Source organism: Phaseolus vulgaris, chromosome 11 (assembly GCF_051622355.1).
Source record: "Phaseolus vulgaris cultivar YP4 chromosome 11, ASM5162235v1, whole genome shotgun sequence".
In the NCBI taxonomy this organism is placed as follows: domain Eukaryota; kingdom Viridiplantae; phylum Streptophyta; class Magnoliopsida; order Fabales; family Fabaceae; genus Phaseolus; species Phaseolus vulgaris.
In genome coordinates this window covers 6,195,652-6,256,599 of record NC_143508.1, presented here as the reverse complement: position 1 = coordinate 6,256,599, position 60,948 = coordinate 6,195,652, and the positions used below count along the sequence as shown (strand labels likewise).

At 31.2% G+C, this 60,948-nt stretch overlaps 5 protein-coding genes and 1 non-coding gene across 28 annotated transcripts; 2 read left to right on the top strand and 4 right to left on the bottom strand.

Annotated features, from left to right (window-relative positions):
- The first annotated feature begins 648 nt into the window (after positions 1-648).
- Positions 649-10,834, top strand: LOC137834164 (putative NOT transcription complex subunit VIP2). 15 transcript variants are annotated; one of them, XM_068642440.2, is made up of 16 exons: positions 746-885; positions 1,610-1,710; positions 2,469-2,591; positions 3,401-3,509; positions 3,584-3,762; positions 3,906-3,954; positions 4,069-4,278; positions 8,040-8,249; positions 8,334-8,435; positions 8,882-8,970; positions 9,099-9,278; positions 9,434-9,850; positions 9,922-9,974; positions 10,062-10,103; positions 10,324-10,468; positions 10,600-10,834. In XM_068642440.2, exons 3-16 carry the CDS (start codon positions 2,574-2,576, stop codon positions 10,657-10,659), a joined length of 1,863 nt encoding a protein of 620 aa, XP_068498541.1. In that variant the 5' UTR covers positions 746-885; positions 1,610-1,710; positions 2,469-2,573; the 3' UTR covers positions 10,660-10,834. The 15 variants fall into 15 exon arrangements, with proteins under 15 accessions (XP_068498351.1, XP_068498582.1, XP_068498386.1 ...); XM_068642528.2 differs by having other exon boundaries at positions 757-885; positions 3,401-3,470; XM_090297155.1 differs by lacking the exon at positions 1,610-1,710 and adding an exon at positions 1,031-1,044 and having other exon boundaries at positions 791-885.
- On the bottom strand, positions 3,429-3,509 carry LOC137811822 (small nucleolar RNA snoR35). Its single transcript, XR_011081163.1, has one exon. It is a non-coding gene; the product is annotated as a small nucleolar RNA snoR35 (small nucleolar RNA).
- A 1,887-nt stretch (positions 10,835-12,721) lies between the features above and the next one.
- On the bottom strand, positions 12,722-22,106 carry LOC137815721 (E3 UFM1-protein ligase-like protein). 2 transcript variants are annotated; one of them, XM_090297097.1, is made up of 20 exons: positions 21,751-22,106; positions 21,267-21,578; positions 20,910-21,176; positions 20,189-20,236; positions 19,835-19,900; positions 19,594-19,692; positions 19,351-19,444; positions 19,218-19,274; positions 18,217-18,655; positions 17,977-18,131; positions 17,779-17,844; positions 17,633-17,701; positions 17,463-17,555; positions 17,235-17,300; positions 16,773-16,819; positions 16,604-16,667; positions 14,769-14,846; positions 14,635-14,697; positions 13,600-13,692; positions 12,722-13,067 (listed from the first exon to the last, which is right to left on the bottom strand). In XM_090297097.1, the coding sequence occupies exons 5-20, from the start codon at positions 19,882-19,884 to the stop codon at positions 12,963-12,965; spliced, it is 1,638 nt and encodes a 545-aa protein (XP_090153223.1). In that variant the 5' UTR covers positions 19,885-19,900; positions 20,189-20,236; positions 20,910-21,176; positions 21,267-21,578; positions 21,751-22,106; the 3' UTR covers positions 12,722-12,962. The 2 variants fall into 2 exon arrangements, with proteins under 2 accessions (XP_090153223.1, XP_068474959.1); XM_068618858.2 differs by having other exon boundaries at positions 19,594-19,697; positions 21,751-22,104.
- A 2,386-nt stretch (positions 22,107-24,492) lies between these two features.
- Positions 24,493-28,438, bottom strand: LOC137818394 (ankyrin repeat-containing protein At5g02620). Of its 2 annotated transcripts, none has more exons than XM_068621805.2 (4): positions 27,906-28,438; positions 27,092-27,692; positions 26,186-26,595; positions 24,493-25,405 (listed from the first exon to the last, which is right to left on the bottom strand). In XM_068621805.2, the coding sequence occupies exons 2-4, from the start codon at positions 27,438-27,440 to the stop codon at positions 24,524-24,526; spliced, it is 1,641 nt and encodes a 546-aa protein (XP_068477906.2). In that variant the 5' UTR covers positions 27,441-27,692; positions 27,906-28,438; the 3' UTR covers positions 24,493-24,523. The 2 variants fall into 2 exon arrangements, with proteins under 2 accessions (XP_068477906.2, XP_090153461.1); XM_090297335.1 differs by having other exon boundaries at positions 27,092-27,687; positions 27,906-28,205.
- A 13,162-nt stretch (positions 28,439-41,600) lies between these two features.
- On the bottom strand, positions 41,601-47,412 carry NUDT9 (nudix hydrolase homolog 9). Of its 6 annotated transcripts, none has more exons than XR_016517384.1 (9): positions 47,227-47,412; positions 47,080-47,154; positions 46,946-47,002; positions 46,341-46,423; positions 45,764-45,822; positions 43,458-43,606; positions 43,014-43,151; positions 42,572-42,842; positions 41,601-42,138 (listed from the first exon to the last, which is right to left on the bottom strand). XR_016517384.1 is itself a non-coding variant. In XM_068623771.2 (9 exons), exons 1-9 carry the CDS (start codon positions 47,410-47,412, stop codon positions 42,043-42,045), a joined length of 1,002 nt encoding a protein of 333 aa, XP_068479872.1. In that variant the 3' UTR covers positions 41,601-42,042. The 6 variants fall into 6 exon arrangements, 5 of the variants coding, with proteins under 5 accessions (XP_068479872.1, XP_090153481.1, XP_090153483.1 ...); XM_068623771.2 differs by having other exon boundaries at positions 42,572-42,730; XM_090297355.1 differs by having other exon boundaries at positions 42,572-42,730; positions 47,080-47,412.
- Positions 47,413-47,522: 110 nt separating this feature from the next.
- LOC137819910 (Pentatricopeptide repeat (PPR) superfamily protein) lies at positions 47,523-50,564 on the top strand. 2 transcript variants are annotated; one of them, XM_068623769.2, is made up of 4 exons: positions 47,523-49,342; positions 49,954-50,103; positions 50,199-50,312; positions 50,403-50,564. In XM_068623769.2, the coding sequence occupies exon 1, from the start codon at positions 47,523-47,525 to the stop codon at positions 49,023-49,025; it is 1,503 nt and encodes a 500-aa protein (XP_068479870.1). In that variant the 3' UTR covers positions 49,026-49,342; positions 49,954-50,103; positions 50,199-50,312; positions 50,403-50,564. The 2 variants fall into 2 exon arrangements, with proteins under 2 accessions (XP_068479870.1, XP_068479871.1); XM_068623770.2 differs by having other exon boundaries at positions 50,195-50,312.
- Positions 50,565-60,948: the final 10,384 nt, after the last annotated feature.

Sequence of the window (60,948 nt, the reverse complement as noted above, 5' to 3'; positions counted from 1 at the left end):
AATTAATAACTTCAGAGCATAATAGTATCCAAAAGCTTAATGATAATCCATACTAATTGTAAAATTTACTCTAAATTTGTATCTAGTTTTTCTTAAGAACATTATTGAAAACTAGTGAAAAGAAAATATTCTAAACTTTAAACTTTTAGGGTGATAGAAATTTTAATGTCCATACAAAATAATTTTGGATGAGTCGAAATTAAAAAATAAAAAATACATGTGAAAAAAAATGATATATTGATTAATCAATTTTTTTTCTTCTTCTTTGGTTTGATTTTTTTTTTCTTCAAACTTTTTATATTCTTCCATTGGTAGTTGATGTTAAGGTTAAAATTTACTTATGATAGATACAAAAGAATAATAGTTTTACCAAAAAATGGAATTATTTGAAATGGAGTGAAAAAAAGTGATTGAAAATGAAAATTATTTTATTTGATAAGTAAAATTTGATGGGAGAACAAAGTGAGAATATTTTATCAGCAATAGAGTTATTTTGTATATAAAAATTATTAATTTATATAAAATATTTCATTGTATTAATAAAATAAATTATATTAAATTGGGTAAAATAAAAAAAAATGTGTAAGAACAAAATAGTAATAAAGAGGAATCTTGTTTAGAAATATGTATAAATAATACGAAGCTCACAGTGCAAAAAAATGTTGCTGTAGATTAGAAATTAGGCCCATGGTGATTTCAATTGGGGAACCCTATATTTGTAACAACATGCAGATGTTATAATTTTATAAACCTTCTCTTGTAGTTTCAAACCCAACCCTTTCTCTCTCTCTTCTTTTCTATCTTTCACTTTCTTTTTCTCTGGTTCCGATTTAGGGCACCCGAGCTTGGTCTTTGACTCAGAACTAGCTCTGATCTGCTTCTCAGGTACTCTCTCTTCCTCTCCGACTTGATCCCGGCTCCTCCTAACTTCGATCTACTATGCTTTCCACTTCATCATTCTCTTCCTTTAGATCCTCCTAACACTTTTTCCTCACTCCTCACACTGCACGCTTTTATTCAACTTCTTCAGCTTCCAATTTCGGCGTAGGTTATTATTCCTAATTTCATTCTCTCAACTCAAACCTCTCTCTCTGTTGCCAATGGTTCGTAGTGTGCCGTGTTTCTCTGTGTAATGTTACATGCTGTTTGCTCTACGATGTGAAAGGACTGAGGAATACGCAATTGCGAAATTTGTTTAACGCGGTTAACTTTCTTTCTGTAACTTGTTGTTGCTCATGATTATCACTCTGTCCGCAATGGTTTCTGCTTCGAATTTATTCTTTTCCCGCCTTGGTATCTTTGTCAAGTAATGAGATACATAGTTGGAGATTAATTTAGATTTAGGGTTTGCATATCGTTACTACAGATAAGCTTAGCGTAGTGCGTCCTTTTGAAATTAGTGAACGGGGGAGTTGAAATATGCGTTGGTTGTTTCTTCCCTGTTTTTAAACTGAGTCTGGAGTCGAAGTTTTTCTGTTAACTGCAAATTGTGGTTGATGTGAGTGCGGGTGCTGGGACTATTGAAACATGAGTTGTGATGAATCTATCTGCGGTTTTGTATTTTTAAAACAAAATCTGACACATTTGGAATGTTGTGGTTGCACTGCAGTTGTTTGTGGCTTTTTTTTTTGCATCAATAGGAATCACATCACAATTGTGGATTGGTGTGGCTGTGGACAATGCTGCAACTCTAATACCGGTCTATTCTAGGTGAAACTGCAGTTTATACCTTGATGCCAGATAGTAAATACAATGTAGAATCAAGATCTAATAAAGGTTTTATTTTGCCTGCAATTTCACAAGATATCAAGAATTGAGACGAAATTACAGCTGCAATTTAAGATATTGTTTAGAATAAGTATTATATCCACTAACAATATTAATTGTTTAGAATAAGTATTATATCCTCTAACAATAATAATATCACAAACCGTCATTAGTGATAAATTTGTTAGTGTTTTTAATAATAACCATAAAAGCCATACTTAAGATGATGTTTGATTGGACAATGAATATTCAACTTTTACCCTAATATCGCATGCCTGTTAAACTCATAATGTTAGTACGTTTTGCAAGTTTTACCTCTTTGTTTTTCTTGAAGTTTGTGGACGTTTTCATGTTAATTGTTTGGAGAAATAACCTGCATTTATAGAGTAGCATGTTTAGTTACTAGGGATTTGCCCTGTGGTTTTTCATTTGAAATAACCCAAACTCTAGTTGAACTCAATTTGTGTCTTGGTCAGTTGAGTTCAGGTGAGGTTTGTGGGCTGTTTCAACTGAAAAACAAACATGGATGACTTTCATGTTAGTTTGGAGAAGGAAACGGGATTCTAATGGGAGAACTTGTCAAATGTGACTTCCTTTTTAATTTTCACTAGTTTGGTTTAGTTTTTTTTTTATTGTTGGTTACTTAGAAGTTACTGTATTGTATTGTGTCTAATATTGTCTTTTACGTCATGTTATTTTAGGTTGTTAAGGAAACACTTCTCATATTGTTCTGAGGACTTTGAATACAAAGGAGGACCATTTTCAGCAAGGGATGATTTTTGGCTTGACCTTTTGAAATTCATGCCATGTCGGGGTTACTTAATGTATTCCCTTATGTCCCAAAAAGCTTCTCCCTTTCCCATCTTTTGTTTCAGTACTTGATATTTCCCTTCAATCTTTTCCTTGGCCATGCCTACTAAACTGTTGTAATGTTGTATTTTGATTTTTTTAAGGATGAACTTTGACCTTTCTCTTGCTAAATTGAAGTAGATGACTTATATTGGGGTTTATACGATTTCTGTTCTCAGTTGAGTGACACATTTCATCTTGATATATTTTCATTTCACTTATGTTCAACTCATTCACATTTCTACTAATTGCTCTGTTTGGTGCATGATGCTTTGCATACAGGCATGGTAGCATGGTGCTTTTGATTTTTTTAAAAGGATACACGGTTAAAATGTGTCTCCACTCGTCAACAACCATTTGTTACAAGACTTTTGTGGTGTTTAAGGATTTTAGTACATACCTTTTGTAGAATGTTTGCCAAAATTTTGAATAAAGAGTTTTTGGAGATTTAAACTGCCTGACAAACAAAAGGACAGTGACATCTATTCGAAGACTGTTATATGATTGGAGCATAATAGGACCATCAGGAGTCCTCATCTTTACTATTCAAACACTCTTTATCATTTTATCTAAAATATATTTTACGAAATCTTTTTATATGCTTGTTTACTACTGGCACTTTCCTCTATGCATGGTTAGCAAATTACAATAATTTTTAAAATTTCAGTCTTTTCTATAGTATTATACATATCATAAGATGTTGAATTCCCTTTGCTACTTATATGTTTTATTTTTTTTAGCATGCCTATCTTAATTTTTAATCCCAGCAGAGTTTTCCTTGCAGTCTTCTCTGAATGGATCTGCTTCAAATCTTCCAGATGGGGCCGGTCGATCTTTTGCGACATCGTTTTCTGGTCAGTCTGGTGCAGCCTCCCCAATTTTTCATCACACTGGTGGGGAGCTTTTACTGGATTTACTTCATTTTATCTTTCTGTCTAGTTGTATTATTGATAGGCTCTTGCTGCAGGAGCTATTCAAGGATTGCACAATATTCATGGGAGCTTTAATGTTCCCAACATGCCCGGTTCACTAACGTCGAGAAATTCAACTATAAATAATGTACCATCAGGCGGCGTTCAACAACCCACTGGAAGCCTTTCTAGTGGAAGATTTACATCCAACAATCTACCAGTTGCATTGTCTCAGGTATGTGTTTGTGTCATGTTCTTGGTTTTAGACAGTTTCAGTGTAACAATTGAATGTTTGTGTGTATTCTCACCTCATTCTGTCATTCTAGTTTTTTATTATGCGATTTGCTGGTTTTTCATCTGTTCCCATTATATTTGCAGCTATCTCATGGAAGCTCTCATGGACATTCAGGAGTCACCAATAGAGGAGGTATAAGTGTTGTAGGAAACCCTGGATTTAGTAGTAGCACAAATGGAGTTGGTGGTTCTATTCCTGGGATTCTTCCTACATCTGGTGCAATTGGTAACCGAAATGCTGTTCCAGGGTTGGGAGTGTCCCCGATTTTGGGAAATGCAGGTCCTCGAATCACTAGTTCTGTGGGAAACATGGTTGGTGGAGGGAATATTGGAAGGACTGGTGGAGGATTGTCTGTGCCTGCTCTTGCATCTCGTCTAAATTTGGGTGCAAACAGTGGATCCAGTGGTTTAGGCATGCAAGGACAGAATCGATTAATGAGTGGTGTGCTCCCACAAGGTATGCATTTTTATTGTTACGAGAGCATTAATGGTGTGAAATTTTTTTTTTTCCCAAGGGATTAATAGTGAGATTATTCTTCATATTTAGTGTCAATTTCATATAAAGAGATTTATATATTAATTTGTTGCAAATTTTGACTTAATGATGTCCCTTCTTACTTTGACTACATATAAAATTTTGTGCAGCAAGATTTACTACTACATTTCTTTTTAGGGATGGCTTTTCCTTTCTTTCTAGTTCAATTCTTGGATGCTGTTTTATGATGCCTTCTTTGCAGCATCAATTGGCAAATGTATTGGTTTTACAAGTTACTGGTTGTGACATGTTCGGTAATTTGTTTGAATCTGTAAAGTCTCTTTGCACAAGGGTTAAAGCTGCATAGAATGACCCTCCCCCATACCTTACGCAACGTGGAGCCTTCATGCACCAGGGTAGGTTAGTTTAGTCTCATAAGTTACATCGGGGATGTCTCAACATAATCTGCTTTCTTAGCCGAGGTCCTGGTTACTGTTGTTAAATATTGGCTGCGACAGAAAGGCAATTGTAATGGCATCACATTGTGAAATCCGCAAGAAACATTGTTTTGGCTACCTTGTGTGTCATGGATATTGTGTCTTAGGAGTCCCAGGTGTGGGTTGGGTTTGCATCTCTTGAAATGAAAATTACAGAGATGGTTGTGGTTTGGACGTGTGGGTCCTGTTTGAATTGGGCCTTATTGGGAAGATTGTGTTTAGAATTGGGAGACGCACTCAAATCTCACATGTTGCCATATATTATTTAAAACTCACGTGTTTTTTTTAGAGTCAGATTTGTTTTTCTAATGCCATTCTATTTTTGACTTTTTAATGATTGACTTGGGATTCCTTACAATAAGCAGTAACTTTTTTATTTATATTCTATGCAACATTTCAGAATAACTTATTCTATCACTTGATAAATTTCTTTACTGGTATAAAACTTAAACAAGAGGTAAACCCTTATCTCCCCAAACTCAGTGAAGCTACAAGTGCCAAAACTGCCGTGCTGCAATTTAAGTATCTTTTCAGTCGGCTTGGATTGAACTGGTCCATATGACCAGTTCGAGCAGTATATAGAATGGGTGACTTGACCGAACCGTACATAATAAACTAGCCAGATCAATTATTTTTACATTTTCTGTAATTGAACTGTCCTTTCACAACGGTGATCTACACATGCACATGCTGCCAAAGCTGAACTGCTTTGTCCCAAACCTTTCATATTGTGGTTGATGACCAGTGCAGCTGAGCGTGTCCAAAGTAAAGGATTTAAAGATTTTGGTCTTGAGGGTGATCGAACCCATGCCCCTCTTGTGAGATAAGGGAAAACCACTAAGCCAAATTAATTAACTTAATATTTGGAAAGTATAGCTTAAATATATCATCTTGTGTATCTAATTTAATATTTAATATATACTGGTTCGTGTGGTTCAATAAGTTACTCACTCGTTGAACTAGTGACCCACCGCCCAGACGTTGACAAATCGAAGATTGGATAGCTGGAGTGGGTTTTGTCATTTATGATTGTGGCAGGTACGACCACTTATTGTGGTGAGAGTGGCAATTTTTTGTGCAAGTAGGAGTGTCTTCAACGTGGGACCATAAAGCTCATTTGGGCCCTGAATCATACCTGGTTTCTGTGGGATAAAAGAATCACGCTTGTCGCTAATTCTAATATAATTTTTTAGATTAAGATGCAAAATCAACGCTAATAGATGAGGAAACTGTTTCAAAATTACCACTTGGTCAATGCCAATAGAGTGAAATCCGTCGTGGATATTAGCCCTCAAAGGGGGTGACAATTTTAGGAGTCTTAATTGAGTGGGATGAGCTACATGATTTGGTACTTAAGCCATGACAGTCCCCCATTTAATGATCTAGTCTTTTAGGTTGGACTCTTCTCTTGTGCTTAATTCCTATCATGATATCAAAGTTTGGACTCCATCATGATAAATTGCCTATTCTGGTAGGCTAGCCTGTTCAAGAAGATATCTGATGGTGTGGTGGTGGGTGTTGGGATGCCCCACATCGCTTGGTCAATCCTTGGGGTGCTATGTTTTGTTGAGGAACTTCACTTCATGAAAATTTGTTGAGATAAAATGTAACATTCAATTCAGCCCAATCCTATTATGTTTTTGTCTTTTTCTTATCCAGTTCTTTAATATTTTAAGTCTTTTCAATTAAGCCCCTTGCTAATTATTTTCAGTTACATTTTTCCTAGTGTAACAGTTTTACAAAATTGCCCCTAATAATGCTTATTTATTCCCTCTTTAATTCCCTACCTTTTTACTAGAACATAACATTTTTATGTCCCCGCTACTATGTTCCTCCTTTGTACGAGATCGTGAGAACGCGAAGACTTCAGGTTCCCCTTAATTCTATGTTTTTGTGGTTCTTCACTTTATTGTTTTCTAGAGTTTGCAATAGAGGCCATCTGGCCTTTTTGGGGGTGGCTACTCCGATTCCGTCCGGGGTTGACTCCTTAGGTTGCGATGTGGATGGCATTGCAGTTGTTGCTTTGAGCAAGGCAGCCAACAAACAATAAAAACTCCTAATTTTTTAGAGTAGGTTCATCAACTATTTTCCTTGTTGAGATTCATAGTGGTAAGATTTTGAGCATTTTAGGGTTTTCTTTCAATTGCAATTTATATTTGAAAATTAGATAGATCAAGATAATATAGTGAATTATGTGTGTTGAATTACAAAGCAGAGCATATATTTTGGGGGTGGCCACTCCGATTCCGCTGGGATTGACTCCTTAGGTTGCGATGTGGATGTCATTGCAGCTGTTGCTTTGAGCAAGGCAGCCACCAAACAATAGAAACTCCTAATTTTATATAGTAGGTTCATCAACTATTTCCTTGTTGAGACTCCTGTGGTAAGATTTTGAGCATTTTAGGGTTTTCTTTCAATTGCAATTTATATTTGAAAATTATATAGATCAAGATAATATAGTGAATTATGTGTGTTGAATTACAAAGCGGAGCATATATTTTGGGGTTGGAGCATATATTTTGGGGGTGGCCACTCCGATTTCGTCTGGGGTTGACTCCTTAGGTTGCGATGTGGATGGCATTGCAGCTGTTGCTTTGAGCAAGGCAGCCCACCAAACAATAGAAACTCCTAATTTTATATAGTAGGTTCATCAACTATTTTCCTTGTTGAGATTCCTAGTGGTAAGATTTTGAGCATTTTAGGGTTTTCTTTCAATTGCAATTTATATTTGAAAATTAGATAGATCAAGATAATATAGTGAATTATGTGTGTTGAATTACAAAGCGGAGCATATATTTGTAGAAGAGTAATAAATTCAAGACTATACGGCTATTATAGTCAACATAATTATGAGCATATAACCTTCCCTGTTTACAATATTTCCAAAAGAGGGCAAACCATGTATTGGGTTTAAATCCAGAAACAGCCTCCTTACATTACAAGGAGTCTTCGGTACTTGGAGTATGTTAGTTTCACTATAATTAAATATTTCTGGGATTTATAGATTGTGGCTGTTACGACATGAAATTATTATGAATGCAAACATATTTATAGATTTTTAATTGTTGGTATCTTTTATTGTAATTCATTTTGAAGATTTCCTATCGATTGCCATCAGATGTCTCCCATGCTTATTGAGTTATATATGAATTGCATGATCAAATTGTTTGGATGTTTCTCCATGTTGAGTATGTAAATTTCCCCTTTAATAGAGAAGACTGTTACCTAACAATTTTCTTGATCCAGGGTCTCCACAGGTAATTTCAATGCTAGGAAATTCTTATCCCAGCGCTGGAGGTCCACTTTCCCAAAGCCATGTTCAAGCAGTAAGTAACTTGAACTCTATGGGAATGTTGAATGATGTGAATACCAATGACAGTTCCCCTTTTGACCTCAACGACTTCCCTCAACTGACAACTCGTCCTAGTTCTGCTGGAGGGCCTCAAGGACAGTTGGGTAAGAAAAGATAAATGGTGTTTTATGCTTGGTTTATTTGTGCACCTTAAACAATAAATAATGGTATAAGCAAAAATATTTCAGGTTCTTTAAGAAAACAGGGTCTTGGTGTCAGTCCCATTGTTCAACAAAACCAAGAGTTTAGCATTCAGAATGAAGATTTCCCAGCTTTACCAGGATTCAAAGGTGTAGTATGTCTTGTATTTTGAAGGTTAAAGAGTGTCTTCTTAAGCAGAGAGGTTGTTCAATGAAATTTATACTATTTATTAGGAAGGTCTTCTGGATTTGATGCATGTTTACTTTCAGTGTTGGCTTTATTGCTCTCTGTACTTTTATCATTCTCAGTGTTGTTTCATTACTTAGTTTTGATATTTGTATGCACCCATGCTTTCTGTTTCAAGATAAGCATCTGTATTATCTATTATATATTTAGTGAGTATGCTTTCTTCTCTCTTAATTTTTCAAGGGAATTAACTACTTTTAGGGTTTGCACTGAAGAATTTTTTATTGCCTAGCTGGAAATGGGAGCTGTGTTTTTCTAATTATTTTTGGTTACATATGTTGTTTACTGAGTTATACTTGAGTCAAAGTTGCTTAATTGATTTCAATATTTGTTTCTTACCTTTGGGCAGGCGGTAATGCAGATTATGCTATGGATATTCACCAGAAAGAACAACTTCATGACAATGCTGTACCAATGATGCAATCTCAACATTTCTCTGTGAGCTACATGTTTAAAAGATTTAGAAATCTTGTCTTTTGTACAACATTGATTGATCTAAGAACTGTTTAAAAAGATTTAGACATCTATATACATTTCTCTGAACTTCCCATGCTTTCTATATGCAGATGGGAAGGTCGGCTGGTTTCAGCTTAGGGGGTACATATTCGTCACATCGAGCACAACAGCAACAGCATGCTCCTTCAGTCAGTAGTGGCAATGTCTCTTTTTCATCTGTTAACCAGGATATTCTCCATTTGCATGGATCAGATATTTTCCCATCTTCACATTCAACCTATCATTCACAGGTGCAAGTTTTATTCATCAATGGGGGAGCTTGTTTCATAATGAATAAGCCCCTATTCCCTCCTCTCTTTTGTTTATCTCTTGAGATGACATGTTTCCCACTGAAGCAGTTATTGCCAAGTGCTGACATTCTTATTGCTTTTGTATTTTGGTTTAGACCAGTGGACCTCCTGGTATTGGATTAAGGCCTTTAAATTCTCCAAATACAGTTTCTGGTATGGGTTCATACGACCAGCTTATCCAGCAATATCAACAGCATCAAAACCAGTCGCAGTTCCGCCTACAAATGTCAGCTGTAAATCAATCTTTTAGGGATCAGGGCATGAAGTCTATTCAAACCACACAACCAGATCCATTTGGTTTGCTTGGCTTGTTAAGTGTGATCAGGATGAGTGATCCTGACCTTACATCTCTTGCTCTTGGAATTGATCTTACTACACTGGGGTTAAATTTGAATTCATCAGAAAATCTTCACAAGACCTTTGGTTCTCCATGGTCTGATGAACCTGCTAAGGGTGATCCAGAGTTTAATGTGCCACAATGTTATTTTGCTAAACAGCCACCCGATCTACATGTGAGATTTTTACATTAGGTTTAACTTTCAAACCATTTCTTTGGGCTAATTTTTGCTATTGCATGATGCAGCAAGGATACTTTTCAAAGTTTTCGGTGGAAACATTGTTTTACATATTTTACAGGTGCCTCTAAAATCTGAATGCACTTACTTTTTCATATACTTGCCTGGTATTTTATAATCCGATATATAAAAATAATCTTTTTTGCAGCATGCCCAAAGATGAAGCACAGTTATATGCCTCCAATGAGCTGTACGCACATCTCCCCCAATCTGTCCTTTTGTTTATTTTGTTGTTTTTTGGGAACAATTAGACGAGTGGTAAATTAAATAATGCATGATTTGTACATTAACCAGTTATCTAGTTCCAGTGTTCCTAAATTAAAAATATTTTTTACAAATTCTTAGGTTTTGATATTCTGAAATGGTTTTCCCAATTCGAACTTTAACTAAATAGGGGTTGTTGCTCGCAGTTACAACAGAGGTTGGTTTTATCACAAAGAACATCGTTTGTGGTTCATAAGAGTTTCCAACATGGAGCCGCTGGTTAAAACAAACACATACGAGAGAGGATCTTATCACTGTTTCGAACCAAGCATATTTGAAACCGTCCGCAAGGTTAGTTTTTGTAAATATTATACTCTGTCGGTGGTGCTCGTGAACTGCTCCTCCTGTTCCCAAGATACATTTTTTAATTCCCCAATAAGTATTGTTCTATTTTTAGGCTCTAATGTACAACCTCCTTGCAGGATAATTTTGTTCTTCATTATGAAATGTTGGAAAACAGACCCCATCTGCCTCAACATTGAGGAGGAAACAAAAACTTTATTGTAAAGTTTCAATTACGGATTTAATGCCTTGGAGTCATTTTGCAGCATTAGTATTCTTCAGTTTGGCGTCTCTTCCAATCCTGTCGCTTTAGTGATCCAAGCTATTATTATTATTATTATTACTATTATTATTATTATTTTCTTTGGCTTAAAACGGACAATAATTAGAATACATAGGATAACCTAGCTGTCTGACAAACATGGTTTTCTGCCCATTAGCTAAGTGAACATAGGAAAAAACCTGAATCCGAAATGGATGTACTGTCTGGGAGTTATATCTCCGAAATAATTTATCTTAATCTGTTAGAATCAGATATCTTAAAATTTGACTGGTGGGGAGTAAAAATCAGTAGCTGAAAAAAGGTTTTGAACTGATATTTTATAAAGTTCTAGTTATTCAATTTTTTGAAAAATAAATGAATATTCTTGCATGAAATAATTATTTGACTAAAATATGGTTGAATTAATGAAAAATGTATCTTTATTATTTTTATTATTATTAAAGTTTGAATTTAAAAATGGTTGTCTATGCGTGACAGATTTTGAATAAGTTTATTTAAAAAATATTGTATATTTTTCACAGCCTTCTGATAAAGCATTTGAATAGAAGGTATTTTTCACCTTTTAGAAGTATCTGCAGATTATGCCATCCTCTCTCACTGGGGTGAATTTGTATATTGCATTTAGGTGAGGGTGTAACAGTACCTTCTGTAAAGCTGGTGTATTACGCATTACATGCTAGTATGCCAGATTTAATGCAAAACTCATTGGCCACTTTGAATACCCTAAAAATTATGCTGTATAGAGAGGAGGTGGAGGACGACATTACTTTTAATTTATTAGACGTAGGGATATGCTTTGTTTTAAGTCGAATTGGTTTTAATATAAATTTTAAATTGCTGAATGTAATTGGGAGACAAATAGGCCAAGCATTTGTGATTGCATTTTGAAATTTCTTCCGTTCAGCATATGGTTGTTGGTTCTGTTATTGCGCATCTCGGTTCTGTAACATTAAATCAAAGATAAATGATCCAACCGGTATTTTTGTGGCTCTAAATGGAGGGTAAACCAGCACTCTTAGTTTGATCTTAATAGTGGATTAAGGGTTGGTTCCAACTATTAAGATTGGACTCCAGCCATTGATTTAAGTATAATAACTCGCACTTTAGCTAAAATTTAACCTTATTATATTTGAAATTCCTTTTTTTATTTTAGGGAATGTACTCGCCTGAATGACATCTTAAGACTGTTGAGAAGATAATAATATTAGTTTAAGTTTGCGGGAGGTAAGTGTCGTGAAGTAGAAGTAAACTTCGGAAACCGGTGAGATGCGAATAGCCTCAGTTACAATTGTTTCGAAAAGCGAGATACAGCTGGATTGGGATAAATAATTCTAACCTTAAAAGAAACTAAACAGATCTCCAGTTTTGCAATTTCATAAGGGCTGTTGTTCAGGTATTATTGAGTATTATTACCAAGAACTGCTGGATTGGGATATTGTAACTATTATTGAAGGTTTTATCTTCATACACCCTATAAATATCAAATTACATCTCTATTATCTTTTAAATTTCGATATTACCCTTGCGTACCATCTAATATTCCCGCCCCCTCATTCTCAAATATGAAATTCAAAAGGAATAAAAATCGGTTTTCCGAGTTATATAATCCGTATTGAGATCCTTTCAAATTATGTCATTTCCTGAAATGGATTTTATTATTTTCATGTTAAAGACGCTTCGATTGTAATTATTGTTCATTAGCATTTAGTTTTTAAATTTCTATGAAAATTGAGTAAACGAAAATATAATATTAGAAATGATCGAATATGGTTAGTTGAAATACGGCAAATAATGTCGCAAAGCAAAATTAATCGGTTCAAAATAAAATAAAAAACGAATGCAGGTGGGAAATTAAAGAATTGTTACACAAGTTGAGTTAATTAAAAAACTAACATGCCATTGCTTTAAATTTCAAATAACTGACACAAATTTATGTAATTATTAATAATGAAATGATTAAATGTCATTTTGCAAATTGGTTTAGTCTACACAACTTCTGAAAACCAGTATACCTTTTGAGTTATAAAAAAGTTACAATATATTTGTTTGAGTTTTCCTGCAAATGTGAATTAGAGTAAAATGAATATCCACAATAATCTAATTTCCAAGCACTGTCTACTTTAGAAAATTGCAGCGTATCAGATTTTTGCAGATGGTCACTACAATCAGTGCATCATAAGGATAAAACTTGACTCAGTAGTCAATACGGCTTAAAAACTATTATGAAGTTTGGGTCGTGCTCAAAACCAAGCTTTTGAGGTCCTGCATTTGGCTCTCTAGAAGCTCCCTTTTACTCAAAATCCTATCAGATGCACAATCCTCGTCCTATAGAAAATTATAAGAAAAAAAGTAATGAACAATTTGCATTATTCCAATTATTCAAAATAATCTAAATAATGCATGTTTGGAAACATTTTTTTTAAGAAAATGATCAATTATTCTTAAGAAAACAATCAATTGTTCTTTCAAAAACTACAGAAATTAATAAAAACAAGTGATCATTTCTTTTAAAAAAATTAGACCAAACACCCTAAAAAATGAGAAAGTCGTCCTTCAAATATTGCTTTCAATGATTATTTGCATTATGGATAAGTTTTTAATTAATAAATAAAAAAACTGAATAAAGTGTTTTCAGCTGCTACATCTTTTTTATAATCTTATAAAAGAGTATGTATAGAGCTTTATAATCTAGCTATTAAAAAAATCAGCAGCAGAAGAAAAATTAACTTGATAGCATAAGCAATAAAATACCATTTCGAAAAATAGAACTACTTTAATTTTTTACTTCAACGAGAGACATAAATGAAACTTGATATGACATGAATGTGAAAAGAATGCACGATTAGTAGTTACTCACGTCACCGGGTGAAGCTGCCAATAGTGTCAAAAGAGTGACTGTGGCAGTTTGATAATCAGTTAAAATCTTGCATGCCGACTCGTCTACCTTGTCCTGACAATTAATACATATTAAATTGTTAGTTAAAAGATGGAGAAGTTCCGAAAAATTGTTAGTTACAATTACAAGGACTGGGTTGCAGTCAACCTCACAAACTAACTGTATGCAGAATGGAAATAAGTAGGGTTTATTTAGATTACTTCCCCTCATCACTTTTGAACACTCCTTTAGCCCTTTAGGGTGTCCTAGGCTATTCAGCTTTAGATAGTGAGTAAATAAAAATATATTATTTGAGTGTTTTTCAATTACAAGTAACCATTGTTTTTATTAGAATCTTGAGGATTCCTTTTCTTTTTTTGGTTCTCTCATTCCACATTATTGTCAAAGCTAAATGTGCCTACAACATTAATTGTATGTGGTGTTAAGCAACACAGGTGTTGCAAATTATTTTTAACAAAAATGTGTAAAAAATGTTATAACATTTACTACTTAACGTTAATACTGTATCAAATTTGAACCTATTCCTATTCCTCGACCAAACCTAGAAGAAAGTTAAACTGGGATGTCACACTGCAGCAGCTGGTAGACCATGAGGTCACAATTATGAAAAAAATAATAAAGCTAGCCCCCCGACCCCCCAAAACAGAGTAGACAGTCAATCATCGAGTCTTGAAAGAGTTAATTCAACCCAAATTAGTCCCTGAAGAAAAAAAATCAATAAACAGTACCTAAATATTATTTTTATGGAACGCTTAGGATTGAAGTGTCCCGCTTTTTAAGGATCAAAGTGTCGCCAGTGCTTTCACAGGAACCAAGAAATAGAAAATTATTATTTACTGGAAGTAGTATAAAAAAAAACTAATTCCTAGGTTGGCGCCCATTTATCATTATTATCTTTAGTCTGATTTGTGCAACCGCCTGACATATATTTGATTTTATATCACTTAGTAGTTGAGATTTGATGCACAACTAAATCAATTGACAGAAAGAACATACCCTTAAATGAGAAATGGCAACGGAAATGGCCCTTCCAGGAGCTTGAAGAGCTTTGTGGTAAACCTATTCATACAGGTATTCATGTTTATTAATAGACAAAGGAAGGTGGGAACGAAAAAAAAAGCTTTAGTTACCTGGATATAAAGTAAAGAAACAACTTTTGCTAGAAGTGATACAGGGTCAGTTTCAGCAGAAACTTGAGATGTCAATTCCTGTTTAATAACAATGATAGAAGGCACACAGTTTAAGAACAACCAAATTGTAGGGTATCGCTGCAAAATTGACTGAGTTTTATGTGGAATTGCTTCACTAACTAATATTAGGGAGACTTTCAATTAAGAAGTATAAAAAAATATATCTAATATAAGGGAAATTAACTGAAAGAATAGCAAATCATGTTGAAATAACAATTAATTATAAGGATAAACTAAACCAGAAAGGATCAGTTAACTATAAATTGCAACTGACTTAATGTTTTCTTGTTGGAATATCTTAGATGTTCGTAGTGGCAGCTAGCAAATTTCTCATCCATTGCACATGTATGTTTAAATCAGAGAAAAACTATTTACGAGTAAAAGAAATTAAAATGACCAATGGATTATTTCACTATTAACAAAGAATATTTTATTTTATTAGACAGGAAATATTAAATACATAAGAATTTAAAATTCGCTAGAAAACTTTGAAAATAAATTATGTAAATGAATACATATCCCAATTGATATGGTGTGTCAATTTATATTTTAAAAATTAAACTAAAATTAAGATTAACAAAGATTATAACAAACATTAAACTCATGGTTTGATCTAAAGAAGTTATCACCAATTTGATATCAAGTATAAAGATGCAAATTTTAAAATTTTAATCAAATTGAAAATAAACAACTTTAAGAAATAATATTTGAAAGGAATAAACAATTATAAAAGAAGCTAAATGAGTGAATGAGGAAGAGAAGAGAATGTCTCTCTAAGAGTGAGAACTCGAATTCATAATATAGGGGTGGATAGCATACATGTACGTATGGCAAAATAAAATTAGGAGCAATTTTAGGAGTTAACTTAGGATTTTTATTCATTTAATAATTAGGATTGAATCATTGTAAGAATCATTGTAATTGTTCTCAGACCCACACTGATTAGAGAAATGACTAAGTTAAAGTATATAAGCGAATACAAATTTTATTTTACAAGGTCCTACCCACTATTGGGTCATTAGTGGACCTTCTATAAATATCTATTCATGCTCGAGATCTGTAGTTCTCAATATGGGAGGTGTGTTAGAAATTCCAAGTTGACTAGATATATCACCAAATTATATTATACAACAAGGTGTAAACCTTTAATGTTTGCACTAAAACTTTGGGCCGGTGGTCCCGTCCAGTAAGCATTAAGTGGTAGCCACATCGCAGCCTTGTCCAAGTGACAGCAGAAATTGTGGCTTGAAACATTACTACCTATGCTTGGAGTGTCCTTTTCAACTATTGTCTACTGCGACAAAAGAGTGTTATCTCACTTGATCAAAACCCGATTCTCCATACTCACTAAGCTCAAAAAGATTGACCTGTTCTTTGTCATTTTCCTGCCAAGCAACTGGCTGTTCAGCACATCCCAGCTCAGAGTAAGGCTGAAGCATCTTAAGACAAACTCAAGATACATTAGCCTTATTCTAAGTCTCATCCACCTTGAGTTTGTGGGCTAGGGGTGGAGAATTGTATAAGAGAGCAGTTCTTTGCCTGACTCTCAGGTAAATTAGTGGGTAGTTAACTCGATGTCACTATGCCACTGTGACAGCTGTACTATAAATACCTCTTTCACACTTTGATTTAGTGCACAGATAATATCATATATTTCTTCTCAAATTCTCTTTGAACCATTCCGTGTTAATGCCATAACCAGCATCAACAATATTTGAATAAGAATCTAGCCTCACTAAATTCTAGTAAATTTTTTAATAAATGTAAACATATACCTTACGATATGAATGTAAGAGTGTTCTTTCTAGTTTCTTGTCAAGCTTTTTCAAAGGCAGCCCACTGGAAAAATTAGTGATCAAACTATGTATTAGGGTTCACATCAGGACAGAAGAGCTGGACGTAAAATCAATGATAAAGTTCTACAGACAAATATAGACTCATTACCTCTCTTCTGTAACCATTCTAAACGCAGCCATGAATGTCTCCATACTCTGTTGTATTGAATATTCAAATATGAGTTATACTTTTATGAAATAATACAAAACAATATGCCTGATTGGACAAGCTTCCCTCTATAAGCTAATTTTAAAAGAGAAGAAAAATAAGAGGAATAATTGAAATTAGTTTCTCTATATGCTAAGATTTAGTTCATGCATGAGTTAATTTGTAAAAACTTTCTCATACAGTTTTTCTAAATTTCTTATTCTAACTTGTGCATAAGCTAATTTTAGGTTATGGACAAGTTAATTTCTTCATTTTCTTCTTATTCTTCTCACAGAAAATTTTATATTTTTCCAAATAGACCCAATTCCAGCCAACAAGCAGTCTTTGTTGAGAACTGAAAAGTCAGTTAAACCTATACAAAAAACCTTAAAATGAGAAGTGTTTCGGAATAAAAATGCTAACCTTTCCTTCCAATGATTCAACAACAGAAAGAGCCTTGTTTGCAAGAGCTCCTGGAAAACTCTTAGACTGCAAAAGAAAATAATAAATAAAAGATGATGTCATTCTATGTGCTCCTTCAAAATAGTGATCTTCAACAAAAATATGAGACTGATACAAAATTTGTTCGCTAAAAAAAAGAAATGTGATGCATATAATATTGCCAAATACTATTTAGAGCCTTGTTCTTACAATTGCAGTTCTGTCTGCAGGACTGAGTGAAACAAATTCAGAATTTGGAGCTTCCTGCACATCTAGTCCATTCTTTAATTTGTTGTGCTCATCCTGCAGATGATAATCCAGAGTAAGATTTAGATCTTATTAAACCTCATGAAACATTAACAAAGGGTTGGATATAATACCAGGTTACGAAGAAGCAAATCCACCATAGGAGCTGCTACTGTTCTTAGTAAATGCCTATGCAAAACAACCTGGCCATCAAATAAGAATTAACTTATTTTGGTCATCAATGACAGCACAAAATTCCAAATAACTGAATCAAACTTACAGAAGTTGATTGATCATCTTCAAACAACTCTAAGGCTTTTTCATACAGCTGCATGTTTAAGAAAGACTGCCAAAAAAGAAAACAATCAACATTGAGAATTGTACATACTAATTTTAATTTTACATGTCTAGAAGAGTGACAAGACAATAGTGGAAGCAGTAAAAACAAAAAACAAAAAAGAAATTTTAGCAGTCAAACCTCATCAAGTTTCTTCTGCAGATTATCAAGCAAACGTTTTATTCTGTCTGCATTGTTTGTAAGCAGTGACTTCTTTTTCTCCATCCAAGAACTGATTATTGTAGGCCTTAATTGGTTAGCCAAAGGCCTGAGAATTATTTCAGGATCATCTATACCTATCAATTTATATCACTACATTTAAGAACAATGGGTAAAATATATATGTGAGAAAGAACAAAATTGATAGCTAAGTCAACAGACCTTGTTCTTCAAAATCAGAAACCAATGCTGTAATTTTCTGCATGATCCATTCTTCTGAGGGACTGAGATCTTCCTCTTTTATTTTAAGCAATTCTTTCCTAGAACCTGTCTTCGAATCAGCCGTTTGTGCAGATGTATCCTTACCTTTTTTCTGGCCTCTCTTAGATTTTGTTAATGTCTGTTCCTGGTTATCTGCACCACTTTCAGATATATTTACTACTGCATTCCCTGTGGCTTTCCCCTTTTTCTTCTTTGATCCCTTATCAGCTTGCCTGTTGGCACCACCATCACTTGCCATCTCATTGGACTCATTCAACCTGCTCAACTCACGCCCTACTTTAGCTTCATTGGGTACTTTAACATCACCAGGCATCGTAGTGCCAACAGACCTTGAAACACCTAATATCTCCAACTCTTTCACAACACGATCACAGATGTCCTAGTAGATGATGGAGAGAAACATACAGGGATTAGGAAACCAACAATAAAAAGTAGTTGCAGATAGATATTTTTATCAACAGTAACTTCTACACTTGATTCTCAGTTCTTAAGCAAGAAAGGAGAAGATACAAAACAAAATCTGCATATTGTAAAGGAAATTAATCACAGAAAGGAAAATAAAGCCCAAAAGGGTCATACATATGGTCATTAAAGAAAGGGTAGTACATATAACCTATCATCTAAGTCAGTTCTGAACAGCATATGACAATGCAGGCAGTTTATATAAACACTTTTTGTAGGCTAATTGATAGCATATGACACTTTTTGTAGTTGTAATTTGATGAACTGTTTATTCATAGCAGTGCTGAACCTGTTGTAAGCAAATTACATAACAAACAACTAGCATCTAAACTCTCATTGCAATATTTAATCTGTTAAACCAATCTTCAAACTGCACACTAGTAGTAGGGCGTGTTTGAACAACTAAATAGGCATCGTGGTTTGTAAAATTAAATAATTAAGTTGACATCTACAATACTATATCAAATGCCAGAACAAACCTTTATAAAACTGCTGCTCAACACATAAAAATCCCCAAAAATGTGTGCTTTGTTAGACTGCAAAGAAATTGAAGTTTATCAACACATGAATCAACAGTACTGAGCATAAATCTACAATATAGTTTAGTATTACCTTAAGAGCATTTTGCACAGATTGACAGAAGGACAACATTCTAGAAGCATCTTGAGGTGTAAAAGATGAAGGTAATAAGGAAAGAGAATCACTCCTGCAACATTGCTATTTTAGAATACAATGCTTTGAAATAATTGTGTTCCAAAGAGTAAATATAACTTGCTAGAAACATATGGAGTTATCCAGTTCTGCCCAATGAAGACATAAAGTGGGGATAGTGGAAAGAAATTATCAAGCACTTACCAGCTACCACGGTCGATAGCGTCCTCAGTTGCAGCATCTAGCATCTCAATCACAGATGGGTGAACAAATGTTGTAACTAAAGGTTTGCCTTCAGGGTATCTGGACTAAATTGGATTGCGCAAACTTAGGCTTCATTAACTAAGCTAGGGAAACAAGTAGTTCAAAGTATTTATTTCACAAATATCTATGACCCTAATAGCTATCATTTGGAAAAAAATCAACATAGGAACAAATTAGCTACCTGCAAAAATTGAATTGGCTGGGGAATTCCAAGTTTGTGCAGCGCCTCATAGGTGATAAAAGAATTCTATAGAATACAAAAAAAGATGGCATAAAATGAATGCAGAAGTTCAGAATTTTTTTTACCAGAAGAGAATGAGAAGGTTACAAATGCAATTTACAAAGAATATACAGGTAAAAGTACAATATAAAAGAATAAATGGGTAGAAGTAAGTCATTACATTATACAAATCCAATCTAGGGAACTTGTAAAGAAAGTTTATATAGCTCTGATCAACGGATCATATTCTAGAAATAGGCAAAAATTTTGGTAGCTTCAACTAAAGGGAAAGATCAAAGAAGTGACAGTCCATACCTGAGAAAAGAATGACTCCACAAACTCCCTTTGAGCAACGGCAAATACCTGTTGTGTGACAAAAGTAGTGGAAGTCATAACAAATACTTTCTAAAAGATCTAGGAACTAAGTTTATTTCACCATGGCATAAAAGCTATAGAAGTTTACTTCAACCCATGTCATTAATGGTCAGACCATCAGAGAATTATTGATGCAAACTAAGATCCTAGTTAGGGAAGCATCTATTAATGGGTTGAAGGTAGTTAATTATTACGATATGTGCTTAGAGAACAATTGATTCTGTATCAGAAACTACACAATAGCAGGTATACATACAAAATTAAATTGACACAATAGCAGGCACACATACAAAAATTGAATTGACACAATAGCAGGTATTTGAATGTAGATTGTGTAATTAGGAGGAGGGGGAGGGGGGCGCTGTTATTTGCAGTTTGTGAACAGAGAGCACTCTCTGTAGCAGAGTTTTGTCTGCAGAGCACTAAGTGTATTGCTGCATTGTTCGTGATTTCAGTGTTCAATGTCATTCTTTATCAATTGACGAACTGGAAATATAATTACATCAAAAGAATACAAAAATCCTCCCAATTACTGTCAATTAAGCATTCAGTGGGCATGAAACCAGAGGTGATCCACTCCACAGGCCCAGAACAAATATGAGAACCACAATCCACGTATCACTCTAGCAATATACAGAGGATTTCAGAACATGCCACTTACAGCTGGTGTCCAATGTACTCCTGCACGAAGTGACCCTAGAACTTCCCCTTCCTTCACAAGTCCGTTAAACAATGACTGGAAGAAAGATCCTTCAACAGCCAAGCCGCTGGTTCCGTCAATTTCTTGCAGCAACTGCTGCAACGAACTCCATACCACAGTCAAATTGGTCGGAACAGTGGTGCCCCGCACAGCGCCCCGAACCATGGCACCAACACGAGCCACATAGGCAGGAGTATACAGCTGGCCACCTTCAAGCCTTCCTTTCACCTATTTTTAAAATCCAGCACTCATCAAAACACAATTCCACACTCCTTGCAATTCAACCAAGCACATTCAAACCAACACACACAAACTCACAATCGTTCCAAGGCGCGGCTCCAACACGGAGGCAACCAAGTCCAAACCGACGTTCAACTGCGCCGCGATTTCCGTCAGCGCAATCTGACTACACTCCTGAAGCCTCTCGTTAATCTCTTCCGCGATTGAGTCCCAGTAAGAGCCAGACATGATTTCTCCCTGTGTCAACATGAGTTCTTGGTGTGCCGTTACAACGCTCTGCGCCTGCTTCTCCACGTAGTACAAGTCAACTCCAGTAGCGTCAGCCAGATCGATCAAAGAAACCCGCCCTAATCTCTTCACCTCCTCCACCATCTCATTCCTCAGTTGATCCTAACAACATGCGCAATCTCTTTAATAAACGTTTGATTAAGATTAAGCATAAGCACAACTTTGTGAACGGAAGCAAGGAAATATAATGGATAATCGGTTACTTAATCCATTGAAAATGAAAATTGCGAGCGATGAAACCGAATCGGTAAACGAAGAAGCAGAGAGAGCGTACTAGAGTGATGTATTCTTTGCCGGAGACAGTGTGGAGAAGTTCGAAATCGATGATTTGGAGTTGCTGCAATTTTTGGACCAATTCGACAACGTTTCGCTCCGATAATCGAATGCTCGACTTGGCTTGCTGCGCGAACTCGAATTGTCGCTGCAGCTCGAGCAGTTCGTCGTCCATGGTTCGATCTTCAGACACTCCGAATGCGATTCTCTTTCGCCCTTTGAAAGATCACTGAAATGTTATTGTCTGTATTTTGTAGTGATGACTGAAAGTGTGAATTGTGTTCAGTTACACCCTTTTGTTGAAGAAATAATTTCTATCAAGGAACAAAATAGTTTCCTAGTGCTATTGGTTATTGTATAGGTTTAAAATATAAAATTTAATTTATATGTATAATAATTTTTTTTTAAATTATATCAATTCGTTCTTCAATTAAATTTCAAGTTTTATATAGTTTATATGTTGTTAAAGTGAAAATTTAAATATAAATAAAAACAGCATAAATATTTATAATATTGTACACAATTAACAATTAACAATTAAAATAGTGGTCTGTTTAGGGAAAATATTGAAATAAATATATAAAGATTTTCGCTTGGTTTTTATATTTTTTATTGTATAAAAAAATTAGTAATTTGATTTTTGAGATAATTAGTATAAGTCAAAAAAGTTATAATATTAAATTAAAATACAAAATCTTTTAATATTATGAATCCATGATTGTTTACTCAAAATGTAAGACTTTATTTTCTATACTTTTAATATTTATAATTTATTAACAATTTTGTACTTTTTTTTACTTGTAATTTGGTCGAGTAACCCTATAAGTCATCTTTCTCAACGTTTTAATTTAGGGGTTATACTAGAAGCTACTTTTTAGAAATTTTAAATTGTAAAAAAAATGGAACCAAATGTTTACGGAATCAAAACTAAAATTAAGAAGAACAAATGTATTTAGCTTTTTTACAAAGATCTATCCATTCTTGTTTTTTAATATAATTATTGGTGAACAGACAAAGTTGTTTATTATATATATAATTATCTTTTTGTCCTAATAGTAATTTTGGATTAATAATTTTTTTTAAAAATTATCATAATTTTTTAAAAAAATATTTAATTGGTTCTATTTTGTTAATTTCACATAAACAACATTAAATAATAATGACAACACACTATATGTCATAATTGTGTATAAATAAGAAAAACATTTTTAATAAAAAATTCTCATAAATGTGCAAACATTTTGATATTATTGACAAATAATAACAGTAAAATGATTGAAAATGGTTTTTTTTTACATAACTTATAAAAAAAAAATTTATAATATTTTCAATTGGTTAATAATTTTTTTTCACTTAAAAAGTGTTGCATTATTACGGAATTAGTGAAGCTGAGGTTGTGGGATCATTCTGGGTCTGTAAGTTTCTAAATAGAAGGGCCCATGGGCTTTAAGTTGATGGACAGACTAGGTCCAAAAAAGCTACGAATTAGTAAAAAACAACTTTATAATTTTTTTGACATTTTTTATTTATTTATAAAACTTATTTAGCATAAAAAATAAAATTAAATAAATTAATAAAAACCTATCATGTTGGTAAGTTTATTGGCTTTAATAATTATTATCCTAAATCCAAAATTTTACACTAACAATATATAATTATTAAGAGTCTAATGATTCCATATTAACTATATAGAAAATATAGACATTTAATTAATTAATTAAAAATAATCATTGATATAAATTTTAAGATAATTATTCTAAAAGTTAAAAAAACTTTATACACTGATAATTTATAATTAAATTACAATACAAATTTATTTTTGTACTATTAGAGCATATATCTTGTACTCACTTCTGAAAATCTAAAAAATGGCAGTTTCAGTTAAATCCTTTTTCAATGTTTGCGCTGAGAATTAATAACAAAAAGTAAAGTGTATTTTTGTTGCATGCAGAGGATAGAAGAAGAAACTGGTGAAGAAGAGAAACAAAAATACACCACTTTACTTTTTGCTGTTAATTCTCTTTTTGTCAGCACAAACATTGAAAAAGGATTTAACTGAAACAAAAATACAACACTGATTCAACCTACAAAGTACCAAACACAGTCCTCATCAGGCCATTCATTCAGTCCTGCAAATATGAACTTCACATTCCAAAACATACATTAGGCCCAATAAAAACAAACCTCTTACTTGAATTCACTGATCGACCATGTTTTAGTCTTTTAGATGTCTTTATACATTTTGTCGGATAGCAGAAAAAATTAAACACAAATGTCCACTGTGACAATTATTGGGACAGCTCTTTTCTGCATTTTGTCGTTTTCTCATTTATTTTTTTGTTGCAACTTCATTGTACCAAAGATACTAGAAAACTGTCTCGCTTGGTTCAATGAATGGAAAGAAAAATTATGTTTTCTTTTTATCCTTTTTATAGTGGGACACTGAGACTGTACTTTTTTGGAAAAGCAAACGTGTTATGTATGTACTGAAAATTTTACATGATTTTTATATTGGGTAATAAACTTAAGGAGATTGATTGTTTGACCAAATATTGTCTGGAACTTACTTTTGTTAAAAAGCTGATTAATCATGAAAATTTGTAGTGGAATCATTATCTAGAAGTAAAGTGAAATTTTTAGTGATTTCTGATGCAACAAGAGGTGGGGAAAACATCAAGGAAGTGTGATGATACTGAGTGAAGTTGGATATAAATCCATGAGGCCCAGGAAAGAAGAGAGTGAATGAAAGTGCAACCAAAGCTTTATTAGTGATTCTATATGGCATAAAGTATCTTGCGGTCATTGTTTAGTAGCTCAGAATCTGACATAACTGATACTGAAAAAGACCTTGACCTGCTTCCCATTGAGGATTTCCGAATGCTTCTTAAATTTGAGGCCTCAATGCGATGCCTAATAACCCAGTAACACATGGTGCCCAAAGTTGTGGCCATTATAGTTGTCCCTATGATAGTGACTCCAATTGCTAGCCACTTCTGATCCTTCCCCACTACTACAAATGTCAGTGCCAAGAAGGCCACAGAAATAAGCACACAAGCCAACCACATCAGCTTGTTAATGATGGCCATCATCTGCTTCTTTGCCTTGCTTTCTATGATCACAACCGAGGTTTGCACCACCACCACAGCCAGAGAAATGAAGAGGGCAATGGAATCGAAAACAAAGAAAATGAGAAATGCAGCTTGTGGGGCTATGTTTGCTTCACCAATGGTCATCCCTGAACCTGGAGAAATGTCTTTTGGATCATCAGCAAATTGGCCAGGGACTGTGAAAATAGCTGCAAAGGCAACTGTGGCAATAAGGACTGCAACCACAGTGGTGGAGTTTATTGCATTGTTGAGTCCTTCAGCATGCATTTTGTTGATACGTTTGGCTATGCCTTGAACACCTCGTCTAGTTTGGCGGGTGTGTTCCAACTGGTAGTGAACTTCATGTTTTATGTCACTCACAGTTTGTTTCAACTCACGGGCTGTTGTTGGCTGAGCCTTTAAGGCTTTGGCGCTTCGAACACCGTGTTCCAGCAGAATATCTTTAACTTCAGAGTTCCCAGTTTTTTCAGCAGTGTCTAGCGCAGTTTCGCCAGCCCTATTAACTGCCAAGGAATCTGTTTCTGTCTGTCCAAGAAGCAACTTAACAATCTGCACAAACAGAAATCAAGAGTTCAGACACTATCATTGATCCAATAACAACAACTATTAAATTAACTTTTTTCTGTATCAAGACCTTCGACTCGAAAATCTAAGCATGAAAATAAGATCATGTTCTCAAAATTCCCTTGTATTTCTTTCATTCTTTTCAATGGCCAAACATGTTAAATACAGATATAATTTAAAAATGATATGCTAACGCAGAGACCTTTAGAAAGTAGAAGCTAAGGGCCAATATTCAAAAGAATTCTACCATGAGACCTAGGTCTTAGCTAAAGATCTGAACTTGAACAATCTAGTGAATATCACAACAGCAATCATAAAGTAAATTTCAACCAAATGATAGCCAAATCTATTGCTTCATCTTTCATCTGTCCCAGGAACAATTGCACAATAGGTATTAAAAGTGTAACTCAGAATGACTGTCACCAAAATGATTACCTAAATATTCTGGACTATCACTTCCTTCGTCATCATATTGTAGTAACAGTTATGGAGTCGTTTTAAATTAAAAGAACACAACAATGAAACAACTTTCGTGATCAGGAAAATATCATTCAAGCTGATTGCTACTACCATGAATTCCTAATAGAGTACTATCAGCTCAAATGGTATTCTTGTTCTCAATGCAGGATACAACATGGAAAAGAAAATAACACATTTATCCACATGAATGATCTAAATCGCAATACATTTCTTATCATCATAACCTTGCATATGAAGTTTTTATGTAAATATTAGCTTCATTATGACAGGGATAGTTTAATTTACCTGAGCCCTGCTCTTCCGGGTTGTTATATGCAATGGCGTGTTACCCTTGTTATCAACCATGTTTATTGTCGAGGGATCAGCTTTTATCAACTCCTCCACCACCGCAAGATTCTGTCCCTTCACAGCCATGTGAAGTGCTGTCTGTCCCTTCTTATCAGTCCGCGTTGCGACAGCAGGCTCCTTATCCAGAAGTGCTTTCACAACCTCTACATGTCCATTTCTTGCTGCAGAATGCAAAGCCGTTTTCCCATTACTTCTAGCAATGGTTGCCAGACTACTACCTGCTTCCAATAAAAATTTCACTATCTCAGTGTGCCCTTGTAATGCAGCAGTGTGCACGGCTGTGGTGTTGGATAGATCCACTGTCATTGACAATTCAGAATGAGTCTCCATAAGGATCTTCACAATATCTGTAACAGGGAAAAATGTTAACCAAGAAAGTACAAAAATAATAAAAAAAACTAAGAAAAAACCAAGTGACCAACATTCACAGGCAGAAGAGAGATTCAAATTCTTATTAGATAACAGATACAAAGAGTCTCAATCAATGATTCAATGAAAAAACTCGTTATTTTACCCCAGAGGCCTAACTGCAATCCAATAAACTGATTCACATTACCAAAAGAAAGTTAAAATAAAAAAGCGGTTCAGATTTTGAATCCATCAAAGATGTACTAGTTATTCTTAGCATTAGTACATCTAAGAATTATTATTGGTTGGCTTAAATAGTCCTAGACTGTAGAACAAAAGGGTATCCAAAATTTACACTTATCGAGTAGTGATTACAAGGTGGGTTACAAAATTAACAAAAAAATCAAGGAATCTAAACAGAAACACAATTGAGATTCCCTCCGAAGATCACACACCACAAAAGAACAAGCGTATAAAGTCATATTGAAGACATACCTAAATCGCCTTGTTTGGCAGCAATGTGGAGTGCATCAAAACCATTCCTTGCCTTAATTCCAGCACCAGCAAGATCATAATATTGAATCATCTCCCTAACCATATCAACATAACCATATTCAGCAGCAACATAAAGCACCGTTTCTCCAGCATGGTTCTGCTTTGTCAACAACGCACGCAGTTCACCCCCTTCAGTGCCACTAACTGTGTCCTTCAGAACGCTCAGATTCCCTGCTCTTGCTGCAGAATGCAAAGAGGTATCATCCCTTTTACCTGTCAATTGTTTTGTCATTTTTTTCCTTGGCGTGCTTGCCGATGCAGCTTGCGGCTGCACAGTTGGTGACTCCATTGGATTTGGATTCACACACCACCCTAATCAATCTCTCAGTTTTGACTCCAACTACTATATATAAGAATTCAGAACCTTCTTTTCTTCCTTCCAGCAAAAACCCAGATCAACACCAGCATCTTTCATCCCAAACAATTCTCTCTCCTTGAAGCAACTCAAAGGAGAGTATCATCCAAATCAATACCCAAAAACAAAATCAAAACATCAGAAACTTTCTACTCCATCCTCCTGGAAGCCTCCAGAATCACTGCACTGGTCACCCAGAAAAAAAAAACGAGTTAAAACTTTAAAAAAAAAGTTAAAAAACAAAAAAGCCACAGCATCAAGCTATGCTTTTTTTAATTGCATTTCCTTCATGTGGGGAGTGCAGTTTCATAAGAAGCAATCAGAAAGGTGCAAATTTGATGAAAGAAAATTATTAAAAAAATATGATGGGTGAGTTTGAAGGAAGAGTCTCAGTCTCACCTTGTGTTGGGCTTCAAAGAAAGCATTGAGATTAGAGGGTAGCTTTGGTTGGACACCCTGTAATGCAAAGAAACGAACTTTGGAGACGGAAAAACAAAAAAAAAAGGAGAAAGTGATTGGGTTGAAGGCGATGAATATTTAGAAGGTGATGGCAATAAGTGACAAAAGTCACATGTAAGCAACAACTTTACGCGAATCTAAATCAGAGGCAAAGATAGCTTCCAACATAACATAGTAGTGACGATGGAAGGAGGAGAAAGCGTTGCGAATGATATGAATGAAATGATGGGAATAAAAAACGAAACTGTTTGATGGAAAAAAAAAATTATAAAGAGAAGAATTAAAAAAAGAAAAAGAGTGGCAAACAGCAACGGCGGTGGCTAATGCGGTGAAAGAGAAGCACGAGACCAAAATCGAAAGAGTCCAATGAATGAAAACGGAATTAACAGAACCACGCGCACTTAGATTCCCACTGCCGCGAGTGCGCCACGCTTTTTCTTCACGCGCTATAGTTTTGCCCAGTTGACTCCTCCACCTCTCATTTATGTCCTCAATAAAATTATCCACTTTTTTCTTTTTCAATTTTAAGAAAATTAATTTTTGTATCAATTCAACACGTTTTTAAAGGAATTAAAAATAATTTAAAAATATTTTTTGAAATAACTTATATAAATAAGTGTTTTAAGTTAATTTGAATTTTTTTTTTAAATATTTTTTGCTCCCAGCATTTTTTTTTAAAAGTTTGTCTTAAATCTTGGGCTTAATCAAAATTTGCATAAAGTAATACTTTTTATATATATATATATGCCCTAATCTATCAAGCTGATACACTTCTCTTAAATAACGTATCGGTAACACTGACACTCGTATCACATTTGTAGGACAAGTATTCGTGAACTGTCCAATTCAAAAAGTATTTCTTGAATTTTTGACAATTCTAGTACGGTTCTAACACAATTTTAAAAAGAAAAAATACATTAATTTTTAAAAAACTCAAACTTATTGTATAAATTTTATTATGATTATAAAAATAAGAAACAAATCATTTTGAACCCGTCATGAAAAACATTTTTCTACTCCAAAAAATAATTTGGAACATACTTGTACACATAAATCTTTATTGTCAATTTATATAATTCATAATTATATAATGTATAGATGTATGTTTCCGTATCCTACATTCTAGATATTATACATATTTTCGTATCTGTGTCCGTGTCGTATTAGTGTCTCTGCCATTATCTTTACCATACTTCTGTGTTAATTATATAAAATAAAATAAAAATTGAGAATAATATTCTTAATTCTTAAGAAACTGTGGTGTGATTCGTTCCATGATGATTAACTAGAGTGTAAAGCACAAGTCATTATTAAAGTTTTTAATTTTGACAAGTTAGTGCTTCTTTACTTTTTTAAAAACATTAATTGAGTTTTAATTTAATCATTAATAAAAAAATCAATTTTAATCATTAAACTTTTCTTAGCGTATTTCGGTACACTTTTCAGTTTCTATCATAAAATATTGCTATGTTAATCTTTTAAGATAATTTTTTTCTATTACCTTTTTAAGATGACTTTTCCTATTAATTCATTGAAACTAAAAAAAGGGTTCTTTTCACTTAGAAACTATTTTTTTATGAAATGAAAAGGTTAAAATATTGTTTAAGACTGTTGAAAATATTAAATCCAATAGATACTCTCAAGTTTAACAAGAAACTTGGCTTTCTAATGTCACCTCATTAGTTTTAATTTTGGCACACTCCAATTACAAGTAACCAAGGTGCATGCATTTAATTTAAACAACTATACCAGATTGATTGTGACACCAGATAATTTAAACAACTATTCATATAACTATACCAAGTGTTGCATAAATCAAATTTTTTGCAGTGTTTATATTGTGGTGTTCTTAAATTGCGTTAATCAATTGAATTTGTTTTAAAATGACATCATAATACATGCTTATAATTTATTTAAATGAAATTTTGAAAACATATTTTACTCAATTAGTGCATGGTTAATTCAAACTAATATATACTATAAAAAAATTATTAAATAAAGATTAATTTTATGGATACAAATAATTAGCTATTATATTAGTTAAATTAAATATTATTTTATAAATTAAAAAATTATGAATATTTAAAATAATTTATATTATTAATAAAAATGTATAAACTAATTTTTAAATTGATATCTAATATTTAATATTATCAACGTTTTACTACAAACTATTGTAAATTTTAAATTAATCTTAATATTAGTAGTTCTAGCATCTGATTTAGTTAGTAATTAAAATTTGAATGGCTAATTTTAAATATCAATTTAAAAATTAATTTTCATTAATAAAATAAACTACTCTAAATATCAATAATTTTTAGTTTATAAAAATAGTATCTAAGTTAGTAAATATAGTGGCTAGTTATTTTTTGTAGTTTTTATTTAATATTTTTTTGTAATGATAAATTTAGATTAAAAAAATCTTAAAAATTAAATATGTATTTTTCATTTAATAATAGAATAAATGATTAAGATGTTTTCATGATGGTTTATTTTTAATTTAATATATAGAGGTGGAGTATATGAAATTTAGAAATATGTTTTTTAAGATAAAAAAAATCAAATAGCCAACTTCATATTATAAGTATATTGAATTTTTGGAGGAAGAAGAAAACTAAAATGTAGACAATAAAATAAAATAATGAAAAGTACAAGTAGTTGATATTTAAGAAGAAAATAATACTTTTAAAGTGATTAATAATTTAAATTGAAAACAAAAAATATTAAATAATCATAAAGTGGTAAACATTAAAAAGGAGGTAATATTTTATATTGTATAAACATGTGTCATAGAGCTTGAAAGAGGACAAAGAAGAGTTAGGAAGAGAGTTGCACAATTCATTATGAATCAATGTCTTTCCTTTATTAACTGATTTCAATTTTCTAGCTCTCAATATAGTCAAAGATTTTGTTGGCAAAAGGTGTTTTAGGATAAAGAAATGTTGTTTTGAATTAAGGTATTACAAAATAGAAATATTATAAGTTGTTATGTTTTTAAATTTACACGTGAATATTTTACCTCGATTATAAATAAAAACTTTATAAGTAAGGTATTAAAAATTTCACATCAACTTAAAAATAAATATTTTTTATAATATATAAATGAATCATCACAAGAAAATCATGAAATAAAAACTAACTTTAGAAAAAAAAAATTAGTTGTTATAGTGACTAAATTAGATATCATTTTAAATACTAATTTATTTTTTTAAATTAGTTTTCATTATTATTAAATGATTTTTAAATTGGTATCCAATTAGCGACCAAAATTTTTGCTATCAAATTTAGAATCTAAATAATTGATAGTTAAAACCTAATTAGATATCAATTTAGAAACTATTTAACAATAATAAAAACTAATTTAGAAACTATTTTTTTTAATTTTTAAAATAGTCTCTAATTTAATCACTATAACAATTAATTATTTTTTTTCTAAAATTAATTTCTATTTCATAATTATTTTCAGTTAATGTTAATCCTAGAGTCGGTTTTATAATAAATCAATACTAAATAAGAAATGAAGAAATGAGATTTTCGCTTAAATTTAATTAGCATATTAATTTGTTGTATAAGCCGTGATTAGTGATCAAGGATTAGATTAAGTTGACTTAAGAGGGGGTCCACAGGAGTAAGTATTTTTGGAGGGACGTGGAAAGTGGGGAGAGAGCTATGACCCATGCTAACTCTTATTATATAATTAATAATAATTCAGCCATTTAAAAATTAGGTCAATAATGGGCATCGCAATATTCCTTTATAAATTTTCAGGTACTGAAGCACATGGTGGAACTCGTTCAGCGTGCAATGCAGGCAAAACTATAATCACCCTAACACAGGTGATTAATTTTTAAAATCCCACTCATTTTTTTAGTGAATTATTTTCTTTAATATTTTTTATTTAAAGAACAAATTTGAAGTTTGCTTTAAAAATTTTAATCTAACTATGATATATGGCTCCACATTGCATACTATCCCAGAAATTAAATAAATCGAATTGTAAAACTTATTTTTAATATTTAATAGGGATTCTTTAAAAAGTAATATGGATTTAAATTTTAAATATTATATACACACACTAATTAGAATTTCAAGTATTCAAGTTTATTTAGAAAACTTCGACATCTCTTTACAAAAAGTTCTTAAGTTATCTCTTTAGTTAATTTCTAGGATTGTAATGTATTTTCACATTTTTTTTCTCCTATAAAAAATGTAGTTTAGAAGATAACACAAATTAGAATAATATGAGTAAGTTTTTATTTTTCTCGTATATTTAGTTTCTCTCATTTTTTTTTGTATGCATGAGCTTCTACTACTTGAGGCTTGTTAGAATTATTTATGAGAGTTTAGGTTTATAATAATGTGTTTTGTTTGTGAATTGGAGGTTTTTTGAAGCAAGTTAGGATTTTGCTCTCTCAATTGTTTGGCTTTTGTTTTCTATTATGAACACATTATCGAAGATAAGGGAAGTTAATTGAATTACTTCACTTCAAGTTAATTTGGAATGTTGGTGTTTGAAAATGGAGTGTATAAGTATCTCTAAGTATGAAATTAATTTGGTGTTTATGTATGAACTATTTTGGTTAGGTGTTGAAATTGAGTTTTGAGCATTCAAAATGAGTTAGAAATATTTCTTAATAGTTTGATATGGAAAACAAGTATATATAGAAATTTGTTTGAAGTTGAGTTGGTTAGTATTTTGTAAACTTATTTTATTGTGTTATAAATAATGTTTTTAGTTGTTGAATTTTGAATTTTTTAGTATTTTTGTTGAAGTTAAAAGTTTTCACTAGATCAAAAGTGAAAGTGAGTAAGTCTCTTTTCTTTATGAGAATTTTTGCACAAATAAAAATCAAAGCAAAATGAATCTATTTCATTTGAAAGATTATTGCTCAAATGAAGAGTTCTCAAAAAATCCAAAATCAAAATGAGATTTTCGATGTTGTTTTCACTTAAATATCATATTGTCACTCAAGCGATGGTGATCATCACCTACAAGATGATGATTATCACTTAAGTAATGTTTTTATGTTGTATAAGAGATAGTTAGATGATATTTTTTTGTGATATATGATTTATATACACATAAATGTTAATATTAAATTGATATAAGTTGCTTATATTTCCCTTTTATAAGTGATTTTTTTTATAAGTGATGTTTTTTTTTTTGTGACCTTCTTGTGAGTGTTTTATTCTTTTTAAGAACATTGTGATGAAAATATCCAAGTATATTAGTCTACTATTAAACATAAGATTCATTAAAAAAGTAAATGTGGTGATGATAAAAAAAAAAATATTACAACCTTTAAGTGTTACTCGTTAAGAAAAGAATATATACTATATTTCTTTGAACCTAATAAAGTAAATTAATGCTATCAAGAAGTAACAAGTGGTTAGAGGTATAATATCAGAATAAATGTAACTTTCAAGTTATTCAACATCAATAATAACTTATTGATTCACGATAACTATCATGTAACATTAAAAACATGTAATAACAAATATTTTTCATCTCTTTTATTCTCTTTACTGTAACATTAATAAACCTTTCCATCTATTCATCTATTACAATATATAATAGAGATTATTCCTTTTAAAATTATTAAAAAAAATATATAACAATATCCAGTAGAAATTTCATATTTTAACATAACTGATATTCATATTTTCTTAACATTCATGGCCCAACCTTAAAAAAATCTTTAAAAAAGTATTAGGTTTATATCTGTACCGATGGAAAAAACACGCGAAAGCAACACAAATCAACTGTAAAAAATAAACAACACAGAATTTAACGTGGTTCGGTCACTAAATTACAACCTACTCCCACGAATAACTAATTATGTTTTCATTCTATTTATTATAATTTTATTATAAATATAAATATTTCTGAAATAGAAATTATATAGATGACACAATAATTAAGTTCACTCACTAAACTAAAATATGTTTATAGTAAACCCAATCCAATTTATCTGTCTTTAACATATACTTTAATATATATATATATATATATATATATATATATATATATATATATAACAGATTATTTGAACCGGCAAAGACTGAAAAAATGCAGTGTTGATGTGAGATTGTAACTGTATATCCTTGCCTGCCCAACAGACAAAAAAAATAAAAAATAAATAAATAAATAACCGTCGGTTGTCTGGATTCCGTCTGAGAGAATATTGCCTTAATTTTTGCAAATAACATCTATTCAGAGGATTTGCACACAAGATAAGGAGGCATCACATGTATACATAAAATCTCCCATAATTATTGTGTCTCCCAAAAATTAATTCCTTCAATAATCTATCTTTCAACCCTTATTATCAACTCACATGTGTCTTATCTTGTGTTTCTCAATATAATCAAACAACATAATTTATTTTATTCACACTTGTTGGAAATCGGATAAAGTAGGAAAATGTTGCAATTTAAAATCATTATAATTTTAAATGACAAGTTATGGGTATACGACAAAATGGTGATATTTACACACTTTTGTTTAATTAGGTTAATTAATTGAAATTATGTTAATTAATTGAAGTTCTGTAATGTAAAATAATATAATTGTACATAATTTTACTTGCAGTATTTTACATTTATACAACTTCAGTTTGGTAATGAAAGAAAATAAGTTTAATGCATGAAAGATTTTAATATTTTTTATATTGTTGCATATTTATAAATTTAAAAAAAAATATTTTTGTGTGTATATTATTTTAAAGAGAGTGAAAAAATTTATATTTATAATAATATGTTAATTGTAATTGTTGGCAGATTACTATATGTAAATTTGTACGAGTTAGTTAAATGATATGTAAGTATGGTAAATGAGAATATAAGAAAACGAAATGTATTTTTTTTAGTAGAAAATTTTATTTATAAATGATGACACACTATTGTCAATACGAGCAATTATTCATATTGTGACTATATTTTTATGGTAAGAGCACTTATTTTGTTTGTTTTCATCCGGGTCATCCATTTTGTTATGCATCACATGAAAACATATTTTTTGCGACATCCAACATATTTGTTACTTCCACCATGACACCTCCATCACCATATCGCCCACTTTCACCATCACATTGTTATCAACCATCAATGTCTTTATAAGGGTTTGATAATCCACCACCGGATCAAAACCAACCGGAACCTACTAACGATAGTCAATAACAAACCAAACTTATGCCTCCACGACAACCACAAAGATAGAGAAGAAGACTACCATATGACACCTCTTCCCATAGATAGTCCATTTTAATTTATGTAATCAAAACAATCTCACTATTTACATGAATGTTCATTATTTTATGTTATTTCATTATTTTTGTTTTATTAAATTTAATCATACAAATTTCTCTAATTCAAACAATAAAAAAAGACGACATAATTACACAAATAATAAACTTCACAAGTAATATATATTTTAGAAAACCTAATCGCTTTGTGTCATCAAATTATTCAACCAAAAATTTTATAAACCAATAACTTAAAACAAATTCTTGATTTTTTTTTATAAAAAACTTAACCTAATTCTTGAATTTAAAAAAAAAAACATAAATAAATAACCAAAACTAAAGTTGTGCACGAGAGTGCAGTTGATTAACATAGTTAAACACAATTGTGCAAATGTCACACGATTTCAACACAAATTCGTGTATCACGACCACAACTTCGTCTTTATGAGCAATTTCGCTTACGAGTTCAAATGAGTTAATCCAAATCGATAAAAAAAGTTTTTTTTTACCTAAATTAATAATAATAATTTTAAATTACAATATTTTTTACTTTAAACCCCTTCCTTTTTCAATTTACTTATTTTATTTGTAAATGTGTATAACTAAAAGTAAAATATAGCTAGTAATTCTAAATAATTATCATGATAGAAGAAATATCTTTTATAATTGTTAGAAAAATACCCTCAAAATTCTGTAGAACCCCCCTTTTTTTACAAGTATATGCAGGGATTAATAAATAAAGAGTTTCAATTTTTTTAATCACTAATAAACTTTATGAGACGAATTATGTCATGTCAAGCACTTTACTTTTAACAAAAGCATTATTATTTGTTGCCTAAGGAGAATCCAAATTATGTTATATTTATCAGCCCCATATGTCTATTGCACATGGATTGCTGCATTATCTTTATATATGTGGATCACAATATTATAGTACTATTTTATACATTATTCAAAAGTATTCTAAAAATTTCGTCTTGGAAGAAAAGTAAAATTTAACAAATAATTATTTTCATTAAAAAAGCACTTTAGAACGATTTAATGTGGATTTTAATTCATTAATCATATATCACTTTTTATTTTATTTTTCTCATTAAAATGAAAAAAATCTCAAATTTTCTTATTATAAAGTATAAATGTTTGTCAACAATACATTATTAATTTGAGTAGTGATACATTTATTTTCTCAACCAAAGTTTTGGATTTAAAGATTTCAAATAAAAAAATATAATTAAAAATATCTATTGAAAATAAAAATAATCTATCAAATTTAAAAAAAGTCGTACTAGTACACCAATAAGATACCGTATTAATCATATTTTTGAAATATTGTATTGTGCGCGTGATTGTTGGTAGTTGTATTGATAAACTAATACTATAAAATTGAGATTTATTTTGGTCTTCCCATAATTAATAAATTTTTGAAAAAAAGTACTATGAAAGTATAAAAAAATAGTCTACTGAAGGAAAAAAAAGTATATTATATGATTAAATGTTTCTAAATATCCTAAAAAAATATTTTTACTAATATATTTTCTTATTACATAATTAATTATATGAATAAAATAGTGTGTCATTTTCAGTGAAGAAGTTGGGCACTTTTGCTGATATTGATCATCGATGTCCTCTTTTAAAAAACTTCAACGTAAAAATTATTAAGGTTGACATTTGAAATGCAAATTTCTACAGGAAGTGCATTTATATTATGCCAACACCGTTCAGTTTCACACACGGAGTACGTAAAAACGTGAATCACGGTCCAATCTTTAGCATGAAACAAAACTACGTTAGTTTTGTTCAATACAAGGATTAAAAAATTTCATAAAACTAAAAGAGTTGACATTTTTAAAGACTAACATGCATTTAATTAAAGGTTAAATAAAACAACAACCAAAAACAAATGAGAGAAGATAAAACCTCGCATCCACAGTGTCGCAAGAAAGCATCCCAGGAAAATCCAAAGAAAACCAAGGATCTGTTTTATGACTATGTTAGTGTTCATGTTCTTGGTGGAAGTGGAATCTAAGTAAGAATGAAATGAATGTATAAAACACTAATGGATCAGGAGGGAACATAACAACACCAAGACAAAACAAGCATGTTCTGTTTAGAAGGGTTGGTGGAAAACGAGAAAGAGAAAAGTTTAAATTTTGAATCATACAAATAAAATTAAAATTATGAATTTTTAGTTTCATAAGTTAATTTTTCCCAGATTTTTTTTTTTAATTTATTTATTTTTCTTTACTTCTGTTCTTGTTAGTTCGAGGTTTGTTGAAATCTGAATGAACTCCTAGTGGTCTCCCTTCAAATTTTAGTGATTCAACTTTTAGGAAACGAGAGACTCTTCCCGTGGTGATGATACTCCGACGCTCAAGTTAGTAAGACACAAAATATAATGAGTATATGATAAAATATGAATTGAGAGTACTCCCTGTATTGTGTATTAGATCATCCTGTATGTAGAATGTAATCTGGTATATATAGACCGAGTTGTAACCTAGTCTTATAACCTCTCCAAGTGATATAAGATAAGTGTATCATGTAACACTGTGTAAAAGATAGATCTCCTTATTGATATTTCCTCTAATATATATTGGTCATATTCTACGTAACATAGTCCGATTTGATCTTTATTGAACCATTAAAGGTGATTAAGTTTAATTAACACATGATACTTAATGTACGAATGTCCTCTGTCATTAAAAATCGGATCACTATTCATATACCATACGTTGGATCCAGGCTCATCATTCTACAGATTCAAAAATATCATTTAATAAATAAATATAAAATGTATTAAAAAGTTAAGCCTAAATAACTTTAAAAAATTTCATATTAAAACTAATTAATTCGTGAATCTAATTTAAATTACACTTATTTATATATTATAAATTAACTTTATTTATATATTATAAATTTGGTCGATCTAAAATGTTCAACAAGACAAACGATCAAATATTACAAAATGGTGGTAAGTGAAAGTGGCGCGTGAATGAAGAACTTTATAATTGCAAGTCCACTCCATTTGGTAGTTGGAAATTGCATCAAATATAGCAAGAAAACAAAACCGAGAGATGTATTAATTTAATGGTTCTCTTTGATGTGCATCAGAACAGCAAAATTATTAAACACGATTGTTATTTAGTTACATTAATTCAATATTCAAAACAGTGTTGAATTAGGTTGTTAGAATTGTAGTAAATCTCTTCTAGAAAACAGTATATGGAGAGTAGGTGTTTTGATAATAGGTTTCTGTATGATGGGTGTGTGAAGAGTTCAGTTTCTCTCATTTCTTGAATATTAAATGGTAGTAGGACCCTGTTACTATAACCATCATCATCAATTCTTAGGGGTAAAAATTTATGACTTTATTCACATAGTGGGTTTTGGTATTTCCTTCTTGTAGTATTGTCTAAAGATCACATTAAAGTTTTGGTTTGACGTGAAATGAAAGTTGACCCAATTTTATATTCGGGGTCGTTGACCATTGACTCAAACAAATATTGAGCATGACCTGACATACCAGTTTATTCTACTCTGCCAATATGCCAGAATAATCCATAGGGTATTTTTTAAAGTATAGCATCTGTAAAATCGTTCCATTATAGAACTCTTCGTGGTATATAAGATGATGATTAGGTTTTATCTGAGTTTTAAAGTGAAGATAACGCTTAGAATCTGTTCATATCAGCATCATGCACTCACCATTAATACAGACAGCATAACAACTTCTGGCTGTATGAGTCAGAAACTGTGGTGGTGCCATGTCACGAGGAAAATTTACTAGATTGGTAGGGATAATTACAAAGTATTAGGTGAGATTACATACACATTCAAGCTGGACAAATTTTAACTTTATGAAAATCTACCAGAATAATTACATTAAGTATATAAAGGAAACTTTTGGCTGAGTGATCATTGTAAAGATGAGAAAAATAGTTTTAGAATAGAATTAATATTATTAAAATGATATTTAAATATTTTATTGTTAAAGTTAAAAGAGGATATAAATAGAATTTCAGTTATTAAGTTTCATTTTAAAAGAACTATTATTTTTCTAAAAAGTCATTTTTCATTTCTTTTGCCTTTTTTTTTTTATAATTTTGACCTTCTCGCTCATTAGTTTGACGATCGGAATCCACTATTGGACTTCTATCAGTGAACTCTACAAGATTGTCCAATCAAAATCTTAGATAGAGTAAGTTCATTCTTGGCTCTTTTTCTTGAGTTAGTTTTGATCTAGTTAGGTTTGTCTTTAGTTTAATCTTGCATGTGATGCTTTTATTTTCAGAAGTAGTCTATGTTAGCTTAGGATCCTAGTGGTATAGTTAGATTTATGATCAGGACTCTTCAGGTTAAGTGACCTTTAAGCTTGTGGTAGATTTGGAGCTCTTATTAAGTATATGCTCAAGTTTAGGTAAGAGAAGCTAGTTTTAAATTTCCAATAGAACCTTAGGCTAAAAGATCTGAATATGGGGTGACGTTGTCACCAGTTTCAAATTTTCTTGCAGGATTGTTTATTTTAAGAGTAAAGTAATATATTGATCGAAAGGGTTGATTTTGAATATAATATAGTGATTTTTAAGGTGAATAAGTTAATGAAAATGTTGTGATTGAGAATTGAAAGTGTTTGAATGGTAATATAAATGAGTTGAATTGTATTTGAATAGTCTATTGAAGTAATTAAGATGTCATGTTTGATTTAGAAAGCTAATATGAGTAGGAACTATCAATGTAATGTGTAAGTTTATAAATTTATGAATTGAATAAAATGTTGGTTTTGAATTTAAGCAGGTTTATGCAGAAATTTTCTGCATATCTCGCTCAAACGAGAATAAAATGGAAAGATAGGATGCTATCGGGTCCATTCTCGCCCAAGCGAGACCTAGGATAAAATTTTGGGTGCTTTCAGGTTGAATCTCGCTCAAGTGAGAGAATATTTGCTTAAGAGAGACCTCAAGCGAGCAAATTCTCGCTCAAGCTAGACTCTCTGTAAAAGAAAACTAAACTTTTTATATTTGTTTTTAAAATGTTGGTTTATTTATTTCTGTATAGTTTTACTTATAAATTTTCTAAAACTTTTATTTTATGTATATTTAATTGATTTTTTTAATTATATATTTATATGATTAGTAAATGAATTGTTGTGTGTTTTCGAAATTCTAAACTTTGGTATTTTTTAATTGTTTGATGTTGGATATTGTGAGATTCAGAATATGAATTTTATTCAAGACATAGTATTTTCAGGAAAGAAAATACCGTGTTAAGATTTTTAGGATGTGCATTGACTATGGATTCATGTAGAAGGAGATATCCTGACTCTCCTGAGATAATGAAATCATATAGATGAAGTTATTTAGGTGTTGAGAGTCGAAAAAAGATCATATGAATGAGTAAGTTGTTTGAAAGATAACTAACTTGACCTGTTATACGAGTTAACCTTGTCATACTAGGAGAGAAATGATATTGAGATTATTCATGCACATAGCTGTTTGAATTTCCCAGTGATATAGTATGACAAGTGCATATATCTGAGTTTAAGTCAATACACGAGTCTTCCGGAAGTAAAGTGTTTATGTGTTGTGAGTCAGTAGAAGTCTGACATGTAAAAGATGAATTATGAATTTTAATTGACACTTATGGTTTGAGAAATTGTATGAGACTTGAATTATGTTTATTAATTTGAAATTGAAATTATATAGAAATCTTTATATAGCTAACTTACCCTTTGTTTTGTATTTGTTTTCTCTAATCTGTGATGATCGTGTTAATTTACACGAGAACCGATGAAATTGCAAGTAATAGAGCTTCTCAATTAGCAGCCAAAAGAACAAATGTCCTTATTCTAAATGTTTTGTTTGTATTCTTTTGTGTATATATTAAAATTCCCAAGAAAAATGATATATTTTGAGATAGAATATTAGATAATAATATATGTTCATATATAAGTTAGATATTAGTTGTTTTACTTTTATTTTATTATATATGGATATATGGGTAAAAAGTAGAGATGTTACGGTAGTTTTCTCCCTATATTAGTACCTACCATACCTAGTGAAACTTTAAGCCAAATGAACTTTTTGTATTGTATGTGCGAATTGGAACAATTCGACCTAACCATGAATATGCAATAGTTAGAAGAAAGAGATAAATCGTCAGTTCTACAACTATTTTTAACGATCAGCTAAGGTCACGGTGCCATCTGATGGATAGGCATGAAGAATCAGAGTTGGCACTTCACGATGAAGAATCAGAGAAAAAGAAACAGGTTTTAAGAAAAGCAAAAAATTGATCGAGTAAAAAAATCTCAATCTTAAAAGGGCTCGACTTTACAGATATATTAAATTATTCAACAATAAAATTGCAGCATTTTCTAAATAAAAGCAAAGTATCAGATAAAAAGAATCACCATGAAGTATCACATATACGTCCAATCAGAAAATTACACACGTTCAACGGAGATCAATAAGCAGAGTGAGACTTTTCGCGGAGGGTGGCATTGGGAAGAGGCCACTCATAAATAATATATTACAAAGTGGTCAGTGAAGTAATGCCATTCATTATACTTGATATGCTATGAAATATAAATAGCATCAGATTTGCCAGTTTATTTTATTTGGGTATGAATTGAATAGGAGTAGTAGTTACGTATATCATCCGTGTATCATTCCGTTGCAAGATTTGAGCTCGGTTAAATCATATTTCTTTCATTGGGTGGAGAAGCAGAAAGACAATGTCAGCATCAAACTACATCACTAGTGAAAAATCTTACAAGACATGTAGTACAACTGTGCAACACCATGCTTGTCAACTGTGAGCGCTACAAACTTCCATCAAGTAATCTTTCTGGTGTCTACCATCAGTTTATAGAGAGCAAATCCCCCTCGATGGCAGCCAGGCATCCTAGAAGTCATGTTTTCTACTTCATCCTGAAAGATAGAAAATCAGAGTCATGCTTCAAAGACTAAAAGGTTGGTCGATGTCAATATAGGCATTAAATTTAGAAACGTAGACTAGCTACTATGGATAAAATATCAGGTATTTATGTTCCAACAGATTCTATTATAACCCAGAGGAAGAAATATCACTAAGCGTTTAGTTCTAAATAATTAGAGATATGTCATTATCATCATATCACCTATCAGGGGGCTTCCTCTGAAATCTGAACCCACAATCATTTTAATGGGCCTTCTGTCGCATAAGAAAAAAAAAATGACCATGCTCATATCTCTTACTAATGCCACTAACAAAAAAATGCAATGTCCTTAAATGGAAACATCCAAAAAATAAAGTGTAAATAATCACAATTATTATTAAGAATGGATTTCATGCCAACAAAATAAGAACAAGTTTTAGATTCACCATTGGAACGGCATATAGCTGAGTCGATTCATAGCCATCTTGTGCGCTAGAATAAAACTGCTGAACTTCCTTTGAATCAAGACTACAGTTGATAAAGAAAAATGCAGCCGGTCTCACATTCAAATTCCTGCGAGATATACCAATGAAAGTAGGGATGCTCTACACGACAAACGCTCAAAATTAGATACTGAATCTTTGAGCATATTCAATCCCATTTTAAAAGGAAAAGGAAGCACGAGATTAAGATTAGCAAAGCATACTGAAATTTTATCTGCAATCAATGCACACAGAAAAGGTGTATCACAAAAACCAAAACATATAAATCACAAAGTCTACTAAAGCTAGCATATTAGGTGTCTCTTTAGTTCAGTCACTTATAAAGGTAAAAGCCATGTATATTGTGTCCTCTCAGTCATCTTAAAGTAGGAATTATTAAACTTACAAGGGATGAAGCTGGCACTCCAATTTCTTCAACTACTTCGCGAACTATGCTGTCAAACATCTCCTGCGAAACCTTGATGTTAATAGATTCTGCTAACTCCTTGATATATTGATGTGATGTTATACCAATTTCTTGAGGCTGTCAATCATCAATAAAGAAAAATAAATGTATAGCCAAGTCTACACATATCAACAGGAAAAAATTACGTGCTTTTATTCAGTAATAAATTAATCATTGAATAGAAGATAATACGGTAAAGTAAAAAAGTGCAGAAAACAAGATGGTAGAAAATAAGGAACACATATCATGACAAATAAATGCATCACACAGAAAAACCAAATTAAAGACTTATTTTAGAACTGTGCGTTCCAGATTTATTGTAGAAAAAAAATGTACTATTGCAACACTAGATTGTTGCAACAAAAAGGTTTCACCATTTAATACCTCAGGATGGCCTCCAGGGAAAACAAAATGTCCAGGAAATTCACCAACATTATTACTTCGTTGTAATACAAGTATTTTGTTGTCTTTTGTTTCCACCACTGCACCATTTCCTAGAGGGCTGGAGGTGTTCTGACAAAGAACGGAATCATCTGGGGAGAAGGATGTAGGTAAAAGATTATGACAAATAAATCAATACCAATTCAACAGCAAAGAAATGATGGAAGAGGAGGAGGCAGAACCAGAAGGAACATAAAAGCTTAGCAATTTTGGTCTATATAATTCCATCAATTATTGTTTAATAATATTTAATCAAAGAGATAAAATCAAACAATCAATGCATCCAAACCTAGGATGGAATTAACATGTTTGAACAGTGTTTGATAAAAGCTGTGTATACTTTGTGACTTTGACCCTGAAAACCCATGGATAAAATACAAATATACAAAGCATCTGACCTCTGACATAAGTACATTTTCTTCCTACAACTAATCATAAATGAACTTCTCTATCTTCCGTCAGTGACTAGCAAGTTATTTCTTAATGAACACAATGAACTCATGAAACAAGTAATACGTGATATTGCCCCTTCTTTATTATTCTCATGGTTCGCAAAATCTATGGAATGACATGACAATCGAGGTAAAAAAAAATATTACATCCTCTACCCTTTTCCAATTAAAAATGGAACACAACAAATGCAAACAAGGCACAAAGGAGGAAGGAAGGACCTATAACAGTTATGATTTGGATGAAGATTGTGCTTCCTACAGGAGTCCAATGTTCTGGGGATAGCTATATGGTGATGATATGCTCAAGTTCCAAATGAGAAATGATTAAAGGATCTAGCTATATGTCCCCTACTTGGGAATACATAGAAGAGTGGTGATAATCATATTTTCAGACATAAAGGGAAACTCCACTGTATCCAAACTGAAAAACAGAAGAGAGATGCCCAACTGCTGCCTAAGGTGGGCAAAAAATCCAAATTGCCAAATCCAATTCATAATTATCCAAATCCATATTACTTTTAATTCATTTAAATGAATTTATTTCAAATCCAAATACACATTTTTGGATTTTAAGTCTAATCTATTTAATTGGATATGGATTAATTATAGATTATATACATTTTTGGATTATCCAAAATGGATTTTGGGTTGGATTTTGACTTAACCCGGACCCAGGTTGAGTTGAGACAATCCAGGCCAAGATTGAGCTAAGACTGCCCCAACCCATGTTGAGTCAACTCAGGCCCAAGTCGAGCCGAGTCGGTTCGGGCCAAAGTCGAGCCGAGATGGTCAAGACCCAAGTCGAGCCGAGTCAACACGAGCCCAAGTCGACCTGAGTGGGCCAGAGCCCAAGTCGAGTCGGCACTTGGACAAGGTCAAGTCGACCCAAGCCCATGTCGAGTCGAGTTGACCCGGGTTCATGTCGAGCCAAGTCGGTCCGAGCAAATGTTGAGTCGAGTTGCCCCAGGCCCATGTCGATCCAAGACGACCCGCGTTCATGTCGAGCCAAATTGGCCCGGGCCCATGTCGATCCGAATCGCTCTGGGACCATATTGATCCGAGTTGGCCCAGGCCATATCGATCCGATTCAGCCCAGGCCATATCGATCCGATTCAGCCTAGGCCGATGTCGAGTTGAGTCAGTCAAGATCGAAGTCAAGACAAGTCGGCTCGGGCCCATGTGTAGCCGAGTCGACACAGGCCGATGTTGAGCCGAGTCAGCCCGAGTCGATCTCGAGCTAAGTCGGCTCGGGCCGTGTCGAGCAAAGTTGGCCCTGTCGATGTCAAGTCGAGTCGACCCGAACCTATGTCGAGTCGAGTGGGCCAAAGTCCATGTCGAGACGAGTGGGCCCAGGCCCATGTCAAGCTTTGTCGGTCAGGATCCAGATCGAGATGAATTTAATCTAATTGACAAAGTGGATTTAATCTAATCGACAAAGTGAATTTAATCTAGATTTAATATATTTTAAATGGATTTGAAAAAATCTAAAAAAAATTGATCTAGTTAAAATGGATATCAATTTTAAATCCAATCCATTTATTGGATCTAGATTGGATTTTGAAAAATCCAATCCATGACCACCCCTACTGCTGTCTTAGATTTTCATTAACTCAGCATTGATCTACTTCCCCTTGCTCCCATCCAGATAATTTTATGGGACATCAGAGCAGCTTCATTTTGAAAGACATGTGTCACATACACATTGCCCTATGTTCAGGTGCTAACAGTGTAAGCTCATAGGATAAGAAAAAATAATAGTATGGGAGTTAACAAGGTGGAAAATTGTAATAATTTTACCTTCCGATTGAACCAAGAACCTTTCCCACAAAGGACTTAAATTTGTCCCCACAAAAGTCCTGGAAGCAAGTTTAACCAATAATTAATAAATAGAGGGAACTAAAACTGATAGGCAAAAATACAGGAGAGAACAGCAATAAGAATTAACTGTGCTTAAAGGATGCATTGCAGAGATATCCTCCAATGGTTTCAAACAAACACTAAAGATAACTGACTGTCCAAGCAATAACATGTCAACGGATACAATATACACTATGAAATTGTTTAATACATCAGTATGTTTTCTCAGCCAAGACCACCAATACATAGAAATTTAATTTGAAAATACACAAGTTTCTGACTAATTTACCAAATATGATAAACTATTCTCAACCTACCAGCTATAAAGGGATAAAGGCATATTAGAGGTCATGAATATGAACAATGAGAAAGATACAAATAAAGATCATTAAAATATCCAAATGAAAACTGAAACTAATTAATTTTTAATTCAAGATTATAGAATAATTATCATCCTATCAATATCACTACCCATGCTAAACAGAAAACATACATTTAAAAGAGGCTGAGGTCACACCTATAATCCGTCAAACCTAGGTGGAGGCATAAACGTGGTTCTCGGTCGGATCCATCTCCTGCGTCCAGAACACACCCTCCATACTGTAATAATTGCAACAAAAAAAAAAAAAGGATAGACACGCTCTGTAAGGGACAGTCCTTGACAAAGTCAATCGACAGGGCCTCAAACTTCACTCTAGCTACAAGATCACCTCTCAGATACATAACATTACGTGAAAACAATAAAGGACTAAAGTGAAAGAGATTGAAGTAATCGTGCAATATAAACATGGATTGATAAACATGCCATCACCCCAAGAGCCACATGTTCCTTCATATAGCATTATCGATTATTAAACATTAAAGCCTGTATTGTTCATCCGATTCACACCATAACAGTATCAAGACACCAAATACGGGGCATCAACCAGGCAAACACACATGAACAAGAACAAGAACAAAAAAAAATTATTCTTAGTTAATATCTTCAGAACTTCAGCAACCGGAATCCAACTAAAATATTCTTAGTATCACTTGCATGTAAGGTTATTAATTACCAATGCCAAGTGTTATGACTTCAATTTCGGTGAACTAATTTGAGAGAAGGTAAGAGTATCTCATTACCCTGAACTTCTTTCCATTGAACAGTGAATTATTCTTCAGACTTCTCTGTTCCCATATCTGCACAACGGAAACAGAAGATAAGCGCAAGAGGAAACGATAGCAGAAGAAAACGAACATAAACGAATGCGATCCACCTCGGAAATCGTGTCTTCCAAGCTGACGTCAGAGCGGGGGATGCGGTCGTAAGCGTCGCTGAATGCCACGGAAACCTGCAAAAACAGAAAATGTTGGTTAGTGAGAGGCGTTTGAGGGGAATGATGAGGATTGAGAGCGGAGCTAGCCTGTGAAGGTGAAAGGCCTGAAGGAGTCGACACAAGCAGCGAGAAGGAAGAAGGGTCCACGGTGGTTGCATCTTTCTCCATCGCAACGTCGACGATGCCTTGCCGAAGGGCTTGGTCCAGAGCTAAAGGGCCTACTGAGAGGTAACATTGGGTTTTAATTTGGGCCACTGTTGGGTTGTAATCCATGTAAGAGTAAAGCCCAATTGCAAAGCCTTAAACTTATTACATGAAGCGACCCGAACCTGTGATTCAGTTCTTGTTTTCCAGAAAAACCATTTCCCTTCACAAATTTAAAAATGTTGGTGAGGCGTTTCTCAGGTAAATCGCCGTTGAATTGCGCTCTTTCCTCAACCGTAATCCGGCACTGTTTCTCAAGCTCCAATGAAAACGATGACGTGCGGAAAGTGTTCGGCATACTGAGCAGCACCTCCACGCCGGAGCAGCTGAAACAATCCCTCAAAGCAAGCGGTGTTTTCCTCTCCAATGAATTGATCGATCAAGTTCTCAAGAGGGTTCGCTTCAGCCACGGGAACCCCTCCCAAACCCTTGAGTTTTTCCGTTACACCGGAAGAAGGAAAGGGTTTTACCACACTGCGTTTTCCCTCGATACCATGCTCTACATTCTCGGTAGAAGCCGCATGTTTGGTCACGTTTGGGACCTCTTAATCGAATGCCGTCGAAAAGACCAAACGGCCATAACGGCTCGCACCGTTATGGTCGTGTTGGGCAGAGTTGCCAAAGTGTGTTCCGTTCGACAAACGGTGGACTCGTTTAGAAAGTTCAGGAAGCTGGTGGCTGAGTTTGATACTAATTGTTTCAATGCTCTGTTGAGAACGCTGTGTCAGGAGAAGAGCATGACGGATGCAAGAAACGTTTACCATAGTTTGAAGCATCGGTTTCGCCCAAATTTACAGACTTTTAACATTCTTCTTTCCGGGTGGAAGACCCCTGAGGATGCTGATGGGTTCTTTAAGGAGATGAAGGAAATGGGAGTGACACCTGATGTTGTTACATACAATAGTTTGGTGGATGTATACTGCAAGGGGAGGGAAATTGAGAAGGCTTATAAGGTGCTTGATGAAATGCGTGACCGGGATTTGTCGCCGGATGTGATCACGTATACATGTATCATTGGTGGATTGGGGTTGATTGGGCAGCCTGATAAAGCTAGAGGTGTTTTGAAGGAGATGAAGGAGTATGGGTGTTACCCTGATGCTGCAGCCTACAATGCTGCCATCAGGAATTTCTGCATTGCAAAGAGGCTTGGTGATGCTCATGGTTTGGTGAAGGAGATGGTGAGCATGGGTTTGTGTCCGAATGCAACTACTTACAATTTGTTCTTTCGGGTATTTTACTGGTCCAATGATTTGCATAGCTCTTGGATCATGTACAAGAGGATGATGGTTGAGGGGTGCCTTCCGAATACGCAGTCTTGTATGTTCTTGATAAGGTTGTTTAGGAAGCATGAGAAGGTGGAGATGGCGCTGCAGTTATGGGAGAACATGGTGGAAAAGGGTTTTGGGTCGTATACCTTGGTTTCTGACGTGCTGTTTGACTTGCTTTGTGATATGGGGAAGTTGGAAGAAGCAGAGAAGTGCTTCTTGGAGATGATCGAGAAGGGGCAGAAGCCGAGTAATGTGTCGTTTAGAAGAATTAAGGTTCTAATGGAACTAGCGAATAGACATGAGGCCCTTGAGAGCTTGACGCAGAAAATGTCCATATTTGGGCGACCACTCCAATTGCATCAAAGTTCAGTGAGCCAAACCGAGACACCGGATTCTCTCTTTACTAATAGTTAGAACTGATTGTGGCAAAATGAAAGGAAGATCGGGGGTCTTAAATCTGTTACAGAAGCTGTAGGAACATCCGGATATGACTTTTAGAATTAGTTCGAGACGTGTGCAAAGATAAGAGAGTTTAACAGTTATTAAGGTGGGAGTCAGTATAGCAAAGATTACACATTCTATGTACCGGGAGGTAATTCGCTCCATGGAGCATTCTGAAAGGCACGCTTAGTGACACTGAAAGGAGTGAACTGCGTGCGTTGTTGACAAAGCAGAACCATGCTGGAGAAACGATGCTTTATGTTGCTGCTGAATATGGTTATTTTGATATGGTAAGGGAGATGATTCAATAATATGGATCTTGCTGGTGTTGGAATTAAGGCAAGGAATGGTTTTAATGCACTCCACACTGCTGCCAAACAAGGCGATTTAGTTATGCCTTCAATATGACTTTCTATACTTGTTCTTCTGTGGTGTGTGATCTTCAGAGGGAATCTCAATTGTGTTTCTTTTGAGATTCCTTGAATTTTTGGTAAACGGGTAACCCTGGATTGTAACCCGCCCTGTAATCCATGCTAAATAAGTGTAGTTACTAGGTTTTGGATACCCTTTTGTTCTACAGTCTGGGACTATAGCCAAACCAATTAATAATTCTTAGATGTAACTAATAATTCTTCAGATGGATTCAAAATCTGAAGAATCGCTTTTTTATTTTTACTGCTTTTTGGAATGTGAGTCAGTTTATTGGACTGCAATTTAGTTTAGGCCTTTGGGGTAAAATAACGGGATTTCATTGAATCATTTTGATTAAGACTCTTTGTATCTGTTGTTATCTAAAAGAAATTTTAATCTCTCTTCTGTCTGTGAATGTTGGTCATATTGATCTTTTCTTGGTTTTTTATTATTATTTTCGTGTTTGGAATAACAATTTTCCCTCTTGCAGATATGGTGAAGATCCTAATGGAGGCTCATTCTGAGTTATCAATGACATCCATTCAACACCACAGCATTGCACTGCTGCATTACAAGGGCAGCACTCAACTTATAATTAACAAATCTTGACCTGGAAGGAATAAAATAAAATATATTCAAAGTAAACGTACTTTTAATATGTAATTTTCATATAAAGTTAATAGAGTTCATTTTTCAAACGTTTCAATATAACCTTGTTTCTGCTTTTGGAGGAAGAAACGTTGAAGGTGATGATCTGACCACAGAGTTGGGAGGTAGAAGCTCTCCTTGCCCCTATTAAGTTTCGCCACCTCATATCATGCTTTGTTTCCAAGAGCTTGGACAGTTTAGGTTGGTACCTTCATTTATATTAATCAGTTCTTCCTTTACTAAATGTATAGGCTTTTGAATTATGTTTAATATCTGGCTTCTTATTTTCAGGTGAGCAAGACCCAGAACTAAAAATATCTTGTTGGCAACGGTCCCCATTCATAAAGCAAGAGAACCGCTTTTGTTTATACATTGTGTAATATCTTTAACTATTGTTACTTAAAGTTGTATGTAAACGAATAGAATGGTCAATTTTCTTGCACTATTGTTTGATATTTTTCTTTTCCTTTTCTTGCACTACTTTCTACAGTTTAGTTTATTTAGAGGAAAACTTTATTGGATTTTTCTTTGTTTATGTCAAATTAGTGCAAAATCTACTATAATGTCGTCTTGCATGAACTAACGATTCATCAGGTTTGTTTCAATGATAAATAAACTTTATCTCACTGATGTTTTTTACATACCCATTATTTTCTTTCAATCTTATTTCTGCATCTAAACTCACGTCTTATCTTCATTTTGAACTGATTTTTTCTTCAACTTATTGCCTTATGTATAGGACTGAAACAAAAACAAAAGAGAATATTTGTTTAATTAACATGCTTGGACTGTAAATTCTTGATAAACTTTCTGCACGTCACTCTATTATTCATTTTGTTGTTGTTAAACCAAGTTATAACCTTAAAAATATTGATCTTTGGCATTTCCGAATGCGTCACCATTGACCAAGAGATTGAACACTTTGAAAAATATTATCCTTACATTTTTTCTAATAAAATCTACATTTGTGATACCTTTCATCAAGCCAATCTGAGAAAACTTACTTTTACCTTGAGTATTCACATGCCTTAAAGCCTTTTGATTTGTTGCACATTGATATACTTGTTGTTTCTTATGATTAATAATTTGAAACTCGTAATTACATAGTTAATTAATATCTTTCATTGTGTTATATGTGTGGTCTCAGTGTTTACTGCTATAACGTTGACGTGATATAGACATTGTATGTCTTGTATGTTTTGCATATCATCTAGTCACTATGTGCTTAGTCACTTTGGACATTTTGGATAGTATTATGATCTCTTGAGAGCTTCATGATCTTGCTCTTTATACAAACACTTAATTTAAGGAAGATGGGATTAGATAATCAAAACTTACTATTATTTGTTGTTTATCAAAGTTATAGACTGTCTTGATAACTACATAGAATCATACAATTTATGATAAGTCATTTATTTGTATACTTTTATGTATATTTTAGACCGGATTTATAAATTCTTTTGTTCTTGGTTGGAAGAAATAATAAATTATTATATCATATAAAAATAGACTTTAAAAATAAAATATGACAATTGGTTGTGAATAAATGAGACTAATAAAATAAAGTTATTTTTTCATAGTTATGTAATATTATTTTATATTTATATAATTGTGAATTAACTGCCTTATTCTATATTTTGTATTATGATCCTATATGAAAGTATAAATTATTACATGTGCGGTTTAACTGTTATAAATAGAATAAGGAATCTTAGTTTTATTATTATTTTGTGCATAATAATGTTATATTGTAAAACTCATGTATTTGGAAAAAAATGACGTTATATTACTTATGTAAATTAAATAAAAAAATTATTTAACATGGTTGTATTTTTTTAAATAGTGGTCTCAAAAGAAATTTTTCCTAACAAATTTTGCCGTGAGATATTAAATTGTTACTGTTGTTTTAAAAGTAAAGAAAAATCGTCCCATTTTTTTTTTAATAATAATATATTTTTTCACTTAATAGAGTAAAGAAAGACCAGAAATTTAAAATACCACTATCAAAGATTTTATAAAAAAAAATTAAAAAAGACCATAACTTTGAAATCGCTTCATGAGGTACAAATTAAGTATTTTTTTCCCAAAACACTATCTCTTTTTCTTCTCTCTTTCAGAAACGCTACCATAATCAAAACTTATTTGCGTGTAGTATAAAGAATGGTTAATTTATATCGATATAAATGAAAACTACTTTAAATTCACTTTTTAATAAATAATTTTAAGACAGAATTCACCTTTAAAGATAAAATTCTTAAATATATACATATATAACATAAAATATATAAAATTGAATAACGATTATTTAATTATATTCTTTTCATATGGTTTATTTATTTTTTACACTCCTCATTCATTTTTCTTTCAATTGAATTTAGAATATCCCATATTTGAAATGTGAATCTAATTGAGATGTCAAATAGTATAATGATATATAAAATAAAAAAAATTTATAAAAAAAAGATAAAAAATAAAATACAGAGAAACATTAGGTGTGGATATCACTAACTTTTTGAAAATTTACTTATAAATAGAAATATTTTATACAGTGAAACATTTGAAATTATTTTAACTATAATTTTTTTCTAAACTTACCTTCATTTTAATGAGATGAAAAATATGAATAAGATAGATAATTTTAATGTCATTTTCATCCTTGTATTGAATAGCTAAGAATGTGTTTGAATATCACGTTCCCTTTCATTTTCCGGAGTTATGAAGATGTGTATTGATGTAAATGACCTTACATATGGATTTTTGCTTAATATATACCTTACACTTCAACTTGCTAAAGAACTTTTAATTTCATGCATATGCATTTAAATAATCTCTTTCCTCTTCTCTAATTTGTAACAACCCAATCATCAATATTTAATACTCTTAGATATTATTGTATTCTTTAAAAGAAATCAAATTTGGTTTTGATTCTTATAAAAAAAACTATTTCTTTTCTATTTCTCTAAATTTGAAAATTATCACTTTTTTATTGTTAAGGATAAAAAGTTAAATGATCATTCGAACTTATGCATACCGGTATTGCAATATAGTGATTATGTGTTTTCCTAAGAAAATTATGATCAATAAAATAAATATTATTTATTTATTTTTAAATAAATATTAGGGACTTGAATTTTTGGGTTAATGAAAATTAAAGTGAAATATTTTATAAAGACTAAAATCAAAATTCATCTATATTAAATATTTATTCGAAATTTTATACAAGTGGAAACAAATAAAAAAGTTGTAAAAAATAAAATTAAACTTACTAATTTGATAGGAAATACAGACATATTTAGGAATATTTTATATATTTAAGAATTGAAGAAATGATTTTTTAGCTATTCAAAAAATACAATAAAATATAACCTTCAATAATGATTTTAAAACTTCTTATCCTGATTATTTTAAAACTTTTTTTACACAATAATTGATTAATGTTATATAAAATGTTTCTTCTATTACCATAAGTTTCACAAGGATACTGGCTGAAAAATTAACTATTTTTATTTAAAAAGTATTTTAGAAAGCGTTGGAAATAAACGCATTTCTTAATTAACAACTTTTTTCTTGAAAATCAAGAATTTTGTGTCGAATAATTTTATTTATTTTTAGTCCTGAAGACATTTTAAATAACACTTTAAAAAATAAAATAAAGTAATTAATTTAGATAATGTTCCTAAGATAAAAATAAATAAATAAGTCAAGAAAAAATTGATAAAGACAAAAAAACAAAATTCATTATCGAATAAGTTTTTTAAGTTGTTTATATAGTATATCTTTTTAACAAATTTATCTCACTATTTTTCTCTCTCTATTCATTCAAATGGTTAAAAAAATAAATATCATATGTAATTTATAGGACATTATTATTTTTATAACTTAAAGGATTTTTTGGATTCATTAAATTTTATAATTTTAAACGCGTGACATTATTTTAAGTTGGGTTGCCACGAACTTAGATCAATATGGTAGTTAAAAAGTCTGAAATAATTCAAACAAACAAATAATATTAGTTCAAGTAAAAATAAAAAATATATAAATTTGATGACTTGAAGTTTTATTTTATTTACTTTATTAACTTGTAAATTTTAGGGATTTAGTTATTATATTTTAACTCAACCTTTTTTTCATCATCTAAAGTAAAAATTCATAAACCAATTTCTAATTAATTAATTATTTTTATTATTTTAATAATGAATTTGATTATTTGATACTAACTAGTCACATCATAATTAATAAGACTAGTTGAGTTCAGATTTAAGATCTAAATTAAGAAAGTTTGATCTAAACGGATTATGTTGATAAATTCAAATAGCAATACCATGAATCTAATTTGAACCAACAATATAAAGAAGATTTTAAGATCTTATATCATAGAGAATTTAATTTACGGATATATGATATGGGGGCACATTCCCTTAATATTTCTAATATTGTTATGGCTAGGTTGTCTTTAATTAGGGTTTAGGTTGTCTTTAATTAGGCTTCATTTGTTTCCAATTTTGTTTCTTTTTTCTAAAATTATTATCTCGACAAAATGAGAAGAAAAGGACGAGTGGATGGGTTTGATAGGGTAAATTTTGAGTGTTGAAAATTGAGATTTTGTATTCATATTAGAAAAATAAATAAACCATTGGTATCCAAAATCCACCAAATAGTAAAGAAAAATTATTTAAAATCCTATTGTGTTTTTTATTATTTTGTACTAAGAAAACTACTTATACCTCCACTTACATAGTTGAACGTAATTGGGTGTAGGAAATTAGAAATTGTAAAAATCGTGTTATCAATCGTGTAAATATTTTGACTATTAAAATATTTGTTTTTTTAATGATAAAAAGAAGTTCGGTCATAATCTAACTCACTCGCAACCTATTTAACCTAAATGTTTTAGTGTAAAAAGATATTATTTATAATTATTCATTTATTTTGAATCAGCAGTTTTATGTTTGAATTCTACCAAACACAAACATTTCTCATTTTTTTCTATCAACAAAGAATTAAATCAATTAAAAAAATATTTTAAGGTACTTCAATCTTTATAAAAAAAAATTTAACTAGCTTACATACAATTCTACAACGCAACAAATTATTAACTTAGCTTGGTTAACCAAACACCAATATTGTCACACCTTACTTTTCAAAACTAGATTACTTGTAAAGTAAGAATGATTCATTTACACATTACAATAAATGTGAAAAAAACATAAGTTTCTCATATTTATATAGTAAGATTTATAGACCTATTCATATTGTTGGACTAATTAAGTTACATTTGATACTATTTTTAATATGAAATAAGTGGTTTTACTTTGCTTTGCCTAAAATGTATTGTTTCCCCACTTATGTTCCTATACTAACTATAGAGGTGACATAATGAGTGAAGTTATAGTTATGTTAACATGAGTCTATCTAATAAAATGTGAAGCTATTGCACACCAAGCTTTTAAGTTTAAATTATATAGACATAAACATTTTTAGTGGGATTGGGTCATGAATCTAACCCACATGGATCTAAATTATAATTTTATGTGATAAACATCCTTTAATTTTACTTGACTTCGAGTTCAAAAAATGCAAAGATTTATACAAGGAAAAAAATCTTACAATTTTTCATTACTCAATTTATTTTCGTCATGTTAACTCTCTTATTGAGTAACATGTTCCTTTCCTTTCATTTATCTCCAAAGTAAAAAAGAAAAAAACATGTAAATAAAAAAATAATAATTTCCACATAATGCATCACCAATGAAATTAAATGATTAAAAACTATTATAAAAATTAACAAACATATATTACACACTGATAAAAAAAAAAATCTTCCAACACTATGAATATATAGATGTAAATAAAGTTGATAAGTGACAAAATCATTAAATAAAAACTAAATATAAAATAATTTATAATTATTATATTGAAAATTAAATATTATTTTTAAAATTAAAAAAATTATTAATATATTAGTTTCTATTATTAATAAATAATTTATAAATTAATATATAATTAGTTATCAATGTTTTAATTATCAATTATTTAAATATATTGGTAGTTAAAATTATGATATTTAATTAGATATTAATTCAAAAATTATTTACTAATAATAGAAACTAATTTAGATATTAATAATTTTTTAAGTTTTAAAATAATATTTAATTTAATTAATATAATAATTAATTCTTTTAAAAAGTTTAATTTATTTTTATTTAATGATTGTATTGTAGTGACAGAATATTTCTGTTTTTGGACAAAAGATTAGTTCTCATCAGTGCATTAATTTAAGTATACATCATTTTAACTTGAAGCATTGGAGACATATATATCCACTCTTGTCTAGTGAAAAATCTGAAAGCACAGAGAAGAACCAGCCATCTGTAGTGTTCTGGACCTCATGAGATCAACAAGTGGCATTTAGTTGACACAAATCATGTGATGTATTAATTTCTAGAGTTTCCCCTTTTTGCTTCAATGAAAAAGACCTTTTACTTCTATACCAATAACTAACAAAATCATTTTCTAGGGTTCAAGTTTTTTTATCCAACACAGATTACATCAGAAACTAATTTTCTTTGTAGCATTATGATTGTCATTAGTCACTGATTCAGAACAAAATATGTAATTTTTTCTGGACTTTGAATCTTTTACCAGAACTCACTGTGTCCCATTATTCTTAATTAGCTTCACGTTTGTGTTCCTTTTTGCGAACATTTACTCAAACATTTATTGTCTTGTTGGGTCACTCTGGGTGGCTTCTTCAAACCCCTATTGATTGGACACCCTACTACTGTTCAACCCTTTATGTAACATTTTGTCTTGTTGCACCAACAAACTCAGCAAAACTTATAATGTGCCTGCATCAGTTGTTTTATTGTAAAAAACAACCATTTTTAAAAAAATATCATGTGCCTATATTATTCTTTGGTATATGTGTGTGAGATTGTTATGATTTTAAATATATACAGTTGGAAGTTTTGGAAGTTTCAGCATCCCATTAGAGGTGATTGATAAAATAATTAGTGATTAAGTATTAGGTAATACATTTTAATTATGATTTAAATTTTAATCCGATCTAATAATAAAAGTTTCATGATAATCATATAAATAAATATAAATTTAAAAAAAAATTGAAAAAAACGTTAAAATGTCTTTTAAGTTCACAAGGATAAGAAACAAAAAAGTTAAAAAAAATGCAAACATCATTTCAAGAAAGAGAAAAAAAAATAAACCGACCGATAAAAATACAATCGTTATCTTAGTTACAAATTGAGAATAAAATATATTATTTTTGTCATGCAAACATAGAGTATGATGATGCTATGACTTTCAATCAGCATTTATGGTTGTTGTGTCACTGTTGCTGCATATCCTAAGAGGAAGACCGAGAGAGCATGAACTCAACCAAAAAAAAATGGACCACACTGAAAGTTACCATTTTATATACTATATAGCTAGCTGTCCTCTGCTATGCATATCGTAATTTATTTTTTCTTTTAAGAAGGACCACAGAAAACATGCACCTAACTTTCGACAACACTTTTTCTTTCTACCCTAAATATGACACTTCAATTTCTTCCTTAACGACAGAAACATTCTTGTATGCAGCAGGGCCATATTCATCTCATTACGAAAAAAAATTTCAAGTCTATACACTATTTTGTTAACAGATAATGAATTTGATAATTTTTTTGGCACAGCTTAACAAAGAACTAGAGAAGGTCAAATTATATAAAATGCATGCAGATATAACAGGCAATGTATATATATATATATATATATATATATATATATATATATATATATATATATAATAACTCTCCAAAGCACATAGTAGTTTGATGAAGTTAATTAAAACGGTTGGAACTTGATGAAGCCATGGTGTTTGGAAAATTGAAAACCTAACACTTGTAGTTGTGAGTTTCAAGTATGAAATTATGGGATGGATGCTTCTAGAAAATTATTGAATGTCTATTATTAAGGTTAATTTTTGCTTCAGTGACAGCCCACAGACTGGGCTCCTGTTTTTTTATATTCCAATTTATTGTGTTTCTGAATAAAAAACCTTCTTAGTATAAGAAAACTATATAAGAAAATGATAAAAAGAATGAAAATATATTTTTTAATTTATTTATATAATTTAAAAAATATATAAAAGTGTATGGAGATTTTCTCTCTCCCAATTATAAAATACTTAATCAGAATTTTATCATTATTAAATTAATTACATATAATCACATACAATCATTATTTATAATATCTTTAATTGGTTGTCAAAATAGTGTATAATTATCAAAATGAATTTTTTCTTTCATATAATACAAGTTTTTAAAAATTTTAATGGGACGAATTTAAAGTTTTCATTATACCATTTATATCTTGGATATTTGGCTACATTGAGCTCTAACAACCGTATTATTGTTTCCATGCATTATGCAAGATCCTTCTAGGTAAGCTATATAGCCGAAAATTTAGATGGAATAATTATTGTTTTGACTTTTGATTTTCTCTCTCTTTTAATTTAAACTCTTCTTTTGATATAAACTAATATTTTGATAGCTCCTCTATAACAAATTAATAATTACATAATAACAATATCAAATATTTATATTATTATAATAAAATTTTCAAATAGTAATATATAAAATAAAAATTATTAAAATATCTTACTCATTGTTAAAACTTTGAATAATTGAAATTTTAACGAGTAAGATAGAGAATGTACCTAAACCCGATAGAATTAACTCCAAGAACAAATTTACAATATATGATGTACTGTAAATTAACTATAACTTTTATATCGGTTATTTTAACTATTTTATATCGGTTAATACATTGAAATAGATGTTTTTAATGTAGAAAGTAGGAGAATTTCAACATATAACTAATGTAAAATGTAAGTTTATAATTATTTGTAAAGGTAACTAATGTTGAATGAGTCACTTTTTACAACTATTGTAACGTTATTTAATGGATATAAAATGTGATGGCTTTTTAAATAAATATAGTATTCTTGAAATTCCCCCATCAAATGAAGAATCATGTTGATAAACTTGATATCTAGATATGAAAAAATGTTAATAATAATTAAACTCTCTAGACCTAAAAGAATTGTCACAATAATAAACTTCTCATATCTATAATGTCTTAAATCTCAAAACCTAAAAAGGAGAGAAACGATAATTTAAAATAATAAAGAATTATAAATTAGAGTGTGCAAGCGAATTCAAGTTATGAAGATATAATAGTAAAATATAGGATATTAGTTGCTTATTATATGGGTTGTTACTATAATTTTTGTAATAAGTTTTTATTATCTAGTAACATTTTATATTATCTATCAACCATTGTATAGAAAAGTAAAAGTAAAAGGAAACTTCATTTATAAAAGACTTATATTTTGTTTAGTGGAAAAAGAGTAAAAGAAATTATTTTTTTATTATTAGAGTTTATGAATGATATGATGGTTATGATTGATAAAACAAATTTTAATTAATGAAATTATAATATTTTAATTTGTTCTTATGATTAAAATTAATTTAAAATAAAATATGATTACCTATTATGCATAAAACTCACGTTCGATTAAAAATTATTTCTACTATGGTTCATTAACTCAATAAAATAAATATGAATGATTTGATATTGCATATATATACATGCAAAATTGTTAAAAATAAATATTAAACATAGAATAAAAATTAAAATTTATTTATACTCACTACCCACATTTGGTAAAAATATTATTCTAATACACTCTTGAACTCGACTGAAAAAAATTACAAATTATTTAATACTACCAATACATCTAAAAATATATTAAAAAAATTATAAAATAAAATTAAAATTATATTAGCATCTTATAATTTTTTTTATTATTACTTTTATTATAATTATTATTTTATAAATTTTATTATTATTAATTTAAAATTTTATTATTATTTTTAGTTTTTAACATTAATATATATTTTATAAATTTATTAAATAAAAATAATTATATTATTCTTATAATTTTATTGTAAATATTAATAATAATATAATTATTTTTATTTCCAATAATTTTTTAAATATTTTTATTGATATTTAATTTTATACTATTTAATTATTATTTCTAGTTTTCATTTTATCATAATTATTAGTACTTTTATTAATATTTTATATTTTTATTATTATAATTATTACTTATGATTTTATTATTATTTATACATATTATTATTTTTTGTAAATTTAAGTATTATTATTTTAAAATATTATTAATTTAGTTTTTAACATTAATATTATTAGTTTTTATAAATTAATTATTTTTAAGTAGTATTATTTTTATAATTTTATTATAATTATTAATAATAATATAATTGTTTTAATATTTTTATTAATATTTGATTTTTGTATTACATAATCGTGATAATCTATAACATTATCATATTATCATGATTATGTTATATTTATCATTACAAGAAAATCATGAAATAGAAACCAATTTTTAGAGACCAAAAACCAATTTTTAGAGACTAGAATAATTAGTTACAATAGTAACTAAATTAGAAACCATTTTAGAAATTAAAAAGAAAATTGGTTTCTAAAATATGTTTTATTATATTCAAATATTTTCTAAATTGGTATCTAATTAGCAACCAAGGTTTTTGCTACCAAATTTAGAAACCAATTTTTTTTTTTAGTTTCTAAAATGGTCTCTAATTTAGTTACTATTGCAATTAATTATTATGGTCTCTAAAAATTGGTTTCTATTTCATGATTTTCTTGTAGTGTATAAAATATAATATATTATGTATGTTAATTAATTATACATTATATGCTCTTATATGAGTTGGGAAGGTCGATTGTG

Coding starts and splice junctions, on each gene's coding strand:
- LOC137815721 (XM_068618858.2), bottom strand. CDS start 21,924: ATGGACGACGAACTGCTCGAGCTGCAGCGACAATTCGAGTTCGCGCAG. Junction 17,845..17,976: donor TGCAGAAGAAACTTGATGAG/GTTTGACTGCTA, acceptor CTTTTTTGGCAG/TCTTTCTTAAACATGCAGCT. Junction 17,556..17,632: donor ATTTGCTTCTTCGTAACCTG/GTATTATATCCA, acceptor TATCATCTGCAG/GATGAGCACAACAAATTAAA.
- LOC137834164 (XM_068642250.2), top strand. Junction 8,436..8,881: donor AGCTTTACCAGGATTCAAAG/GTGTAGTATGTC, acceptor ACCTTTGGGCAG/GCGGTAATGCAGATTATGCT. Junction 9,975..10,061: donor TTGTTTTACATATTTTACAG/GTGCCTCTAAAA, acceptor TCTTTTTTGCAG/CATGCCCAAAGATGAAGCAC.
- LOC137819910 (XM_068623769.2), top strand. CDS start 47,523: ATGTTGGTGAGGCGTTTCTCAGGTAAATCGCCGTTGAATTGCGCTCTT.
- NUDT9 (XM_090297355.1), bottom strand. CDS start 47,412: ATGGATTACAACCCAACAGTGGCCCAAATTAAAACCCAATGTTACCTC. Junction 46,424..46,945: donor TCAATGGAAAGAAGTTCAGG/GTAATGAGATAC, acceptor CAATTATTACAG/TATGGAGGGTGTGTTCTGGA. Junction 42,139..42,571: donor AGCTATATGCCGTTCCAATG/GTGAATCTAAAA, acceptor TCTATCTTTCAG/GATGAAGTAGAAAACATGAC.
- LOC137818394 (XM_068621805.2), bottom strand. CDS start 27,440: ATGGAGTCACCAACTGTGCAGCCGCAAGCTGCATCGGCAAGCACGCCA. Junction 26,596..27,091: donor TGCCAAACAAGGCGATTTAG/GTATGTCTTCAA, acceptor TCCCTGTTACAG/ATATTGTGAAGATCCTTATG. Junction 25,406..26,185: donor CCCGGAAGAGCAGGGCTCAG/GTAAATTAAACT, acceptor CTGTTTGTGCAG/ATTGTTAAGTTGCTTCTTGG.